At 35.1% G+C, this 72,089-nt stretch overlaps 3 protein-coding genes across 4 annotated transcripts; all 3 read left to right on the forward strand.

Annotated features, from left to right (window-relative positions):
* Positions 1-18,595: 18,595 nt before the first annotated feature.
* LOC139853126 (protein LURP-one-related 15-like) lies at positions 18,596-20,527 on the forward strand. The gene is made up of 3 exons (XM_071842503.1): positions 18,596-18,904; positions 20,085-20,306; positions 20,375-20,527. The coding sequence occupies exons 1-3, from the start codon at positions 18,596-18,598 to the stop codon at positions 20,525-20,527; spliced, it is 684 nt and encodes a 227-aa protein (XP_071698604.1).
* A 548-nt stretch (positions 20,528-21,075) lies between these two features.
* Positions 21,076-22,248, forward strand: LOC139852608 (protein LURP-one-related 10-like). Of its 2 annotated transcripts, none has more exons than XM_071841917.1 (3): positions 21,076-21,368; positions 21,487-21,690; positions 21,831-22,248. In XM_071841917.1, the coding sequence occupies exons 1-3, from the start codon at positions 21,135-21,137 to the stop codon at positions 22,014-22,016; spliced, it is 624 nt and encodes a 207-aa protein (XP_071698018.1). In that variant the 5' UTR covers positions 21,076-21,134; the 3' UTR covers positions 22,017-22,248. The 2 variants fall into 2 exon arrangements, with proteins under 2 accessions (XP_071698018.1, XP_071698017.1); XM_071841916.1 differs by having other exon boundaries at positions 21,081-21,368; positions 21,460-21,690.
* A 306-nt stretch (positions 22,249-22,554) lies between these two features.
* On the forward strand, positions 22,555-23,732 carry LOC139852607 (protein LURP-one-related 10-like). The gene is made up of 3 exons (XM_071841915.1): positions 22,555-22,867; positions 22,969-23,202; positions 23,309-23,732. The coding sequence occupies exons 1-3, from the start codon at positions 22,634-22,636 to the stop codon at positions 23,513-23,515; spliced, it is 675 nt and encodes a 224-aa protein (XP_071698016.1). The 5' UTR covers positions 22,555-22,633; the 3' UTR covers positions 23,516-23,732.
* The last annotated feature ends 48,357 nt before the right edge of the window (positions 23,733-72,089 follow it).

The raw sequence follows: 72,089 nt of genomic DNA on the forward strand, positions 1-72,089 counted from the left end.
AGGTATAAATATCTTCAATCAATCAACTCAAAATATTTCAGAAATTCGTCAGGAGTAAAACTAGGTAATATAGCCGAAATTACTTTACCGAAGAGAGAGGCTTATATTTTTGATAATATTTGATTGATTAAAGTGGGATAAAAGACCAAAAAAATTTTTAATTTTATTTTTACTTTGTTTTTAAAATTAATATTAAATTAAATTATTATTGTAAATTTTTTTTAAAATCAATATATTTAAGTTTGTAAATATTTGAAAAATTTATGTTTTTAATATAAGTTTGTATGTATAAAAACAAAATTATAATATAAATTTGGTGTGAATTTTTAAAATTTTAATAATATGAATTTTTAATTTTATGCATTTTAAATTTAAGTTTGGTGTGAATTTAAAAACAAAAATTTACTTTATTTCGTTAAGTTAAAAATTGATTTTTAAAATTCGTCGTAAGTTGAAAACTAGGTCATTGAACCGAAATTGCTCTACCCAAGGGAGGGACGAGAACTTTTATTATCATTACTTTTAATCTTATTGAATTAAAGTATGCCAAAAACAAAAAAACAAAAAAAAAAACCCAAAAATCCTTACTTTTAAAACCGCGCTTAAAAATGACAAATTTTAAAATTTTGTCGAAGGACGGACTAGAACGATGATTCGAAACGCCCTCATCCTAAAAAGAAACAAAATTTTAATTTTTAATTAATTATATGTTTCATTAGTATAAGGTTTTTATAATATAAAAAAAAAAAAAAGTTACTGTACCCGGACCCCATGCGATCACATGGGATTTAGCCTTAGAATCCATGCAATCGCATGGAGCTGGAAAAATGGTCAGGAACAAAAAGGCCACGAGTTCTGCTTCTGTCTCCACTCCACACATACACAAACACAAGAACACATACACACATATCACCCTAAAATCACCAATTTTTCACCAAAATCAACCAAATTTCTCGCTATAATCCGCTCTAATCATGAAATTGTTCAGAAGCTTTTCAAAGAAGGTAAAAATTACACCCCTAAACTCTTAAATTTTCTAGTTTTTGTAATATTTATCAATATTTTATCTAATTTGATTTTGTTAATTTCTAGTGTAATTAGAGTTAAATTGTTAGTATTTTATGCATGTATAACCTAGATTGATGCTATTTAATATGATTTGAAGCCAAAAACTTCAAATTTTTTAGGAATCTAGGGTTTGTGTTCTTGAGCAATTTGGGGCTTTTTGATATAAACAGGTTATGACCGATTTTTGTCATGAATTATTGCTAAATTAAGTAATGTAACATGTTTAGGTAGCTAAATGATCCAAACTTTGATCCTAAATATGATTTTTGAGAATTAAAGTGGACTTTTTAGGTATAAAATTCATGAACTTGATTAAATTGATGTAAATGCTATTTGAAACTTGTTTAATTGCTAGTAATGGTTGTTTTAACATGATATTTGAGTTGAATGCTTATGAACTTTGTAAACATTTTCATATATGCTTATTTGAAAAAGTGTAGAATTATAAAAATTGTGAAAATGCGTATAAGTTTAATTTTGATTTAACATGTTATTGTAATTGTGTTAATTTGTTATTTTGCTAACACTAATGAATATTTGGATGCACAAATTTTGTGTTTAATGTGTTTTGCAGAGATTTACTAATACTGATGGTGCATCATCATCATCTAGACAACCTGCTCCAGAACCTGAACCAGAAATGCAATACGAGCCAGAACCCGAACAAGAACCACAACAGGAACAACAACATCAACCTGATCAACACGTACCTTATTATGATCCGCTACAATTTGTTGATGCCTTTATAGTATTTCTGATGCATCCGCCAGTAGAATACCCAACGATTCCTGAACACACGTTGCATCCTAATCTGAGATTCGATAGAAGCTGGAGAGATTACCTAACATATCAAAGTAACAAATTTAAACTGATGCCAAAAAATGTAGAAGTGCCAAGGGTAATCAATTGGGAGCCTTTGGAAAGGATCCAACTTGCTAACTCAGTTAGACAGGATCTGATCCAAAGATATGGCAGCTCTTCTTTTCACGATGGGGAACATCTATTCACCATTTGTAGACCTGTATATAAGGAATGGTGTATTGAGCTTATGAGTTAGATGATAAAAGTTTTCTTAGATTTATACTTGGCCGTAGGATGTACAGGATGTCCATGCTGGACATGGCCAGGGCTTTGCAGATATATACTCCTAGTGAATTACTACTACTCGATTGTATGAATTTGATTTATCGTGGTGAAAGGGTAGATAGGAATTTTGACACGAACGCCGTCTGGAGGCGTATGTCAGATTATAATGTTTTCACGCTGGGAGGAAAACACTCCTACTTACATATTAACAAAGCCGAGCTTCGTATAATTCATAGATTTTTGGCTAACTCGATTACACAGGGAGGTCACAATAAGGAGAAAATGACCTTATATGATTTATTTTACCTAAAGTGTATTCGAGACCCAAGAGGCTTTGTTAATATCCCTTACTGTGTTGGTTTTTATTTGTCTAAGATGGTAGAAGGAATACAGGAAGGGGGAATAATAGGAGGAGGTATTTTTGTTACTCTCATTGGAGAGTATTTGGGTGTAGATAGGGACCAAGGGGGTCCACTTTTGGAATGTAGGGAACATGTTGAGCCTTTAGGATTGAAGGTCTATCAGGGTGCTAAGGTATTAAAGAGCATACGCAACCAGTCAGTACCCTATGAAGGTCGTCATCCACAGGTAGAGAGAGGATCAGATGAGAAAATGGAGGAAGCGGATGATATTAGGGATGTCATTAGGGAGGCTATGACTGACGTCTACCAGCGTGTAGATGAGGTAGATATGACAAACGGGGAGAGATTTAGTCGAATGGAGCAGTGGCAAGTCCGGAATGATTACGAGCATTCCAGGCAACAACAGCATGATAGATGGGACTATCATCAGCGTCAGATCATGAGCCGGCTGTCACCTCAGGATCACTACGTACCGACCCGACCCGCTTACTATCCTCCACACCAGCCCGAGATGAGACCACCATATACTCTCTACGACCCTAACCAGGCATACCAGTACACCTATCACCAACCATGGAACCCGGACGACGACATGAACTGGAACCCCTATCCAGATTGATATAGTTCCTGTTGGTAATTTTTATGAATTTTATCTTTTTAATATTTCTGTTTATTTATGTTTAAACACATTAAATTTTGATACTTTTATGTATTGTTTAATATTTTAATTATTTTGTACTAATATTTCATATTTGATTTGAAAGTGGGATTTTAAGTCCCATTTCAAAATACCATGCATGTTTATATTTGTATTGTATGTATTTTATTTCATGTACACAACAGGGTAAAACAGCGCATTTTCAAAGACTGTCATTAAGTTCAGCAAAAGCTAGCACTTTTGACGACAAAATGAAAAACAAATGTGATGTAACAACAAGACGGAATGAACAAATGATGTGCACCATTTATCATTCAGCAAATAAATGCCAATATGTTTAGAAATTTGGTAAAATTTAATCATTTTTCTACGCTAATCACCCTCAATAATTTAAATTGTTACTGATTTCTTGCAAATGAGGGCATTGCAAGATCTTAAGTGTGGGAAGGGGTTAAATTATTTAGGATTTTTTTTTAACTTATACACTTGGTTACCATTAAAAATACTAGTAACGCAGTAGTTGTATTAGAATCTAGTGCTCTCTGATAATAAAGAACAGCCCTAGTCTTATATACTGACTACCCAATTCTAGTAAAAAATTTCAAATTTTTCAATTAAATGAACTCAAAATCATGTTTATACATATTTATGAACGATAAAACTAGGTGTTAACACCGAAATTATTGTTACCTCGGAAAGGACATAAATTGAGAAACAAACCAAAATGTTAGAATTCATTTAAAATGGAATAGAGGACAATAAAAAGGCAAAGAAAGGAAAATAAAAGCCAAGTGTGGGAAAAATTTACCAAGTTATTTAAAACATATATCACATATTTTTGTAACAAATAATTGAAGATACTTTTGCTTTAGACTAAACTAATCTATTTTACCCGAAAAACTGTAATATATTTGAAAGAAAGATAGATCTACACGATGAATCAATTCCATCATTAAAAGGAAGTAAAGTCTTCCGAAAAAGAAACGCGCTTCTTGATTTAGGTCATGAAGTTGTCGTCCAGACCAGTTGTAGAGTCTACGAAAAACCTTGAAAAGTTTTCTCGAAAATCAGCTGGAAATCCACGGATCTCAGCATCAAACAGGGTCGCCAAGTGGTCAGACTTATCCTAACCATGAGAGGATCTGTCTCGTAAAATGGGGAGGGCGCCGTGCAAATTAGCTTGATAAGACTAATGAATCAGACCCCCAGAAAGGATAATCTCCTTTAAAGATCAAAAATCAGCTTTTAAGACTGATATTACTCAATCCTTGAGATTGACCTTAAAGATTAAGAATTACAAACTCATGGAATTCGATAATATCTAAACTCGAGCTTGAACGAGAAAATATTTTGATCAAAATTACAAACCGATTTGTTTTCTGAAAAACCCATTTTTAATGCGTTCATTACCATTGAACGTAAAATCCTAGGAATTCACCTGGAATTCATTAGGTCACCTGAACTAAATCGGGTGTCAACCGTAAGAACGGTGGTTGCATAGCATGGTCAAAGACAGGACCTTGTGCCAGACCGAAAAACTATAGGGTGAGCTTTACTATTGCTCCTACAAAGGATAGTAATTGCATCCGACACGTTATAGACCATAATTAAAAGCATGTCAGGGGACATTGCCTTAACAGTTGCTTGTCCAACGCTTTCCTTTACAACCGGACGGTAGTTTACCGAAAGGTAATATACGGAGCAAGTAAACTGGAAGTGTTGCTTTCCCAATACAAGTTTAGCAAGTGGGTGACACAAAACCGCAAGTTTTGAACTAAAATTTTCAATTATGAAACCCACCAAACCCACAAAAACAATTTGCAAACACCGGTGAAGGGTTATTCCGGAAAACTTATCTAGGGTAAAAACTAGATTAAATTTTTAAAAGATCAAATGTTTTCATAAAGATCCAATTTCCTAAAGAATCTAAATTTTCATAGTCATGTGGGACTGTAAACCACAACGTTACTATCATTGTTCATACCGCCGTATAGAAATCACTGATGTACAAAGTGTGAAGAATAAAGAAGTGATTCTAGTATTTTTATTTCAAGACTATATTGCTTGAGGATAAGCAACGCTCAAGTGTGGGAATATTTGATAATGATAAAAATAAACATATATTTCATAGCATTATCCCTCAAGAAAGACAAGCTTTTAGTTGCAATTGTTCTATTTACAAGTAATATTCGTTTAAATAATAAAGGTGAAGACAAAAGACAGATTCGACGAATTGAAGACGCAAACGACCAAAAAGCTCAAAAGTACAAAGTACAATCAAAGTGGTTCCAATTATTGATGAGAAACGTCTCAAAATTACAAGAGTACAAGTCGCAAAATGCAAAATACAAGATATTAAATTGTACGCAAGGACGTTCAAAATCCGGAACCGGGACCAAAGTCAACTCTCAACGCTCGACGCGACGGACCTAAAATTATGAGTCAACTATGCACAAGAATATAATATAATATTTAAATAATTATATAAATTATTTATATATTATATATATTTAAAAATAACGTCGACAAGCTAGAAAACAACCAAAGTTGAGCTGTCCCAGCAGGCCATGCGATCGCATAGCTAGCAAGAGGGATTTTCATGCGGTCGCATGACCCAAAAAGTCAGGCCACATGCCTATAAATTTCGCGGTTTTGAGCAAGTTTTATGTATTTTTCTCTTCCTATCTATCAACGTATATATATTTATATTTATATTATAATTTTAATTTTAAATTCTAATAATAAGGGTATGTTAGCGAATATTGTAAGGGTGTAAGTCGAAATTCTGTCTGTGTAACGCTACGCTATTTTTAATCATTGTAAGTTATGTTCAACCTTTTTAATTTAATGTCTCGTAGCTAAGTTATTATTATGCTTATTTAATGCCGAAGTAATCGTGATTTTGGGCTAAATATTAAAATTGGGTAATTGGGCTTTGTACCATAATTGGATTTTGGACAAAAGAGCGACACTTGCGGAAATTAGACTATGGGCTATTAATGGGCTTTATATTAACTAAATGATACCTCGTTGATTTAGTATATAGACTTATAATTTGACGTTTTTATATATAACCACATACGCTTGACTGGGTACGGTGGGCGGGATATCTATAAATACCAATAATTGTTCATTTAACCGGACTCGGGGATGGATTAATAATCAATAGACTTGTTGAAACAGGGGTGGATTACATTCAAGGGTAATTGGTGTAATTGTTAACAAAGTAGTAAAACCTTGTTTACACGCAGTCGATAACCTGGTGTATTCATTAAAAAAAGTATTAAGACCTTGTTACAATTCGAATCCCCAATTAGTTGGAATATTTGACGTCGGGAATAAGAATAATTTGACGAAGACTTTCGCACTTTATGATTATGACTGATGGACTATTATGGACAAATCCGTATGGACATATCGAATAATCCAGGACAAAGAACAATTAACCCATGGTACTAAACTAAAAACAACACGTCGAACATCATGATTACGGAAGTTTAAATAAGCATAATTCCTTTATATCATATCTAATTTCCTTTATTTCGTATTTAATTGCACTTTTAATTATCGTACTTTTTATTTATCACATTTTTATTTATCGCAACTTCGTTATCGTTATTTACTTTACGCTTTAAATTAAGTTATTTTTGTTTTTAATATTTTACATTAGGTTTTAACTGCGACTAAAGTTTTAAAAATCGACAAACCGGTCATTAAACGGTAAAAACCCCCTTTTATTATAATAATACTACTTATATATATATTTGTATTTTTTATATATCGTTAAACTTGGCTAAGTCTCTCTGTGGAACGAACCGGACTTACTAAAAACTACACTACTGTACGATTAGGTACACTACCTATAAGTGTTGTAGCAAGGTTTAGGTATATCCACTCTATAAATAAATAAATAACTTGTGTAAAATTGTATCGTATTTAATAGTTTTTCGTAGTAAAAATATAACTATTTCCTAGTACGCCTCGCACACATCAGGCGCCAAGAGAAACAGTGATATCCTACTAACGGACAGTTTTATTTGTGCGGTGTCGTTAGATCGCAGGATGTCCGGTTCGGTAGCACATAGTGTCTTCGTTTATTTATATTGTGCGGGGCCTAAATTTACTTTTACTTTCTAAGGTGTAGAATGTGTAAGTTAACCTAGTGTCGTAATTTTTTGCTGATTAACGAATTGAAGATCAAGTGGATAATTGTCTTTTAGTTAAATTACCTGGATAAAAGATAGTAGTTATTTTTTAGCTAAAAGTCGTAGGTGCAAAAAAGTAAATAAGTGGAAGGATATCCGGAGTATGCAGATCAGGGAAATGTTGACCAAGATATTAGTATTGGGTTAGGGAAAGGTAATTATGCTTATGTTAAGACCATGCTTGGAATGATGTAGATCTGGTTGGATGAGCCAATTACACAGACCTACTTGTCTCTGAACTCTCGGAGTTCTCTTTGAGCAATGAGAAGTATGTCACTTGGTCGCATAAGTGAAAGGTAACAATACCTTGGAGGTTATCCTCAGTAAAGCACTAGGTTTATTAGTGAGTTAAGCTCTAATCCTAACCCTCGTTATCAGTTTAGTTAACTGAATAACAACGTGTGGTGCTGATTGAACATTGATCACCAACGAAAGGAATCTGTCGGTTTAAGTAGGCAAAACCTTAAATGAAAACTAACAACCATTCCATCATACTAATGAGATCATATCAATTCAAATATTATACAGCATCATAGTTAATATACTGATAGTAAAGCAGACGGAAATCTAATGAATACCTAAACAGTTGATATGATTAAGACCTAAGGCAACAATCAGACAAGAACATGCAATAGGCTTGAGTCACACAGTGAAGGCACTAACTAGATATTAACAGCTCCTAAGAAGTCTCTTTGAAACAGTCAATAGGCATACTAGGTCATTCATGTCTCAATTCCTAAGTTTCGTGTCCTAAAAGCGCATTAAATGCCTCTCGGGAACTCCGGCCATACCGAGTTCATAGAATCTTCAGATACAGTATAACCAGGGGTCTTAATCCTATGAAGTAGCTAATTTCATATAGGTGGATAAGTCCTGATCACAACCTAGGTTGGTCAATCCTTAAGATGCTAGCATACAAATCTATCAGACTTCCTAGTTCAGTATTATAATAGTAATCGTACTAAATTAACATAATTACGCTAACCCAAACTTCTATCATGGTAAAATACAGATTAATTAAGCTATCATGGTAATATCGGAACGCATCATTAAACATAATAAGTAAGAATACATGTTTAATACAAAAGACAAGCGTTTCGGATAAAAACCTGAAAAGGCCGAAGAAATCTGCCCGAGATAGCAGGGACTCGCCGGGATATCCTCCGGAAAATAAAAGCTAAGCTAACTACTACTAAAAATTAACTAAAAGCTTGAAAATATGAGATGAATTACAAATTGAGTGTGTGTTGAAATGGATGGAGAAGCCCTTTAAATAGACTTGAAATTTGCCTGCAAACGGCTGGCAGGCCGTTTGGGAAGCCGTTTGGCAGGCCGTTTGCAGGGGCCGTTTACCAGGTTTGCCCGTTTAAGGTGCTCGTTTGCTCTGACCGTTTGGCTTGCTAGTTTGTTGGATCGTAACTTGATTTCTTGTCTTTCACCGTTTTCGCTCTATAATCTTCGTTTTAGCTCCGTTTTACTTGATTCTTTTTGCATCGCCTTCGAAATTACTTAATCTACAAAATCAACCGAAAAAGTAATAATTTTTCTGACAAAGTTTAAATCTATATTGTTCTAGGGCTTAATATTGGGGATAAAAATGTGACTTTTTGGCCGATATCAAGCGTCTGTTTTCCAAGGATGTGTTCGAAGTATCATGTTTATGAAATGAGTGATGAATCAAATAATGATAGTTTATGTTGATAAAGTATCATAAAAATGTTAAGTGTGTTTAAGGTATTTGTATAAAGTATACTTATTTAAAGAATGCTCCGCTTTCCGTGTTGCGCTTAGGCGTTGTGCGGCTTATAAAAATACACTTGTATTTAATTTTTTCTGCTTTTAAAATATAAATAGATTTATGCCTTTGTGATAAACCATTCTGTATGTCATGACATTATGAGATCTTTATTTTTGCCTCGGTGCCCTCTAGCGAAGTAAACACTTTACGCTAGCCTATCCCTTGCATCTATAATGTTGATACAAGAGCCTCTACCATCGGGGGCATAGAAATGCCTTGCCTTATGTAGGTAGGTATGAATGCAATGTTCTACATTCGTAATGTGTATCGCTTTGCGTGAGAAAAGATAAAATTTTATTGATATTTCATTGTCGCATATACAATATTTTGTGCAACATCTTCCTATGGGTGATCAATCCCAATCAGAAAACTACAAAAATTGCATTGTGATTTTGTCTGAACTGAGGAAAATTAAAAAACATGGTAAACAAACTGTTCTGTACGAATCAACAAGCTATTCTGCACAAATGATGGTAATATAATGTCTTCCATGCAGCGTGTTGCGTCGTGCGTTTAATGCTCCCACTTTTTGGGTGGTTTGAAATACCCATTCACATCGTTTCTGTTAAACAACTGTCTTGGCGTCCCTCCTTGAACAAAATTTTCCTGAGCTTCATAAACAACTGATCTCTCCCTTGCCGGTCCAACTTATTCAGAGTGTATCACTGCTACACCATTTGGTGTTGGGAACCGGAATTCTGCATGCGGTGTAGATGTGATTGCTCCAAATTTGCGAAGCGTTCGCCTACCAAACAATGCATTGAATCTTGATCTGCCATCAAGAACCGTAAAGTCCACAATTTTTGTTCGGACTAAAGGGTGTATTCCCAATGTTACGTCCAGCTTCACTTTACCAACTGCCTTCATTGATTCTCCCGTGATGCCAGCAATCTTCAAGTTCGTGTAGCGAAGCCTATCCTTTACGCTGAACGGATACGCTTTGAAACAATGCAAATATAAAATATCTGCTTCACTACCTATATCAGTATATATTCGAATGATGTTTCTGTTTGCAATTACAGCTGAGATAACTACAGGTTCCTCTGATAGATGCCAATTTGGAATGGTGTGAAATATGATTGGAGCATACATCCACCTCTCCGTCCTGCGTTCTCCGTCTGTTTCATTTTCCTCCACCTCATTCCATATAACCTTGATGTGCATTTCAGGGGTTGGATCCCTTTCATCATTTCTTTCTTCCCTTCTGTTCTAATCACGCCGTCCACCGTGACGCACTTTTTCTTGCCAAGCAAAACATTTGTTTGGATCATTTCTCTGGTACTTTTTCCCTGGTAAAAGATGGTTTAACTCCCCAGCTTTAATCTTTGCAATGATTTTCCTCATCAATGACTTAAAGTTATCAGTATCGTGTCCATATACTTCGTGGAAATCACACCACTTGTCACTCTGTGGTCCCTGGCGCTCTTCCATTGGTGGTGGAGGGTGAAATGTTTCCTTAACCGGTTCTGTGAACAAGATCTCTTTTGGAGTTTTAGTTAAAGCCATGATAAGTGGATGCCTGTCTAATGGCTTTCACTGGTGATAGTTGTCAGTTGGATGATTATTCCCTCTCCAACCGTGTTGATGCTTCTGATAATTGTTCTCATACCCATGTTGTCTCTGATAATTGTCATTCCTATTCCATTCTTCGCCTTGCTGCCTGAAGTTTCTTTGATAATTATCCACTCTTGAATATCCCATTTCTCCCGCTCTCAAGTGTTTCTGAGCAATAACCAATGCCTGATGCAATGCTTTTGGTACATCATAACGCAACGCGTGTACCAATCATGCAAAACGTCGCTGATTAAGACAAAATATAATCCCTGAAACAAGCTGAGATTCTGGTATGTCTGGTATCTTTTGACACTCAATAGTATAACGCTTCATGAAATCACTCAGTGATTCATTCTGGTGCATTGCTATCTCATGTGCATCAAGATGTGACAATGTACAGCTTCTCAAGCTTTGATATTGCATCACAAATTTTGCTCTTAAATCAAGGAAACTGATAATACTCCTTGGTGGTAAACTAGCAAACCACTCTCTCGCCATTTTCTGCATTACCATTGGAAACATATGGCACGTAGTTTCATCCTCCTAATGCTGTAATCTCATAACACCTTCAAACATGGTGAGAAAGTCTTCTGGATCTGTTGTGCCATCATAAACACCGATATGTGGAATTCTCAGATTTCTTGGTAATGGATAATCTGCAATTCGAGGGATAAAACATTGTGTTGACTCTGCCATTGCTGGCAGTTTGATAGCTTCATCTCCAGTAATCAAAGCAAACAAATTATCTACAGACGTTTCACGGATGGCTGGTTGTGCTAATTTCTGCTTATATCGTGATGGTGCCGTCTTGGTCAAAATTCCATCCAGTAACTTTCTTGCCATTTCCTCAGTCATAAAGAACTTCTCGTCTTCTTCTCCAAAATTCCAATCATCTTCCACAAAACCTTCGTCATTGTGTTGATTCTCAGTATCATCAACCAAAGTATTCAACTGATTGAATAACTTGAATAATTGTGATTTTGAAATTGACTTTCCTTTGCTGTTGTGCTTAACATTCATATCAGATGTCATCTTAAAAGAAACATTGTGCGTTCCTCACCTGGCTTTCCACATTCCTCCACTAGAACTTCCCATCAATGGTTTTCTCAATCGTGGTATGGTTTCGTGCACTTGGTCATCTGTTGGACCAGTGTGCAATTGGTCCTCTTCCTCCATTGAAGCTTCTTCAAGAGTTAGCTGATCCACTGGTATATTCTCAATGATGTTTTCATCAAATGGTTCGAGTGCTGTTTTTGTTGAAGTTGTTTCAGTTGCCTTCATGCTATTGGTGTTTTTGCTGGTCTTTGAGACGGATGGCGCCATTTGTTGGTATGATTTTCCGTATAGCGGCTGTAAGGTACCAGTACAAGACAATAGCCGCTCAGTGTGTGGCGTATGATGTTGATTGTTGTTTGCCCTCGAGAAATAATCTATGCAGACCCAGAACACAGATGAGAGATCCGTGGGGTGGCCTCAACCAATCTGGGAAACAATCTGTAATTGATCCGTCTAGCGTATTGCTGCTAAGCGGCTAATGTGCGTTTAGAGTTAGAAAGAACTGTGTGAGAGAGAAAGTGTACTTCTCTCTGACTGAAGTTCAAATGTCAAATGTGGTGACCCAGGGGGTCTATTTATAGGCATAGAATGTCCGAAATTCTCGGGATACACGTGTCAATCGCTGAATAGTTCTGTTACGCGAAGTATCCGAAAGGTCGGTGGCGTGTGCTGACGTGGCTGCGTGCGTTCACGCTCTAAGTTAAAGGGCTTAAGCATAGAAGCTGCCTGCAGGGCTTACGCTTGACGCTGGGCGGCCTGCTGTACGCTGGAAGGCAAACACTGAAAATCGCCAAATTTTATTATCTTTTATGCTTTTTGATCCATCTTTCTGTATGGAAATGGTGTTTTTATGCGTGTATCCCCTAGGATACACCATTAAAAGTATATTGCCCTTTGGACCATTGTTACAACTCAAATAAACTAGTTTGAGTCTAGTTGGAACATAATGATCCTTGTTACAATTTTGACTAGCTTGAACTAATCACATTTACATACATACAATGGTACATAAAACTAATGGGAGAGCACCTCTTTAATTGGGACTTCAATGACCATTATTAGTATGTTTAAATGACATTGTGTAATGGGATAAAAAGATACAACACTTGTGTATTTAATCTAAATTTGGCTTAAAATGTCATTAGGTGTGATTAGTAAAAATTAACATCTTTTGGTTCAAAACTCTTTTGAGATCAAAGAGGGCAACTATTATAAGTTTGTTTAAAAAGGTTTTATAAATTATAGATGCCTCAAAGTGGTCTAACTTAAAGTGGATGAATTTGGTAACAGAGAAAACTGCGGTCGAGCTGCGGTTGACCTTGAGGTTAGCCGTAGATTGACAGTTTTAGAAAAACTTGAAATCGTTGGTACAGGACACACACGGTCAGGTTCACGGTCGACCGTGGTGCAGCCGCGTACCATTTTTACCAAGATGATTACTTATGCATTGGTCTTTTGCTAGAGATAGTTTAGGCTTCTGAACTCATATCGTCTTACATATGATTAACCACTTATCTCTTTTGTGTCATCATTAAAACAAAGTGATTAACTTTTGAATATTATGATTAGAATCTTAACCAACACTCTTAAAACTAAGGCAAGGATATAGACAAATAATAAAGGCACTTAAACTAAGGCGGGAAAGGTTATAGTCCTATAGATTTCTAAGGCACCCTAACTAGCACCTAAGGCACACATAAAATGCAATCCTGGTTCTCTATAACAACCTGACTCTGATACCAATCTGTCACACCCCCTAAATGGGACCGGGGGTCATATGTGACTAACCAATATATATATATATATATATATATATATATATATATATATATATATATATATATACGACTCTAAATGAGACGTTTTTATTAAAAACTAATGTATTTAAAGCAGCGGAAATAAACTGTCATTACAAATGATAAACCAAAATGTAAATGAAATTGTTTTAATGCATAATATAAATAATGAATGCGGACTCCATAGCAGCCAGGTCCAAGTACAAGTAATCTTTTAGCAATCTTCACCTGAGACAAAATAATCTTAAAGTGTCAACCAAAAATGGTTGAGTGAACAACATAGGTTTATAATCATTTAGATTACAAGATTTAGTTATAAAGTTTGATGTAGAGGCATCGTTCAAAAGTAAGTGTTGAAGTTATGATATCGAGACTAAACCTAAGTTACCCTAACACTTTGTTCGTTCGTGTCGTGGAATCATTAACATGTATCCATTGACCAACAGTCAACTAGATAGAGACGTCGCTCTTAGTAGGCCTACTCACATTAACTAAGTTTGCGTTCACTAAGAAATTAACGATATCATGTGTAACATCTCAGGTAAACGTTCCCCGTAGCATGATATTGTGCGCTTTGCCCGTAGGTGCACGGATTTTTCTTGGCAACCACACACGACGAGCACTTTTCCAGAAGGTCACCCATCCTGGTAGTGCTCTCACCTGAGCACGCTTAACTGCAGAGTTCTCATGAGATCTGCTGTGCTTGTGGTCCCAAAACGCGTCATGCTAGGAAAGGTCTCCACACCCTTATAAGGCATGCTTCGTTCCCCTCTCCAACCGATGTGGGACGGATGTAACACGGATGTTACAATCCTCCCCCCTAATGGGACACAGCATCCTCGCTGTGCACGTTTGGTCCGAAACCTGGCTCTGATACCATCTATAACACCCCGCCAAATTTCCATTTAACGGCGTGTTAATCAAGGTCCCACAGTTAACAGTTACTCCCTCTATATGAGACGTTTAAAGCAATCGCATTTAATTTTATGAAAAGCTGACTTCCAAAAACATAAGTCAATAATCCCAAAATAGAAACACTGTTGTGATCGTAACCATAAGCCAACGGTATTTAAACAGTTATAAAAGTTTTAAATGCGAAAGTAAATAATGTTCTTTAAATAGTATGCTGACTCCACGGCCAGACCATGCAAGAAACATAGCAGAAGTCTACCTCTTAAGGACCTGAGAATAAAACACGCAAAAACAGGTCAACAAATAATGTTGGTGAATCTACAGGTTTAAAGTAAAGTAACAGTATCTGAAAAACAGTTATCAGAAAAATAGTTTAGTTTCCTTGACCACGAGATTTTACAAGTACAACTCCAAGTTGCGAAACGTTTGCATAATCTATGAGCACCTGAATACTAGCAATGACCCGAGTATAGAATCCACTATACCCGCCTTTACCTCATAAAATGTTATACACTTGTTCGAGTGTATCTAATGTTCAAAGTAAATGCACCACAGTTAATATTGTAGGGTGAGGTTGTCAACATAACGGATCCGTCCATCTAAATTGTGCTTACACCGATGATATTAAAAGTATTCAAGCTAGAGGCTTTTTGAACAAACTCAATATGCATATATAGTACTCGTGTCAATACAAAAGCATTTGATAATGTAAGTACAACAACGTGTATTCTCATCCCTGAAAATACATAAAAAGCGGGATTGTAGACTCACCTTTGAATAAGCTTGGATTGAAAGACAAACGACTTGTACGGTTTATAGCCGAGTAATGCAACCTAAGTATACGTATTTAGGTTAGTCAATAAATATGTCTTAAACAAGTTTGGTTTCATAGTATAAGTTGTCTTATTGCTCGACTCGGCGCGTTTCAAAGTAAAAGTCAACATATAGTCAACTAGATCATGCAAGTCAAACAAAGTCAACCGAAGTCAAACTGAAAGTCAAACTTGGTCAAAGTAGTCAACTAAAGTCAACATCAGTAGGTTCATGTCAAATGTTGGTCAACATGTCAAACCTAAGTCAAACAACACGTTTTAGATCATAATTGGTCAATTTCACAATTTCAGTTTATCGTTGTGCACAAAGTTCATGTACATGTAGCAAACTTAGCATATTATCTAATAGTGCAAAATTCAAGTTAACATGGAAAACTCCAGATCATAAGTATACTCAAAATCGATTCCAAAAATTCCTGCCAGGGTCTCATATGATAATTAAAAGTTAGGAATCAGAAGGGGTACATTTGTAGTTTGCCAAATCAGTTTCTGACCTCGCACTGATTTCGTTTTGGCTATAACCGGAGCTAGGGACATGAAATTGATACAAGACTAGTTTCCATGGTTCAAGGAAAAGTCAAACTAACACATATCAAAAGTTGAAAAATTTTTGTTTAGCCAATTTGTACAGTTTATTCGTGCAAGTTGAATGTTCAGTTTTCAGCTCAATTCGGAAGTTACACAAAGTATGACCCTATTGTGCCCAATGAATAAGTTTTTGGAGGTTGCAATAAAGAGGTGTGAGATTTTTTTTCTCATTCACACATACACACACACACATATATAGTGGTAGGATCAAGAGGGAAGTAACCAATCGGGGGGAAGCAAAATTTATTTATTTTTTTCGTTTTTTGAAAAAACTTTGTTCACGAACATTATAGATTGGATGAAAATATGAACATTTAATAAAGACACTTTGTGATAAATGTTTTTATTCTGCCGAAAAAACGCTCGAAGAAGTAATATATAACAATTATCGTGTTTTTCGAGCGTATGCTGAGATTTTAGATATTAGGGTTTATAGGGTTTAGAAATTAGGGCTTAGGGTTTAGATTTAGGGTTTAGATTTAGGATTTAGATTGAGTTTTTAACACAAACGGTTTAGAGTTTAGGGTTTAGGGTTTGGGGTTTTGGGTTTATGGATTAGGGTTTAGATATTAGGGTTTAGGGTTTAGGGTTTGGGGTTTTGGGTTTATGGAATAAACTCAAAACACCAAACCCTAAACCCTAAACCCTAAACTTTAAATCGGGCTAAATTTTACTTCACAAAACATGAATAAAAAACGTTAACATTTTTCACGATCAATATTTTTTTGAACAGCGATTGGGATCACCTGAGGGGGACTAAACCATCCGTTGCGATCATCTCCCGTTTCGACTATGCCGATGCAGCGATAATAACCCCACCCCCATCGCTGCCCGGGAGGAAACCTTGAAACCGATCCAAGGGCACGGCCAAGTAAAACCCCCTCCCTTTTACCCCCCAAATGATATGGGAAATGTGTCATGGGTGGATACTTCATGGCAGGGATGAAATTGTGTTTTTAATATGTAGTCAACAGGGGTCGAACTCCTGACCTCCCCTAAAGGAGGCAGGCCACCAACCGCTGGACCACATCACAACTTCTTTTCACGGTCAATATTATCTTGAATGTTATTTTTGTCGATCGTTTTCCCGCCTAAATAATAACATTCATCACGAAGTATCTTTTTTAAATGTTCATATTTTCGTGTGATCTTGATGCCTGAAAAAAAATTCCAAAAAAACGAAGAAGAAAAAATTTTTGCTTCCCCCCACTTCCCCCCGATTGGTTACTTCCCCATTGATCCTGCCCATATATATATATATATATATATATATATATATATATATATATATATATATATATATATATATATATATATATATAGTGGTTGGATCAAGAGGGAAGTAATCATTCGGGAGAAGCGGGGGGAAACAAAAAAAAATTTCGTTTTTTGAAAAAACTTTGTTCACGAACATTATAGATGAGATGAAAATATGAACATTTAGTAGAGACACTTTGTGATAAATGTTTTTATTTTGGCGGGAAAATGCTCGAAGAAGTAATATATAACAATTATCGTGTTTTTCGAGCGTATTTTGAGGTTTTAGCTATTGGGGTTTAGATATTAGGGTTTATAGGGTTTATATATTAGGGTTTAGAAATTTAGGGTTTATGGTTTAGATTTAGGGTTTAGATTTAGGATTTAAATTGAGTTTTTAACACGAACGGTTTAGAGTTTAGGGTTTAGGGTTTGGTGTTTTGGGTTTATTCGGGCTAAATTTTACTTCACAAAATATGAAGAAAAAAAAAACGTTCATATTCTTCACGAACAATATTATCTTGAATGTTATTTTTGTCGATCGTTTTCCCGCCTAAATAATAACATTCATCACGAAGTGTCTCTTCTAAATGTTCATATTTTCGTGTGATCTTGATGCCGGAAAAAAAATTTCAAAAAAAAACGGAAAAAAAAAAATTTGCTTCCCCCCGCTTCCCCCCGATTGGTTACTTCCCCATTGATCCTGCCCATATATATATATATATATATATATATATATATATATATATATATATATATATATATATATATATATATATATATATATATATATATATATATATATATATATATATATATATATATATATATATATCATCTATTTTTTCTCACTAAACTTTTCAATCAAATTTTAGCATATGACTCAAAATCTTTCCACTCTTATTAAACAATAAAATTTGACGATCTCTTTTATTACCTTCACTTAATCACTCCATGACATTATCACATCGCTCAAAAAGTATACCATATAATTCCACCTCACCATTAAGGTTAAAAATGGTCTTACAAGAAATGATTATAAAAACCATATTATCAAAGGGATCAAAATTTGCTCATATAAAGTTAAAAGTTACATTACTATTTTTAGTACAAAAAATAACCCTCAAAACATTTTCACGTATAGAATGGATGGAGCAAACAACATTACTTTGATCAAGTCAATGAAAAGTGACCATAACAATTGATGAAAAACCGCAAACTTCGGACAAATCCGTTATATCTGAAGAAAGATGGCCGTAATTCAACTTTTATTCATTCCTAATGAAATCGTACATATTTCATAAACAACATACCACTGCAACGGTCTCACGCTGGCTAAGCTTCATCCCATGTAGCGGTGATCGAACATAACATATATCCAATATCATTTATTAATTTTTTTTATTAATTATAATCATCAAAATGTCGAGCCCATACTCGAGTGGTTCGACGATGTCTAGCCCATGTTATTCATCCGATGATGATATGTCTAGAAAAGGAACCCCGGATCGAGTATTCAAGGAGCCTGAATACCCGGTGGTAATTGTAGATCAGAAATATTGTGCAAATTATCCGCTTCAGTTAACTTTTGAGAAGAATCATGAGGTTGAAGATAAATTTAAAATCAGTGATGACGATGGAAATGTAATATTTAAGGCTAGGAAGAAAAAAAATGGTTGTCGAGTTATGGTAGACGAATCCGATCAACCAGTTATCTCCTTCACAACAAAAGTAATTTCTTCTTTCTTCTATGGACTTTTTTGAACCGATGATCCCTCATTTATACATCAATTTACATGCCGCGTCCTTGACACTTGTTTTTTAGCTTCAGTGGTACTTGATTTTACAAATGTTGCCATGAAGGTCCCTCCGTTTATTTTTTTGTTAAAAATGTCTGTTAAATGTCATCACGTGATGTCGTTTAAACTGGATTAAACGTCATAAAACATCATCACGTGTTAATCACGTGATGACACATAACAGACAATTTTAACGGAAATAGACGGAGGGACCACAAAAGCAACATTAGTAAAATCAAGGGACCACTGGAGCTAAAGAGAATTGACAGGGATGTGGCATACATATTGATGTTTAAACGAGGAACTACCAACGCAAAAAAAAAAAAAAAAAAAAAAAAAAAAAAAAAAAAAAAAACTTATTTTATTAGCAAATACTTAAAAGAAAAAAACCTAATGATTGTGTATAATTAAATTATTAAATTAAACTTAATCTCGAAATAATTTATTTATCTTTCCAAGATATATATCGTTGATACACTTCATATGGTACGTTTTGCCCCTTTTTTAATAACGAGAGAATAGAATGCCGATAAGACCTTTCCTAACTGTTCGTTAGTTTTCATCCGTCATCCTACATGGCAAATGGAGCATTAGTAGGTATTTAGGCGGAATGTGTTTGAGCGTGAGTTTTAATTTCAACCAATCAAATTCAAGTGCTTTTTTATAATTAATATTTAATTATTTTCAACCAATTTCCAATCAGATTTTATCATATCATCGTACCAATATTTGACACATAAAACTAATACAAGGGTTAAAAAATATTATAAAATGTCATTGTCATGTTACAGGCAGATTGCACTTTTGACAAAAAAGAAAGTGCACTAACTGTCTTGACATCACAATCACGGTTAGAAATTGTCTAATATGGGACAATTTTTTTCCAACTTTTTGAGGGGCGTTTTTCTGGAATGAAACGGCATATGAGGGACGTTTTGGGTTATTTTATGGGTGTGGAGCCCAATTTTTGACTGTTGTGCAAAATTTATCTATTTACTGAATGATCATCCATAATGTAATAGGCATTTACAACTGATAGATGACTTAATCAATAGGATTTTACAGCACAATACTGCCAATGATTCATATAATTCGATTGATACATAATGCAGCACATCACTATGCATAGAAGACGTCAAGCGTACAAAGGAGATCACCATGAACATAAAAGACTTTTCACCGTCAAGAAGACACGAGGCTACAAGTCACTTCGCTATGACGTTTTCATGACTTCTAATCTCACCGAAAGTACATTTAATTACAGAGTTTATGACAATTTTAAGGATGGAACTTCTATAATATTTGCTCAAGATAAAACTACAGTTCTGGCTCAGGTAACACATTAATTAAAGCTTAAATTACACCAAAAAATGATATTAATAACTGTCACTGGAATGTGCAGTTGCATACTCAAGTTACACGCAAAAAAGAAGTGAAAAAAGAAGATAAGTTTTCTGTGTCGGTGTCTCCGAATGTGGATAAAGCTTTTGTTTCGGCACTTCTTATAGTTCGAGAAGAGGTTAGAAAGTCAAGGTATAAAGGCTACGAAAGCTAAGGACAAATACGCACAGACGATTAAAAACCAAATGTTATTCCTGCATAGAAAGGAATCATTGTTCAATTATAATGAACATGTTTCCTTGTAGTTTGTATTTTATTTTTATTTATTTATGTTTCTAAAGAATAGGATTTGGGATAACAACACCACAGGGCAACAATATTTACCTGTTGACTGAATGTTCATCGTAAATTGTTAATATTTTCCATTTTTTTTTTCCTATTATGTTGCTTACATTAATATTATTCTTGTAGATGAACAAAATTGTTTCAAATGAAGAGAAGTTTATAATTGACAAATTTATGCTAACTATTTATCGGAATAGCATAGATAAACAACAATGAGTGCGGTCACAAATGACAAATGAATGGACTTTGAATTTGTGACCGCACTTATGGATGATGTGATGGTATGAAAAGCATAGATAAACAGTTGACAAAGAACATAGCTAAAAAAAATGTACTTGTACTTGGTCCAAATTACTTCCCTACACGATACCTATGAGTTGACAATGTCTCTTTAATTAGTGATGTTATTAAAATCATCTCAACAAGTCATGCTATTTAATTTCAGAAAAAGAAAAATTTGTGTGTGATGATTAATAATGGCTCAAGGAAACGATTCACATGTTTTCGTTCCAGTTTCTGTGATAGGGACTCAGTTCATTGCACCATATCCACTCGAAGTTAAAATCGAAAAAAATTCACAAGGAAATTTTGTGATCTCAGATATTAACAGCAAAACTATACTCAAAGTAAAACCATGTGACACAAGCTTTCATCGTCAGCGGTTGCTACTGGATGCTAACGACATACCCCTTGTAATGATGCGAGAAAAAGTATGTACAAAACATAATTCTCTATTATTAGTTTATTTGTTATTATTTGATGCTAAATTTGCAGTTTAAATGGTCTATAACTAATTGTTAGAATATGAGTGAGCATAACCGATGGAAGGTATATAGGGGTGAAAGTAAAGCCAAAGAAGATATGATATTTAGCACAAAAACAGAACACATGATCCACTTTAAGACCCGACTAAATGTGTACTTGGCAAACAAAATGAGTAACAAGGATGATTTTGATTTCAAGATCGAAGGAAACTGGTCTGATAGAAGTTGTGATATTTATATAGGAGATTCTTCAACAGCTATAGCCCAAGTAATTTTCATACTTGTTGCTTTAAATATTCATATAGATGGCATTTTTATGCTATTTTCAGTTATGCGCATACAGCTAATAGAATTATAGAAATACATATGCATAGCTTGAATGAAGTTAATTTTTTCCTATTCTTGCAGGTTAATAAAGTGCAACCATTACATAATGTGAAGTTACCTAAGGACAACTTTATGGTAACGATTTATCGTAACGTGGATTATGCATTTGTGGTTGCACTTATTGTGATTGTTGATTCTATGAAAAGCTCTGATCCAAAGGAAGTTGGTGCTGGATTTGGTGGAGGCCCGGCACTTTTCCCCTTTTAGTCATGTTAGTTTCATTGTCTGTGTTGCGCCTTCACTATTGGTCTTGAAGTTCAACTTGCTCGTGTTAGGGTGCTTGTTGATTTCCATTTTAAGCGTGACATGATACTCGGTTTATTGTTTGGTGTTTGTAACATCTTGCGTACATTAATCTTTTGTATTTGCATTTGAAAAAGGAAAATGAACCGATGCCTATTTGTAGATACGTACATTTTCTGTTTGGTGAAAACTCATGTCCCACATCTGATCGTATAAGAAAATAATGTATGGTTATAACTATATGAGTTAGCACAAACAATATATTATATTATATATAATAATATTTGTGGACGCAGTAATTGATTAAAAGGGTAATTGATTAAAAGGGTTGTGTTGTTGTTGGTAGCTCTCAAAAGTTCTTTTAAAATATTTTACACACAAAACTTGGTCAATATAATACAACTAGTTTATAAAAATAACATTCTGGTTAAACTTGGTCAAAATATTCCACCTAAAACAAAACTACTGACTTTACAAAATCATTTAATCCTATAATAATGATCAGTCAATAATGACATCTGATTAACAAATCTTAAACTCACACACTTTTACAATACACACACTGTCCATCTCCCTACCTGATGGCTCAACCTATCGACGAGTGTTCAATCGTTCCAGTTTGTGTAATCGGCTCTCAATTCGTAACACCAGATACCATACAAATCATAGTCGATACAAATTCGCAAGGCAACATTGTGGTCACGGATAATAACCATAGAATCATGCTTAAAGTAAAACCATGTGACACAAGATTTCATCGTCAACGTTTACTTCTCCATGCTGACGACACACCCATAGCTATGCTACGAAGCAAGGTGATTTTTATTTGCTTGTTTTAATTGTATTCTTTATATGGTTATGGTTTTGATGCGACTCGACGATAATAAATGATATTAATTTATGGTTTAATACGCAGTTGATGACAGAGCATAAACGATGGAAAGTATATAAAGGGGATAGTAAAACAAATTCAGATATGATATTTAGCACAAAAGCAGCACACCCGTTCCAAATTAAAAATAGAAGTCACATACATGTGTTTATGGCAAACAAAATTAAAGAAAGATTAGGTGATTTCTTAATCAAAGGAAGCTGGTCCAAGAGAAACTGTACAATCTCGAAGAGGGATTCGTCGATTATGATCGCCAGTGTATGTGTTTTTCGAACTTTTACCTGGTTTTCTGGTAATTGTCATAGTTTGAGATATTTAAGTGTGATTATATGGATCAAACTGAAGAAAGGATTTGATCTTGCAGATGGATACAATGGATGTACCGGAGAATGTAAGGTTTGTTAAGGACAAATTTAAGTTGAAAGTTTGTGCGAACGTGGATTATGCATTCATAGTTGCACTTATTGCGATTGTTGATGCAATTAAAAGATACACATTAACCAATCAAATGGTTGAATTAGCTACTGATAGTGTGATTGAAGCTGCTCTTGGTGGATTTGGTCCCTCATAAATCATAATAGCTGACTATTGTAAGATTATGTTTAGACCATATCATATGTTTTATCTAGTTCTTTAGTAATGTTCAAAATTTAGTGTGTGAAAGTTAATAAATTAATACGGAGTATTTAATATTTAAAATTAAAGCATTATTATTATGAGTAAATTAGTCCGAGATGAATCTATTGTCTCTCTTCTAGTCTTCCCTCCACGAGTAGATATTTACTATTGAATGATTTCAAACCCTATAATTATGTTGCTATATTTTTACTATCGTATACTGTAAACCAAATCAACAATATCCAAAAAGTCAATATCTCATATTATTATAGATAGGTAGTCTCTTACATTGCGGGCTACGATAAGTAGTGCTTATAAGCAGACAGTGCTGTTTGAATGAGCAGGCTTGCCAACAACTTTCTGAAACTTTCTTCATATATACCTGTTTCTGTTGAAAAAATAGGAGGAAGGGATCAAAACTGTACGACACTTCCTATGGTACTATGTGTAAAAACTGCATCCGTATGTTGTGAAGGCGGATTCCTTGCCACTAAAAATCCAAGTTGGCTAATATGATGTGCATTTTTCAATGAGTTATCCTTAATACGTAAAACCCCCTTTGACTCATAATTGAAAAACGGCAAGAATTTTTTTTTTTTTTACTATACTGCGCGGTGCCCCATATGGCTGGCGTAGCACAACAGAAAACAGTATCAGTAGAAATGATGTTGACTCATTCTGAAACCTTGTCGAGCGCGCCCTGTACAACAGAATTAGAATTCAGCCAGTTTCAACATTTTTGACCCAAATCTAAACATCCAATTCGACACCTGCTAATTATCCAAAACATAAACATTTCTGAAATATTCAAATCAACATTTACAGCAAGTTTTAGAATCACTCCTATAACTAGCTTCAAAACGACCCATTTCAAACTAGAAAAGTTAACCTGACCATTTCAACATTACAAGTATATCAAGAGCATAGTTCTTGGGACGTTTTAATCCCACCCCACAAGCATCAATGAAAATCTATCCATCAAAGGTACCCTTACCCTTGTCCAAACCGGAACATATAAAAAGGTAAACAACAACAATGGTAAGCAAAACGCTTAGTGAATACATCATATACATACAATTCAATAAACTCAAAGAGATAGGTAAATCCGCATACAATATTCACAACCTCAAGCATACAACCAAACAAACAAACAATCAACACAAACTCACAAGGTTTGTCACGTCCTCCCAGGAACCAAACCTTATGATTGGTATGAATGTATGACATGTCACATCCTCCCGCGAACCATGCCAATACCCGCTTGTCACATCCCCCCGGGAACCAAGCTATCGACGGTTAACCATGGATCATAAACTCGTCACATCCCCTACGGGAACCGAGCCGTCATCAATATGAGAACTTGTAACATCCCCAATGGGAACCAAGTCTCCTCTCCAACCACAAATTCACATATCAATGCAAACTTACCAAATTGTATGCATATAATGTACTCACCTCAAATCCAATCAAGAATTAACACACTTCTAAGCAATAACAAGTCACAAACTTCAAGCACAATCACCTAATTATCAACAATTACATACACACATATCACAATCTATTCATCACTAGTCAACAAGACCAACAACTAAAATAAGACATCCAATTGACCCACAAAAACCCATTTTGACACCATTAAGACTAAAACCCAAGACTTACAATTTGTAAGTCTTCTTATCTCATCACCAATTTCATTACCTATATAATTTACTTTAAAGATTTCTTAGTCAACCAAGGTCAAAATCAGATTTTTTACTTTACTCAACAAGTACTAATTACAAGCGTTCATTTGACTAATTCGCCATCTTTACAAACCACAATTTCATAACCTCTAACCCTAATTTTCGAATTAGGGTTTCAATGTAACCAAAAACCTTAATTCAGAACTATATTAACTTCATTAATCAACAAAATTTCAAAGTAGGAAGCATAAAAGTTCATACCTCAATTTAGGGTTTCAAAAACCCTCAAAATCACAAAGAGGATGAAGATGATGAAGAATCAAGGTTCCTAATAGTGCTAGCAAGTGTTGGAGATGTTGTTTACACTCATAGATCAAGATGCATGAAAGAAATTTAGGGTTTTTGGTGTGATTCTTACGAAATCGCCAAGCTCTCCAACACACAGCTTTGTGATTAAAATGGGTTGCTGACCAGATTTGTAAAAGAGGCTTTTTAACTCAATTTTTCACTTTTTACCCTGCCCATAAAACCTCTTTGCACCCCAAGTCCCATTTTTTCTTACAAGTCAGGTCCTTTTCTTAACCAAAGTTAAGTCAGCTAATAACATTTAAAATAAAATAATACCTCAAAATATTGGAATGTTACATTACCGTCATGATTTAACAGACGAGAAGTTTAGATTCTCTCCCTGTTGATAATTAAATTCTAACGTCATGATTTAACAGACGAAGATTGCATCCAAGATTCGGACTTGTGAAGTGGAGCGTTGATACGTTTGTTGTTAAATATTATGTTATTGACATCCAAAGATCCGAATGTGAGTAGCTAAACATACATTCCACAGTGGGCTCAATTTCCAATACTTGCTTTTGCAATGCAGAAGCAATAGATTTGACACCCATTGCTGAAATAGCTATTGAATCAGCAACACAGCTGAAGTACGGTCATTTTCTTAATGTCGGATGACGTCATTTTGCTCAAGCGTGGAATTGCTTTATTGTAGAGTGTAGTAGAACAGTTGGGGCATACTCTAGTCCTGAGAGGCACCTCTTATTTAAATTTTTTAATTTAAACTATAGACTTTACTTACCCTTATTTTAAAGTATATAAATTAGTATTTGATCAATTAGGAAAGATGTTAATAGGAATTAAAACTAAATCATCATTAAGCTTAGAATTTATTTCTTACCATTTATCTATTACTAGTTAAAGGTCCGTAAAATTTACAAGTTTTGTCAGAAAACTAGATAACTATCTTTGTTAGCAAAAACGATTACTAATAACAATATTAGTAACGATTTGATACATGTTTAGCAATAAACTCAAGATAATTACCCTGAAACGGTGATCATAAGCACATACTTTCTTGCGAGAATCGGAAATTTAGAGGTTCGATTTTCGACCATAAAAGAAGCACAATTGAGTTTAATTACTGATCCTAACTATTTTAACAAGAGATGTTCGTATCACAAGAAAAGAGGATGTGAGAATCTGCATATACGTATGAACAGATTATATAATAAAACATCAAATTGATCGGGTGGGTGGGCCTGTCAGTGACCTTAATACCGCCGTTCAAACTTTTTTTGAAGATAAATCAAAACGGATAAATAATTTGATATTATTTTATATATATCAAAAATCGAAAACGATTTATAGATATTAGGAATCGACGATTTTATATCTTAATTGAATAGAATATATAATTTTATAACCTTATAATAAATTATTGTCTATAAAAGTTGTAACCATCATACCTTTAACTAAACTACATTGTGATTAAATGAATTTCAAAATCCTAATCTCACATATATCAAAAGCTCTGATTCACAATTGTTAATCATATTGATTTATTATTGCAATTACAATAAAAATTAAACAAAGTCATTATAATTATATTATATTATTATATTATAATTATAATTATATTACATAATTATTATATTATATTATATTATATTATATTATATTATATTATTTTATATTATATTATATTATATTATATTATAATTATATTATATTATATTATATTATATTACAATTATATTATATTATATTATATTATATTATATTATATTATATTATATTATATTATATTATATTATATTATATTATATTATATTATATTATAATTATATTATAATTATATTATAATACATACTAAACGCCATGCGCCTTTTACTATTCATTACGATTATATTATATTACAACATATACTGAAAGCCATGAGCCTTTTACGATTCACAATGGTGTTTTCGTCTCTTCATTCCATTACTTACTATATTATATTTGTTACACCAAAAGTCCATTCAACCTTACACGGTTAGTCCTAAAACTGACGATAACGAACGTATGTTAACTAACTAATTCAACAAGCCTTTTTACTATTCACAAGGGCTTTTCTGTGTTTTTTACTTCCTTATTTACTAGATTATATTTGTAACAACAAAAATTCATATAACCTTACACTGTTAGTTCTGTAACAAACGACAACTAACGTCTGCTAACTAACCAAGTCAACACCCTTTTTCTTGCACTAAATATACATACATCCGAAAATTGAAAACCACTTTTTTTACGTTCAATTAACCAAATAAATTAACCGATTGTTAGTCAACAAGCCTGCCCCTTCAATTAACCCGATCAAAATCGTAATGAAGCGAAGCGCAAATTTTTTTACTCGTTATTACTGTTTAGATGATAAAACTTTAATACAGAGTATAATATTCAAAAATTGTGTGTGAAAGCTAATATTAAAAGTTAATGTAGGAGCTATTCGGATCTTCGGATCGATGTTCTAGCGAATCGTTGACTTTCGGGTGTCGATTTAGTAGAACCAGATCGTATAGATCGGATTAGATCAACGCCTAGAGTCGTTATTCGACTTGGGTGGGTTTTTGGTACTGTTGTGGTAGAGAGAAACCGCCTTGTAGGGTTTCAGGATCATTAGTCACAAATGAAAGCTAAGCTTTCATTATATACTCGACTGGGCCCGATAGTTGGTCAGGCCCATTAGTCGTTCGTCTGACCCGTCTAACTTTAATCTTGTTTAGGTTGATACGAACTTGGGCCTTTATGCACCAACATACTCCCCCTAGGACCTAGTTCGATCAACATTCCTTCTTAACTAGGACTTGTATACCATCAAACTCCCTTGAGGATCAACATACTCCCCCTTGGATGAGGCATTACATTCAGCTTTACTTGACTTTTCATTATGCACCAATAAACTCCCTTGTATGGTACATACTTTCTCTCTTCATCATTATCCTTGTAATATTCCAATTATAATCGCAAGTCGACACGATCATCAGGAAATACACTTTCGTTGAACCTTTGAGTAAAATCTCTTTAGATACCCGGAGAGTTATACTCAACAATCTTCAAAGCACACCAGTCATCAGATTAACCCTAACTTATGACTGTTGTGACTTCAGGTTCTTCAATCTCTTCAAATCTTCTTAGAAGCAGCGGAATATTAAGATTTGACAATGTTTGTCCCATAAATAATCAGACGAATCTGATTACCCCACAATAACTTCTATATCTTTCTAAAGCTTCATAACCTGCACATGTAAACATCAAAAAGCACAATGACATATATAGATATGAGCACGTTAGACATAATCAATCTCTCGATTCTTTACAATCATAAACATTTAGAATATGCGAGACGATCAATTAAGCAGCTTTCTTCCATTCTTTCACGTACGCCATTCCTTCACTTTCATCAGAACTCCAGAAGCTCCAACTTTAACTTCTTCTTGCAGTTAACATGGCTCATACGTATATCAATTTTGACAAAATGTTGGTCATATAAAACATATATTTCAAACACACACTGGTTTGACCATTTTGACTCAACATTTCTCACAAATATTCAAAACAAAATGTTTGTATTCCAAACGGAAAACAAAATTTAAAACTTCAACCATAAACAACACTTTAACTTTTCAAACACACTCAGGTTGAGTCTGATACATCAAATTGAATTCACATGAGTAACCTTAAAATAAATAAGACATAAAATATTTTTGGATTTTTTAAAGTTTATACTAAAACACACCAATTTTTTTTTTTGTATTTTTCATAAAATGAAAGCATGTATGAAAAGTTGATGCAATTACGCTAAAATACTAACAAACATTTTAACAGAAACAAAATCACATATTTTTACGAGATGTTGATCTTAACATGGAATCAATACTAAACTATAGTAGCAAATCATCTTCGTTCAATTCTTAGGATAAAGTACCTACAGATTAAAACTCTGATTATAGATATCAAGTCACATTAAGCTTTCATATTCTTTCCTCATAGACATTTTGATGATCACGTTGATTAATTACTTTAACATATTTCTATGTTAGACTAGATAGTAGAATCAGTCCTCATTTGAGATCGCACGATGTATCCGGTAGTTAATTGAGCACTAAAGTCCAGACGCTGTCCGTTATCACTAGCACATACTTTTGATCTAATTGATCAGGAGGTACTCTCACAGTATTTTGAATATTCCTGTCAGCCTTGGGCTTCTACCTCAACCTATACCTTCAATTTAGATGGCTCGGGTAGATCTCATAGTATATTGAATATTCTGAGATGTGCATACACAAACGCTATAAACCCCATGCTTTTCATCTGTGATAGCATAACTCAGATTACATATCTGTAAATATATTTCTAACTTCTTGTCTTAATGGGTATATCTGATATCACAAGGCACAAGGATGCTCGGCAGTTCAATGTGAACCCCTGGATCAACAATCCAAGCCACGCGAAAGCGGCACACTATGAATGATTTGAGATTTGAGCACAGATCTTCTTTAATTATGAGAACTCTCCTCATTATCTTTCTTCTTGATTGATTTTGACTTGAATTCTTCATCTTTGAACATTTGAATATTGTTTTCATACTGTTGAAACTTGACTTGAACTTTATGCAGATGCTCGTTGACTTCATAATTACTTTGGATGCTCAAAGCATTCATAGGTGTTCTCCCTTAAAGACAAGGACGGCCCGTGATGGTCGGATATACTTTTAGACATTATTTTCGAAATACATTTACCTCTATGTAAGCTAACCTTTTCTATGTTTGGACTCAAGCATTACGAGCTGATAGAATTTGATATACAATATCTGTACAAAATATCCTCACCTTGTATTGATCACTTGAATATCCCAATTAGTCGTCAAACTCAATGGTAGAGCAAATTTTGATTATTGCTTGGGGACATTCATCGCCAAATATGTCCAGTATAAATCTCAATAGGGAATACCCTCACCTTCTGTTGATTTCCTGAACAATTATTTCTAGAATATGCACACGTGATAATTAGGTGACTACCGTTCAACCGCTGTAAATATTTTAATGATTTCCTCATCAAGATATTTACATGATTATGAGTGTGATCATCTCATTCTATGATTGAGTCATAAGGCTTAATAGTACTTGATATGAATAATCACTGATTTAATCTATACTACTTACTATTCGCGTCAAGAGATAAATATGCAACTTCAGTAATACAGTCATCTCCCTAACATGTAGATCAAGCAACTCATTTTTTATTTTCTATTTTTTGTTGTTTTTCATTTTATCATTTTTTTTGTATTTTCTGATGTCGCCATTTTCTCCCCCTAAAAAACTAAAACCAAAAATCTTTTTGGCTTTTTGGATTTTATGCAAAACAGAAAACAAATTCAATGCAGAAATGAAAAACATAAGAAAGAGTTGGTTACTCATTTGACGTTTCGTTTCTAGACGATATCAGACTGATTTTTTACACCAAATTACGTTACTCAACGCATTCTACACTGAATTGTGTAGAATCCAACAACATACGTTTCATGGTTGCATACAGAAATATATACAAGCCATTCTCCTGGGTAGTTATGTGTGGACCGCCCAAATGTCGACAATCCAGGTACTATCAACAAGGTTAAACAAACTTGGCGACCTGCACAAAGCTCAAAAACAAAATTAGTTCAAAATGGGAACCCAAGCCCGAATGGCAGCGAGATTACCGTCGACACCAACAACCTGAAGATCCACCCATTTTCCAGTGGATCCTAACGGTGTCATATTCACATCACTATCACTAGTACTACAACCTCCCTCAGATTTAGATCTCCAGACACGACGCTTACATGGCGACCGTTTATGATAAAATGGTGTTTCATTAATTTTCGTGGAAATCTTAGCAGTTGAAGTAAAAACACGGTTTTTAATAGGTGAGGTTGAACGATTTTTGAAAAATTTATTATACTTCCATTTTGACTTAGAAGAATTTTCATTAAACGTCTGGTTCAGGTCAACCTTCCTATGTGGTGTACGCAAGTAGTTCGGACATTTCCAAGCAACATGTCCATATTCTCTACAATCAAAACATGTCCTATGGTCTACAAACTTTCTAGGACGGTGAGTCCTTCTCTCTTTGAAAACAAATTCCTGATTAGCCTTTTGTCTATGTGGTGGAATGTACGCCCTTTTGAGATTTGGAGTCTTTAAGGACACACCGGGAATAGTTTGATACTCTAGTTCCTCTTTCTTAGGAGAAGTAACAGGTTTAGTCGTTGGATTGAGATCAGACTTAACCTTTGAATTCGATTTAGACTTAGAGGACTTGGATTTAGTAGCTCTTCTTGGTTTTGACTCAAGTCTATCAACAGGTTTTGACACAATCTCCTCAATTATCTCATCATTAGTAAGAACTTCGTCAACAAACTTAGGCACACTGCTAGTCTTATGACCCTCACTCTTAGAAAGTTCTTCAGGTGGTGGAGTAAGAATATACTCATTTTCTAAGTTCAATCCTTTCTCATACTTAACAGGTGTTTGAAATACAAGCTTCTCCTTAGGATTCCTAGACTTCTCAACTTTTCTTGATTTTGGTTTCTCACTAGCACTAACCCTACGAGCATTCTCAGGATTTTTCTGCATGGTGATGGGTTTAGTCACAGGTCGGAATGGCTTGTTGTCCTTCTCAGTGTCGATATCAGTATCAGACTCTGTCACATAAACAACTTCTAAAGGTTTCTTAACCTCTACCTTCTCACTCTTATCCTTAAGGTCAATAAGTGTCTCCTTAGACTCACCGTATTGCTGTTCAACAATATCATCCTTACACTTCTCACTAGGTTTATTAAGATATTCATCCATAAGAGGAGGTGCACACTCGTTGTAACTCACACCTTTCTGCTTATCATCCTTAGGAGGATTAGAGGTCTGTAGCACATACTTTGATCTCTGCCAATTGTCAGTCCTAGCCTTTTCAGTTTCATATTTAATCTTAAAAGATTCCTTTTCTTCCTTAAGGCTCTCTATCTGATTCAAATACATGGCAATGGCTTTCTGATCATCTATAACTGTAGCTTTTAAGAATCCTATCTGATTCTCTAAAGACTTAATAACATCAACATACTCTTTCTGTTTATTAAGATAGAAGAGTGCATCATCATAGTTCTTCTTATTAGTCAGATTCTCTAAGCTCAGGTTCTTAAGTTCAAGTCTAAGTTTAGGACAGTTATCACAAGTTACAGGAATTTCACTAAGCATAGAAATGACACATTCAAGTCTATCAAATTTTTGCTCAAAATCAATACATTTAGAACAAACAGAAGTAGATTTAGTGTGTACCTTATCATTGCTTGACGTGTTGGCCGTGAATGCACAGTTGGTTGTCGAGTTCGAGACCTTAATTTCAGACTCTGACCGAGAACTGTCTGAAACTATCTCCAGCTTCTCAATACTATCAGCAGCAGTATTCACAACTGGCTCTTCTTCCCTAGCCGAATTTTCAATCTCAGTAGCAGCATCACCATTGTCATTTGAAGATTCGTCCTTAATGCAATCACTAACCATCTCAATTTCATTCTTAAACCCGGATGCAGACACATCGATTATCTTAGAATCTTGAAGTATATTCCGTCTAGTACATTGCTCCAGTTCCTTCTCTCTCAACTTGGATATAAACGAATTAAGAGTAAGAACATTGTTGCAAGCCCATGCTCTTGATTCAATCTGCTCAATATATGCATCCCATTTCCAAAGCAATCCTTCCTTGAGAACTTTTACAGCCTTAGCTTGCGTCACCTCAATTCCACAACTTTTCAGCTTGGATATTAAATGACAATACCTCGTTATTGTGTCTTCTAAACTCCCAGTACTCAGTGCTTTAAAATTTTTCCATTCATGTTTCAAAGTTTTTTCCTTATTTTTCTTCATTTCGTCACACGAGTAAAACATTTGAATACCTTAAAAATCTGACAAAAAGTCTCGAAATACCGTCAAAAACGACCAAGAATTGACTATCTGAGTCAATATGTATACACGTATCAAGTTTTCTCGTGAAAACTTGATAATCCGAAAAATTCTCGAATTTCAAAAATTAGTAAAAGTTTGACTTTCAGATCAAAGTCAAAGGTCAAAAGTCAATACTGGTCAACTGATCGTTCAGTCATTTAACAATATTTAACTGGCTGTAAAAATTTCTCATAAAATAACCAGACTTGTAATATAGGCCAAAGATTGGCGTTTACTGCCTCAATTTATTAGTGGACTTCAGTTGATAATGAATTAAATTAAATGAAATAGTCCAACAAAATAAGGTCCATTTAAATTTAAACCCAAAAAGAAGTTATGGTTGAGTGGCTGTACACGTATGCTTCTTCCTCTCTTTTCTTTCTTTCTTTGTGTTGACCAAGACAAAACCAAAAACTTAAAACAATTAAATTGCTTTTTGCCTAGTGTACAGACACTAGACACACCTCACACAATTTATTTGATTTCTTATTCCTTCTTGCCACAAAAACAAGTGGGTCCCACGACTTAAACAAGTTTATCTCATTTCTTTCTTTTTCTTGTTGTCTTCTTCAAGAATACGACCTGCAACAGTGACCAGACCTCTTATTTTAATTTTTTTTAATTCTTCTATCTAAATCACAATGGGTCGTTGATCTTCAGTGTATAGTTACATTCAATTGATAGAATCTATCAATCAAAAATTCGGCAGCACTTCGTTACAAATTTTGAAAATTGGTAATTTTGACAAACGGACGTGTGAGTGAGACAATCGGTCGATTAAGGGTGCCAAACGGTCGAGGGAGTGACACAATCGGTCGAGGGAGTGAGAAAATCGATCGAGGGTAAAAAATGAAGGTGTTCTTGATGTTTTTGCAGTTTTCGGCGGAGGTTAGTGGTGGTGCTTGGTGGTTCGCGGCGGCGGTTGCTCAAAAACAAGAATTAGACCACAAAAATTTGCAGAAAGGTACTAGAAACGATTTCTAACACTTCTACATTTTTAGATTTGCAAAAAAACACTTTAGATTTCACGAACCCGATTGATTTTTAAACTGAAAAATTTGAAACAAAATCACAGATTTCTCGATGAATACAAGATGAAAATCGAATCTGTAAATTGAAACGTATTTGTATGATGACAAGGAACATATATCACGAATCAATTCGAACAATAACACCCAAAAATTGAATTTTTCAATTTTAGTATGAAAAACATGAAAAAAAACCCAAAATTCAATTTTTTTTAACAACTCAAAAACGAAATTCGCTATAAACGATTCGATCCTACAACCGTAGCTCTGATACCACTTTGTAGGAGCTATTCGGATCTTAGGATCGATGTTCTAGTGAATCGTTGACTTTCGGGTGTCGATTTAGTCGAACCGGATCGTATAGATCGGATTAGATCAACGCCTAGAGTCGTTATTCGACTTGGGTGGGTTTTTGGTATTGTTGTGGTAGAGAGAAACCACCTTGTAGGGTTTCAGGATCATTAGTCACAAATAAAAGCTAAACTTTCATTATATACTCGACTGGGCCCGATAGTCGGTCAGGCCCGTTAGTCGTTCGTCTGACCCGTCTAACTTTAATCTTGTTTAGGTTGATACGAACTTGGGCCTAGTTAAAGCCTTACCTAACAATTTTGTTACTATATTTTCTTGACTACCTTCCTATAAAATCACTTTCCTTATAAAAAAACACCTTTCTTTGTTTATTATTATTATTATTTTCCTTCTTATATTACTATATTAAAAAAATATTTATATTTATAATTATTATTATTATATTATATTTATTATTAAATTATTAATTATTATTATTATCATATTAAATTAATCTACTTCTTTTGTTATTATTATCATCTTTATTTTATGAATTTTTTTTATTATTAATTTCATGAATATACTAATGGAAACCTCTTTTCTTTCTTGTTTCATACTCACCTTGAATTTATTTATTTAAACTGCTCTTCACCCTTCTTCTCATCACAATCTCTTCAATCTTTACATGCACAAAGCACATATACATACAACGCGTATACATATTAGACCTTGAATATATGGCCGCTACTAGTTCATCACCTTCATATTCATCCATGCCATCAATTCGTGTTCGAGTGGATAAAGCCACCAGTGAGTCCTTAAATGGTCCTGATTATTTTATTAACATTGATATTTGTGACTCCATCAACGCTAATCCTTGGTAATTTTAATATCTTTTCTTCACTAATTATTACTCCGTATATAATTGTTATCATTTTCTTGAATTATCATATATAGACAATTAATAAAGTCTGCGTTTTGTCTTGGGTGTTTGTTAATAGATGACTTATTGAGTTATTTCTATGTTTTGTTAGTGGGATGTTGAGCTCATGGTGTTATCCTGTTGTAGCTAGATTTGCATTAATGTCAATTCTTGTTTCTTGTTTCTTGTTGTTGAACGTCTTATGAATAATCTATATGACAACTTTTTTCAAAAGGCAAACACACAATCATACCCCATTTAGGAATTGAACCCACAACCCCGATAGGTGATGGCTTAACTCGATACCGCTAGGGCTTAGCTAACCCTTTATTATGAAAGTTTCCAGCCTACAATTTAGAAGCTCACCTTCTAGATGTTCAAAGTAGCCTTCTTTGAACACCATGTAGAAGAAGCAAAGATGAACACGATGACGGCCGCCCACCATCTCCGTTCACACGACACCTTCTTCGTTCACACCATTCCACCGCCACCAAAGTTTTAGTATAAATAGAGGTGCAAACCTCAGTTGTAAATCATCCCAAATCACTCAGAGAAGTGTAATCACAACCTAGAGAGTGTGTGTGAGTTTGAGAGTTTTTTTGTAAGAGTTTTGTAATACTCTGTAAATCTATTCTTGTGAGTAATAGAGTTGTTTTTCTCTCAAATTTGTATCTCCCAACGTCCAGGCGATCCTCTCTTCCTAACAAGTGGTATCAAGAGCTTGGATAGAAACGTTGGTCGAGTTTTGGGTTTTCTGAAGTTTTCTCAAAATTCAATTTTGAGTGTACCATTGGATTCGTCTCGTCGAAACGAGTCCAACGAAAAAAACGGCGACTTAAATGGAGTTATAACGAGCCCAGAAAACGCGGTCAAAGTTTGGTTAACTCGCCGGAGAAGACGACCGGTGCCGGAATTTTCGCCGGAGAAGACGATCACTGTAGCAATTCACTGTAGCAATGGCGGTACTGTAGAAAGTTCCTGTAGCAGTACTGTAGCAATTCTGAAATTTTACAATTTGGTCCCTGAAATTTTCAGAAATTCATTTTTGGTCCCTGAAAGTTTAGAAAATTATAATTTTACCCCATAAGTGGAATTTAAGCCGCGAAGTATCTATTCCACCTTTTTCAACCGTTCCGGACGTAACGGTGATCTCTGTTTTCTACAATTCAACCCCGTTTGTGTTGAAAAATTATTTTTAATGTGATAATGTCCATAGAAGAGTCAACATCATCTTCCGGAGCTATGATTATGCTCCCAGCCACAAACTACACGCTGTGGAAACCTCGGATGGAAGATCTCCTCAGCTATAAGGATTTGTTCGATCCTATTGAATTGAAGGGTATAAACTCTGATTCTGCCAAAGAGAAAGAGTGGAAGAAATCAAACCGAAAAACTATTGGTCAGATCCGTCAATGGATTGATCATAGTGTCTTCCACCATGTTGCACAAGAGACAGACGCATATATCCTCTGGAAAAAGTTGGAGGACATGTACCAGGCCAAGACTGCTCGGAATAAAGCCCTGCTGATGAGGCGTTTAGTCAACATGAAGCTCAAAAGTGGAACTTCAGTTGCCGAGCATACCAGTGAGTTCCAGAACTTGGTCAACCAGTTATCGTCTGTAGAGATGCCGCTTGGCGATGAAGTTCAGGCGCTACTGTTACTTAGTTCCCTTCCCGATAGTTGGGAAACGTGTGATGCCCCGTACAAAACCATCGTGTACGAATCATCAACAACAGGATCATTACAAGGTTAAGTACTATATGCTGTAATTAAAGATGTTGCATTCACGATAAAAAGGTGATGTCATAACCGACATCAAATGTTTTACATTTCAAAAGCATGCTTCACTAAGTAGAAGCAAATAATAAGTGTATGTGACCACAATGGTCGTTACAAGTCTTAGTTCAAAAGTAGTAAAGTATGAATGCAGGATAAAGTAGTTCATGCGATGACAACTCTAAGCAGCGGGTGTCTACAGCACGACTAGTGAAATGTCCCGTTCTTATTGATTAAAAACGTTCCATATTAATTGATTTCGTTGCGAGGTTTTGACCTCTATATGAGACGTTTTTCAAAGACTGCATTCATTTTTAAAACAAACCATAACCTTTATTTCATAAATAAAGGTTTAAAAAGCTTTACGTAGATTATCAAATAATGATAATCTAAAATATCCTGTTTACACACGACCATTACATAATGGTTTACAATACAAATATGTTACATCGAAATCAGTTTCTTGAATGCAGTTTTTACACAATATCATACAAACATGGACTCCAAATCTTGTCCTTATTTTAGTATGCAACAGCGGAAGCTCTTAGTATTCACCTGAGAATAAACATGCTTTAAACATCAACAAAAATGTTGGTGAGTTATAGGTTTAACCTATATATATCAAATCGTAACAATAGACCACAAGATTTCATATTTCAATACACATCCCATACATAGAGATAAAAATCATTCATATGGTGAACACCTGGTAACCGACATTAACAAGATGCATATATATGTAAGAATATCCCCATCATTCCGGGACACCCTTCGGATATGATATAAATTTCGAAGTACTAAAGCATCCGGTACTTTGGATGGGGTTTGTTAAGCCCAATAGATCTATCTTTAGGATTCGCGTCAATTAGGGTGTCTGTTCCCTAATTCTTAGATTACCAGACTTAATAAAAAGGGGCATATTCGATTTCGATAATTCAACCATAGAATGTAGTTTCACGTACTTGTGTCTATTTTGTAAATCATTTATAAAACCTGCATGTATTCTCATCCCAAAAATATTAGATTTTAAAAGTGGGACTATAACTCACTTTCACAGATTTTTACTTCATCGGGAAGTAAGACTTGGCCACTGGTTGATTCACGAACCTATAACAATATATACATATATATATATATCAAAGTATGTTTAAAATATATTTACAACACTTTTAATATATTTTGATGTTTTAAGTTTATTAAGTCAGCTGTCCTCGTTAGTAACCTACAACTAGTTGTCCACAGTTAGATGTACAGAAATAAATCGATAAATATTATCTTGAATCAATCCACGACCCAGTGTATACGTATCTCAGTATTGATCACAACTCAAACTATATATATTTTGGAATCAACCTCAACCCTGTATAGCTAACTCCAACATTCACATATAGAGTGTCTATGGTTGTTCCGAAATATATATAGATGTGTCGACATGATAGGTCGAAACATTGTATACGTGTCTATGGTATCTCAAGATTACATAATATACAATACAAGTTGATTAAGTTATGGTTGGAGTAGATTTGTTACCAATTTTCACGTAGCTAAAATGAGAAAAATTATCCAATCTTGTTTTACCCATAACTTCTTCATTTTAAATCCGTTTTGAGTGAATCAAATTGCTATAGGTTCATATTGAACTCTATTTTATGAATCTAAACAGAAAAAGTATAGGTTTATAGTCGGAAAAATAAGTTACAAGTCGTTTTTGTAAAGGTAGTCATTTCAGTCGAAAGAACGACGTCTAGATGACCATTTTAGAAAACATACTTCCACTTTGAGTTTAACCATAATTTTTGGATATAGTTTCATGTTCATAATAAAAATCATTTTCTCAGAATAACAACTTTTAAATCAAAGTTTATCATAGTTTTTAATTAACTAACCCAAAACAGCCCGCGGTGTTACTACGACGGCGTAAATCCGGTTTTACGGTGTTTTTCGTGTTTCCAGGTTTTAAATCATTAAGTTAGCATATCATATAGATATAGAACATGTGTGTAGTTAATTTTAAAAGTCAAGTTAGAAGGATTAACTTTTGTTTGCGAACAAGTTTGGAATTAACTAAACTATGTTCTAGTGATTACGAGTTTAAACCTTCGAATAAGATAGTTTTATATATATGAATCGAATGATGTTATGAACATCATTACTACCTCAAGTTTAGTAGGTAAACCTACTGGAAGTGACAAGAAATGATCTAGCTTCAAAGGATCTTGGATGGCTTGAAAGTTCTTGAAGTAGGATCATGACACAAAAACAAGTTCAAGTAAGATTTTTACTCGAATTAAGATAGTTTATAGTTATAGAAATTGAATCAAAGTTTGAATATGAATATTACCTTGAATAAGAAAGATAACCTACTGTATATAACAAAGGTTTCTTGATCTTAGATGATTACTTGGAATGGATTAGAAAGCTTGGAAGTAAATTAGTAAACTTGAAGGGATTTTTGAAGTGTTCTTGAAGTGTTCTTCCTATGATGACTATAGCTTGATTCTTGAAGTGATTTTTGATGAAGATGATGATTAACTACTGGAAAAATACGTTCATAATAGTGTGTGTGTGTTGAGAGAGAATTAGAAAGAGAATTGGAAGTGAAATGGAGTGAATGATGAGTGGTAATTGGTGAGTGGTGAGTGGGGTTAAAAGGAGTTCTAGTTAGTTGACTAGCTCATGGTAGAAGTTAAAATTGATTAGTCATACATGACATAATCAAGAGTGGAATCCCATGCTAGTTCCTATTGGTATATACTCATAGTAAGTACGTTTTGAAGCTGTGTATAATACGGGTAAGAATACGACTAGAATTCTTGATGAAAGAAAAGAATGGAAAAGTAACTGTAACCATTTTCGTTAAGTATGAGTGTTTTGATATATGTCTTGAAGTCTTCCAAAAGTATTTTAATACATCTAAATACACTACATGTATATACATTTTAACTGAGTCGTTAAGTCATCGTTAGTCGTTACATGTAAGTGTTGTTTTGAAACCTTTAAGTTAACGATCTCAATTAATGTTGTTAACCCATTGTTTATTATATCTAATGAGATGTTAAATTATTATATTATCATGATATTATGATATATTAATATATCTTAATATGATATATATACATTTAAATGTCGTTACAACGATAATCGTTACATATATGTCTCGTTTCGAAATCCTTAAGTTAGTAGTCTTGTTTATATGTATATAACTCATTGTTAATATACTTATGGAGATACTTACTTATCATAATCTCATGTTAACCATATGTATATCCATATATATATCGTCATGTCGTTTTTACAAGTTTTAACGTTCGTGAATCGCCGGTCAACTTGGGTGGTCAATTGTCTATATGAAACATATTTCAATTAATCAAGTCTTAACAAGTTTGATTGCTTAACATGTTAGAAACATTTAATCATGTAAATATCAATCTCAATTAATATATATAAACATGGAAAAGTTCGGGTCACTACAACTAGTACACAGCGGAAGCTAACCTCAAGCACCTGAGAAAAACATGCTTAAAAACGTCAACACAGAGGTTGGTGAGCTATAGTTTAAGTATAACAGTATGTAAGGTAGGCCACGAGATTTCAGTGCTACAAAGAGCGTTTCAAAACAGTATGATAAAGTATATGTTAACCGTGGGCACTTGGTAACTAACTTAACGTTTATACCCCCTGAAAGTACACTTGGCAAGTGCGTATGTATACGAAGTATTAAACACTCGTTAAATGCTAGCGCTACTAGCCCGAGTGGGGATGTCAAACCCTATGGATCCATAACTAAGATTCGCGTTCACGGTTCAAAAACCAATGATTAAACGTTACCGAGCTAAAGGGAATGTGTATGCCGTTGTATAACCCACACATATATAAGTTTAAGTACTCGTGCCTAGTATGTAAAACATAAAATTCGCATGTATTCTCAGTTCCCAAAATAAGTTAAAGTAAAAAGGGAATGCTATAACTCACAATGATAATGTAGTCGTAAAGTCGGTTCGGAAAAGGTGTGCAAGTAATCGGTCCGAAGGTCCTCAACCTAAGGCAAATAGTACTAAGTCAGTAAATCATCTTAATAGGTTTAAAAGTATGTAAATAAGGTCTTAAGGGTCATCATCAATCATCATCAAACAAAAGGCGTAAAGTAAGTTTCGTTTAAGAAAGTAGTTTAAAACAAGGGATGAGTTCGGTCAGTCACCACGGTCTCTACACAAACTGAAAAGAGGTGAGACCAGTGGAAATGGCTCCTACTATGAGTCCTTTAAGTGTGGTAAAATTTACAGAAGCAAACTCATCTTCGTTTAACCGTGGTGATGGTTTAAGTGCGAGTAGGTCAGAAATTTCTGCACAACGTTAAAAGGACATAGTGACGATCGGAGGGCCATAAATCCCAAACCGTAACTCGGATGAAGACGAGTCTTATATAAAAAGTTATCTAATCTAAAAGAGCTATTGTAAAATCATAATTACAACAGCCCAGGTCTACTGGTCTGTTACAGAAACAGCAAAACAGTAGGTAGAGAACAGTAAGCAGAATAAAAATGGGTTCCGGTGAGTTTGGTGCTTGATGTTCATCATGGTTCTCATCGTTGATGCCTATAGCTTCAAGTGTACAACTCATTGATGTGTTTACATCATCTTTACCATGGTTTGACCATCATAACCCAAGTGTAAGTCTAAGACATGAAGCACAACTCACTTAAGAGTTGTATGAAGTTTGATGAACCAAAGTTACATCAAAGTCTTAGATCTAACACATACATGAACTTTAAAACTAATAATAAGTTACAAACTTGAAAATGAACTTATAAAATCAAGATCTTAAGTTGTAGAACATCGTTCTTAGTTTGATCTTGAAGATCCAAGACTCAAAAGTCTAGATCAAGCATAAGTATACAAAGTTATATTTAAAGAAAACTTATTTACATGTTCTTGAACTTTTAAGTTAACTTTAAGTTCCAAGAGATATGAGATCAAGACTAACTTGTAGTACTTGACCAACAACAACCAAAATCATAAAATTAAAGTGCAAGTAAAACTAAATAAACAAGTAAAAGGTTCATGGTTGTTCATACTTTAAAGATTCAAACCAAAGTTTGATCTTTAGAAAGTAAACTTTAAAGTTTACTTCATGAACTTCAAGTATGAGTTTAATCAACACATGAACTTGCAATCTTTGAAACAATAAAAGTAGAATCATAAACTAGTAAGTTTATGTTCTTGTGTTCTTGATAAATACAAGATATTATGAAGAATCAAACTAGTAAGTTTGATCTTGTAACTAGTAAAGAACAACTAACAATTACATGTAACAAACTAACAACAACAAGTAATCAAACTACAAGTAACAAAAGATGATGATGATTATGGGGTGTTTGTAATTTGGTTTTGGGACAAAGAAAAGAGAAGAAAAGTTGTTCATAATACTTACAATCTTTAGAGAAAAATGAGAGAGAAAAGAGAGAAAAGAGAGAAAAGTATGCAAGTAATGTGTGTGTAAAATGAAAGAGTAAATGTGAATGAAGTAAGTAATGAAATTTGAAAACCAAAACTCCCATCAAAAGGCTCTAAGGCCACGTTTTTCTGCAAAAAAATGGAGGGATGGAGAAGTCTTATGGTTACTAGCATGTTAAAGTTCAAAAGGGTGGTTAATAGATGGGGTTTCATGGGGATTACATGCAAACTAGATTCCAAGTCAAGTTAACTAACTAGTTCCCATTTAACTTGATACTTACAAGTAGTGTTGGGCTAATAAGTCCATTAATAATGTAGGGTGGGCTAATCAAGTCCATGTACAAAAATAAAGCCCAAGTTTGTAAGTAATTAACAAGTAATCCAATAAAAGTCCAATTAAAGCCCAAGTAACTAACTAATCACCATAGTTAATTAAAATGATTAATAAAATCAATCATGAATGTAAATAATACTTGAAAATATTATTCGTGTAAGTTTCGCGTGTCACAAAGACGTTTCGGGCACTTAAAAGTCAAGTACGGGCAATCAAGGCAACATGTAAATGTAATAACATACATTCGTTTTATCACACGTATTAATAATAATAATTATTAATAAATAAACGTTTGAAATTCCATGGTCGTTACATTACCCACCTGTTAAAGAAAATTTTGTCCCGAAATTTAAGCTGAGGTAGATGGAGGAGTCGGGAAAAGGTGAGGATACTTCCGCATCATTTGATCCTCTCGCTCCCAAGTAAACTCAGGTCCTCTTTTGGCATTCCATCGTACTTGGATGATTGGAATCTTGTTGCGTTTCAAAGTTTTGATCTCACGATCCATAATTTCAACAGTTTCTTCCACAAAGTGGAGTTTATCGTCAATTGTAAGTTCCTCAAGTGGTATGATAAGTTCAGGTGCAGCAAGACACTTCTTCAAGTTCGACACGTGGAAGGTAGGATGAACTGAGCTCAATTGTGCTGGTAGATCTAAACGGTATGCGACGGGTCCAACACGTTCCAAGATTTCAAAAGGACCAATGTATCGTGGGTTTAACTTTCCACGTTTTCCAAAACGGATCACACCTTTCCAAGGTGCAACCTTTAACATTACACGGTCGCCCACGTTGAATTCAAAGTCTTTACGTTTAAGATCGGCATAACTCTTTTGACGATCGCGGGCAGTCTTAAGTCTAGCTTGAATCTGAGCAATCTTTTCCATTGTTTCATGGACTACCTCGGGTCCGGTGATTTGATTTTTGCCAACTTCGGCCCAACAAATAGGAGATCGGCACTTACGGCCATACAATGCTTCAAAAGGTGCAGCATTAATGCTCGAGTGATAACTGTTGTTGTACGAGAATTCAGCGAGTGGCAAATGCCTTTCCCAGGTCTTTCCGAAATCAATGACACATGCACGCAACATGTCTTCCAATGTCTGAATCGTTCGCTCAATTTGCCCGTCAGTCTGAGGATGATAAGCAGTACTCATGTCAAGACGAGTTCCCATGGCTTCTTGCAAAGAACGCCAAAATCTAGAGGCAAAACGGGGATCGCGATCGGAGATGATCGATAAAGGTACACCATGACGAGATACAACCTCCTTGATGTATAATTGAGCAAGTCTTTCCATTGTATCAGTTTCCTTCATCGCTAGGAAGTGTGCAGATTTGGTGAGGCGGTCAACAATAACCCAAATGGTATCGTATCCGCCCACCGTCTTTGGCAGCTTGGTGATAAAATCTATTGTGATCCTTTCCCACTTCCATTGTGGGATCTTCAGCTGTTGAAGTAAACCAGAAGGTCTCTGATGTTCGGCTTTAACTTTCGAACAAGTCAAACACTTCCCAACATAAGTTGCAACGTCCTTCTTAAGATTCGGCCACCAATACTGTCCTTTAAGGTCGTGGTACATTTTGCCCGCTCCGGGATGAATCGAATATCTCGATTTGTGTGCTTCATCAAGTATAAGGTTCCGTAGATCTCCATAAAGAGGTACCCAAATTCTTCCAGCATAACATCGGAGTCCAGACTCCCTAACCTCGAATCGAGAGACAAGTATGTTCAAATGTTCGTGAGATATGTTCTCCTTCTTGAGAGCCTCATCTTGGGCTACTCTGATCTGGCTGTTGAGGTTCGAATGAATGGTGATGTTCAGAGCCCTAACACGAAGAGGTGCCGCCCTCTCCTTTCGGCTCAAAGCGTCAGCTACAACATTGGCCTTGCCAAGATGATAACGGAGTTCACAATCGTAGTCGTTGAGCATCTCGATCCATCGACGCTGTCTCATATTCAGTTGCTTCTGATCAAAGATGTGCTGGAGACTCTTGTGATCGGTGAAGATAGTGCTCTTAGTTCCATAAAAATAGTGTCTCCATAATTTGAGCGCAAAGACAACGGCTCCAAGTTCAAGATCGTGAGTAGTGTAGTTCCGCTCGTGAATCTTCAATTGGCGGGAGGTATATGCAATAACCTTTGATCGTTGCATCATTACACAACCAAAACCACTTTTAGAAGCATAGCAGTAAACAACAAAGTCGTCACTGCCCTCGGGAAGTGACAGGATAGGAGCGGTGGTTAACTTCTTCTTCAAATTTTGAAATGCTGATTCGTGTGCGGGTTCCCAAATGAACTTCTTGCCCTTGTGGGTCAGCGTGGTCAAAGGACGCACAATCAGAGAAAATCCTTCGATAAATCTTCGGTAATAATCGGCGAGACCTAAAAATTGGCGAATATGCGTCGGAGTAGTGGGGGTCTCCCACTTGCTGATGGCTTCAATCTTGGCGGGATCAACTTTGATACCCTGGTCGCTCACAACATGACCCAGAAATTGTACTTCCTTCAACCAAAATTCACACTTGGAGTATTTGGCGTAAAGTTGCTCTTGTCTAAAGAGTTCAAGTACTAGTCGGAGGTGTTGCTCATGTTCTTCTTTGCTCTTAGAGTAGATGAGGATATCATCTATGAAGACGATAACAAACTTATCCAAGTACGGCTTGCAGACACGATTCATGAGGTCCATGAACACGGCATGTGCATTTGTCAAACCGAATGGCATCACGAGAAACTCATAATGACCATAATGGGTCCTGAATGCAGTTTTCATCACGTCACTTTCTTTCATCCTCAACTGGTGATAACCGGATCGTAAATCGATCTTTGAGTAAACGCTCGATCCTTGTAGTTGATCAAAAAGATCGTCAATTCGTGGAAGAGGATACCGATTCTTGATTGTCAATTTGTTGAGTTCACGGTAGTCGATACACATACGGAAGGATCCATCCTTCTTCTTCACAAACAACACTGGTGCACTCCAAGGCGAGAAACTTGGTTGGATAAACCCTCGATCAAGTAGCTCTTGTAGTTGACTCTGTAATTCTTGCATCTCGAAAGGTGCGAGTCTATAAGGTGCGCGAGCTACAGGTGCAGCTCCTGGCACTAAATCAATCTGAAACTCTACGGCTCTCTGCGGCAGCAATCCAGGAAATTCCTCTGGGAATACATCGGAAAATTCGTTCACGATTCAAACGTCGTTCACGCTCTTCACCTCAGTTTCTACCGCTTTCACATGTGCTAGGACAGCAAAACGTCCCTTCTTCATAATCTTTTGCACTTTCACGCAACTAATGAGGTTCAACTTCGAGGTACATCTCTCTCCATAGATGTTCAGTGGTTCGCCATCTCCTTGTGGTATGCGAAGTGCTTTATCTCCACAAATAATGTCGGCCCTTATCTTGCTCAACCAATCCATACCGACGATCACGTCAAAACTTCCCAGTTTGATAGGTATCAAATCAATTTCGAAATCCGCGCCAGCTATGTTGATAATAGCTCCTCGACCAATGTGGTCAACCTTTTCAAGTTTTCCATTGGCGACCTCGACAAGCATACTTTCTTTTAACGGGACTAATGACCAATTAATCTTATCGCAAAAATGTCTACATACATAACTTCTATCCGCACCAGTATCAAACAAGACAGAAGCTAAAAGATTGTTGATTTTGAATATACCTATCACCAAGTCGGGGTTATCGTGTGCATCCCTTGCATTAACATTAAAAGCTCTACCACAGGGTGGCCCGCCATCTTTTCGCTTGTTGGGGCATGCATTTCTGAAATGGCCAGTCTGTCCACATTCGTAGCACTTCTTCGGCCCATCGGTGTTTGGCTTCCCATTCAAAGTGGTGACCTTGCAGTCTTTCCCGATATGCCCAGCCCGTTGACACTTCTCACAGACAACATTGCAATACCCAGTGTGGTGTTTGTAACAACTCTTGCATTGTGGTAAGGTTCCTTTGTAGTTCGGGTTGGTGTTGGTGTTGTTGTTGGGATTAGGGTTTCCACCATTGTTGTGCCTCTTGGCGGGGGTTTGATCATAGTTTCTCCCCCTGTTGTTGTTATTGTTGTTGTTGTGGTTGTTGTGGTTGTTGTGGTTGTTGTGGTTGTTGTCCCATTTCCTCTTTTCGCTACTACCAGCCTCAAACTTAGCCTTCTCCGGCTCATCAATAAGAATCTGATTCATGAGTGTATGCGCCATGCGCATTGCTTCGGGAACATTCGGTGGTTTGGAAGAGGTGACGTTACCCTTGATGCTCTTAGGGAGTCCCCAGAAGTACCTTTCCATTCATTTGAATTCCAGGGTGACCATTGTCGGACACATGAGAGCTAGTTCCAAATATCTCCTGTTGTAACCATCAAGGTCGTTCCCAATGGCCTTTAACTGCATAAATTCGATTTCCATCTTCTGGATTTCGGTCCTCGGACAATACACATCAATCATAGCCGCTTTGAATTCCTCCCATGGCGTAGTATACGCCTCATCGATACCTTTCGCTTGAGCTAACGTGTTCCACCACGTTAGTGCGCCGTCAGATAGCGTGCAAGATGCAAACTTGGTTTTGTTGTCCTCCGAACAGTTGCTAACTCGGAATACTGATTCAAGTTTCTCGAACCATCTGGTGAGACCAACCGGTCCCTCGGTTCCACTGAAGTTATGAGGTTTGCAGCTCTGGAATTCCTTGTAAGTACACCCATTTCGAACGGGTGGTGGTGGCGGTGGAGCTTGGAGGTTTCTTTCTGCTAGGGCTGCGGCTACACGTTCTTGGATCATCTCTTCAATTTAGGCAGCAGTAGGTGTGGATCGACCGTTAGCCATGATGTTCTAAACAAAAATTTTGACTCAAGTCAAAATCCAGTATGCAAGTAGTAATAATACAGTATATAGTAACCAACATGAAATCAAACATCACATGTTATTAAATAACGTATCTAGGTACAAATACCACCGAATCATCGTACAGTAATGTAAATAGAACATCGTGCAAGAATTAAATAACGCAAAGTTCTATTAATAATAATAATAAGTTTCATACATCCGAATAAGTCCGTACAATACATGAGTAATACAATAAATTACAACTAGATTACATAAAGAAATCTAAATACAAAAGTCCTACGGTGAAGGTGGGTGAAGGATGTCTAAAACCTGAGCCAACTGCTCCTCGAGCTCAGTAACCCGAGCTCGGAGGATTCCCACCTCCCTTGTCAATTCCTCGACAGTGGGAGCTGGTGGGGCAGGCGGTGCCGGCGGTGCAGGTGGTGCCGGTGGTGCAGATGGTGCCGGTGGTGCAGATGGTGCCGGTGGTGCAGGTGGTGCAGCCCACACGAAACGAGGTGAAGACGTTCCGGCTCTAGAAACAGTCAATACGTAACGGGGAACCTTACGTATCTGTGGGTCGGCAGGGTACGGCACAAGCCGTTTACAAGCAGTAACCCTACGACGCCGACCAAAATCGTCAGTGAAAGCACGACCTCCATTCACCCCTGGAATGACGGTACCATCAGGACGGTACCGCTTCTTCGGCGGGGTAGAGGGTGGCTGAATAGGTATATCAGCAGGGTCCTCGTCGTCACTGGAGTCTGATGAAGAATCATCTGATGAAGAATCATCTGATGAAGAATCGGCGGATGATGAGTCATCCGAATCTTGTGGTGGTGACACGGGTGGCTGAACTGGTAGTCCGAAGGCGGCCAACATCTGTCTGTGTCTGCCTGGCGGAATCGGCACTAAACGTCCGTCGGGAGTGCGTCGGTAAGGCGTGCACATATGGTTACGAAATGGCCCTTCCCCGAACTCCGCGGGAATCTCAATCCCACCGATGCGGGGCTGTGACCCCGAGGGTCCGGGAGCAGACGGAGCTAGAATCTCCGTAGGGCCTACGTGTCCATCGGAAGCAGCCACTAGGGCAGGTGTACTACTACTGGCTCCGGAAGTAGAAGCGCCGGGATAACAAATGGGTAGCGGGACCGGTGTATCGGCAGCAGCAGCAGGTGGGGCGACGGGGTCTGAGTCTGAACTGCCCAAAACGCTAGCAGGTGGTACATCCGACATCTGAATAAGGAAAAATAAATTTTCCATGTCAGTAAGTCATAAAGCAAGCACGTATTAGGCCAACAGTTTAAATCATGTATAACAATAAGTAGCATGACAATAACAGCAAATCGTACGAAGGTAGCATGCAATCGAAAGCAAGTAATAGCATGCAATAGTGAAATCATGTAGTAGCATACGGCATATACCAGTAACAGTAAGCAGCAGCATGCAGTAAGTTCAGCGGAAACACGTAAACTAGCAAGTTGTAGATTAGTCCTATTAGTGAATCCTACTCGGGTTGGTCTTAGACTCACTAATGCAACCTAATTCCCTACAACCAATGCTCTGATACCAAATGTGATGCCCCGTACAAAACCATCGTGTACGAATCATCAACAACAGGATCATTACAAGGTTAAGTACTATATGCTGTAATTAAAGATGTTGCATTCACGATAAAAAGGTGATGTCATAACCGACATCAAATGTTTTACATTTCAAAAGCATGCTTCACTAAGTAGAAGCAAATAATAAGTGTATGTGACCACAATGGTCGTTACAAGTCTTAGTTCAAAAGTAGTAAAGTATGAATGCAGGATAAAGTAGTTCATGCGATGACAACTCTAAGCAGCGGGTGTCTACAGCACGACTAGTACACAGCGGAAGCTAACCTCAAGCACCTGAGAAAAACATGCTTAAAAACGTCAACACAAAGGTTGGTGAGCTATAGTTTAAGTATAACATTATGTAAGGTAGGTGATGTTATGCGAGGTGTATATAAAATAGTTATTAATTTTAGCAGGAAATACTATTAAATACGATACAATTTTACACAAGATATTTATTTATTTATAGAATGGATATACTTAAACCTTGCTACAACACTTATAGGCAGTATACCTAATCGTACAGTAGTGTAGTTTTTAGTAAGTCCGGTTCGTTCCACAGGGAAATCTTTAAACAAAGCTCAACGCTATATTAGTTTACTTTTATTAAAAATACAAATATATATATAAGTAATGTTATTATTATAAAGGGGGGTTTTTACCGTTTAATGACCGGTTTGTCGATTTTAAGATTTTAGTCGCAGTTAAAACCTAATGTAAAATATAAAATAAATAAAAGACTTAAATTAAAACTTAAAGTAAATAACGATAATGAAATTGCGAATAATAAAAGTGCGATAAACTTGCGATAATTAAAAAGTACGATAATTAAAAGTGCGATTAAACAACAATAAATAAAAGTGCGATAATTAGAAGTGCAATTAAATATAAAATAAAGGAAATTAAATATGAAATAAAAGAATTATGCTTATTTAAACTTCCGTAATCATGATGTTTGACGTGTTGATTTTAGTTTTATGCCCATGGGTTAATTGTCCTTTGTCCTGGATTATTTAATATGTCCGTCTGGTTTTTGTCCATAACAGTCCATCAGTCATAAATATAAATTGCAAGTGTCCTTGTCAAATTATTATTATACCCGAAGTTAAATATTCCAACTAATTGGGGATTCGAATTGTAACAAGATTTTAATACTTTGTTTAATGAATACACCAGGTTATCGACTGCGTGTAAACCAAGGTTTTACTACTTTGTTAACAATTACACCAATTACCCTTGAATGTAATTTCACCCCTGTTTTAATTATTCTAGTGGCTATTAATCCATTCCCGTGTCCGGTTAAATGAACGATTATTCGTACATATAAATACCCCGCCCATCGTGTCCGATCGAGTGTATATGGTAATTTATAGGGACGCCCAATTGTAAATCTTTATATTAACATTAACAAACTATCATTTAGTTAAACAAATATAAAGCCCATTAATAGCCCATAGTCTAATTTCCACAAGTGTCGTTCTTTTGTCCAAACCCCAATTATGGTACAAAGCTCAATTACCCAATTTTAGTAATTAGCCCAACATCATGATTACTTCGTTTTAAATAAGCATAATAATAACTTAGCTACGAGACATTAATATAAAAAGGTTGAACATAACTTACAATGATTAAAAATAGCGTAGCGTTACACGGACAGAATTTCGACTTACACCCTTACAACATTCGCTAACATACCCTTATTATTAGAATTATAATTAAAATTAAAATTAAAATATAAATTATATATATATATATATATATATATATATATATATATATATATATATATATATATATATATCGTATAGATAGAGAGATGAGAGAAATAGAATATGAAAAATGATCAGAATTCGGTTTGCTTTATAGCCAGAGTTGAAATTTGGGGCTCCGCGACTCGCGGCAAAATCCTCTTCAAACTCCGCGAGTCGCGGAGAATGTATTTACAGCTCACACCCTTGGAGTTTCTCTGCCGACGGTTTTTATATATAAATATAAAATATAAATAATTAATATAATTATTTATATATTATATTATATTCTTGTGCATAGTAGACTTGTAATTTTTAGTCCGTTGCGTCGAGCGTTAAGAGTTGACTCTGGTCCCGGTTCCGGATTTTCGAACGTCCTCGCGTACAATTTAATATCTTGTACTTTGCGTTTTGAATCTTGTACTTTTGTAATTTCGAGACGTTTCTTATCAATAATTGGAACCTTTTTTATTGTCTTTTGTACTTTTGAGCTTTTTGGTCGTTTGCGTCTAAAATTCGTCGAATCTGTCTTTTGTCTTCACCTTTTATTATACAAATGAATATCACTTATAAATAGAACAATTGCAACTAAAAGCTTGTCTTTCTTGAGGAATAATGCTATGAAATATATGTTCGTTTTTAGCATTATCAAATATTCCCACACTTGAGCGTTGCTTGTCCTCAAGCAATATCGTCTTGAAATACTAGAATCACTTCTTTATTCTTCACACTTTGTACATCAGTGATTTCTATACGGCGGTATAAACAATGGTAGTAACGATATGGTTTACAGTCCCACATGACTATAAAAATTTAGATCCATTAAGGAAATTGGATCTTTATGAAAACATTTGATCTTTTGAAAATTAAATCTAGTTTTTACCCTAGATAAGTTTTCCGGGATAACCCTTTACCGGTGTTTGCAAAATATTTTTGTGGGTTTGGTGGGTTTCAGATTTGAAAATTTTAGCTCAAAACTTGCGGTTTTGTGTCACCCACTTGCTAACCTTGTATTTGGAAAGCAACACGTCCAGTTTACTTGTCCCGTATATTACCTTTCGGTAAACTACCGTCCGGTTGTAAAGGAAAGCGTTGAACAAGCAACTGTTAAGGCAATGTCCCGTGACATGCTTTTAATTATGGTCTATAACGTATCGGACGCAATTACTATCCTTGGTAGGAGCAATAGTAAAGCTCACCCTTATAATTTTTCCGGTCTGGCACAAGGTCCTGTCTTTGACCACTATGCAACCACCGTTCTTACGGTTGACACCCGATTTGGTTCAGGTGACCTAATGAATTCCAGGTGAATTTCTTAGGATTTTACGTTCAATGGTAATGAACGCATTGAAAATGGTTTTTCAGAAAACAATTCGGTTTGTATTTTTGATCAAAATATTTTCTCGTTCATGCTCGAGTTTAGATATCATCGAATTCCATGAGTTTAAATTCTCAATCTTTAAGGTCAATCTCTAGGATTGAGTATTATCAGTCTTAAAAGCTGATTTTTAATCTTTAAGGAGATTATCCTTTTCTGGGGATCTGATTCATTAGTCTTATCAAGCTAATTTGCACGGTGCCTCCCCATTGTACGAGATAAATCCTTCTCATGGTTATGATAAATCTGACCACTTGGCGACCCTGTTTAATGCTGAGGTCCGTGGATTTCCTGCTGATTTTAGTGATGACTTTTCTAGATTTTTCGTCAACCTACAGCTGGTCTGGACGACAACTTCATGACCTAAATCAAGAAGCGCGTTTCTTTTTCGGAAGACTTTACTTCCTTTTAATGATGGAATTGATTCATCGTGTAGATCCATCTCTTCTTTTCTTTCATCGGGTAAAACAGTTTAGTTTAGTCCAAAGTAAAAGTATTTTCAGTTATTTGTTACAGATATATGTGACATATGTTTAAAATAACTTGGTAAATTTTCCCACACTTGGCTTTTTATTTTTCTTTTTATCGTCCTCTATTCCATTTTAAATGAATTTTGACATTTTAGTTTGTTTCTTAATTTATGTTCTTTCTGAGATAACAATAATTTCGGTGTTAAAACCTAGTTTTATCGTTCATAAATATGTATAAACATGATTTGAATTCATTTAATTGAAAAAATTTACTAGAATTGGGTAGTCAGTATATAAGACTAGGGCTGTTCTTTTTTATCAGAGAGCACTAGATTCTAATACAACTACTGCTTTACTAGTATTTTTAATGGTAACCAAGTGTATAAAGTAAAAAATTTTAAAATCCGAAAGAATTTAACCCCTTCCCACACTTAAGATCTTGCAATGCCCTCATTTGCAAGAAATCAGTAACAATTTAAATTATTGAGGGTGATTTGTGTGAAAATGATTAAATTTTACCAAAGTTTCCAAATATATTGGCGTTTGTTTGCTGAATGACAAATCGTGCACATCATTTGTTCATTCCGTCTTGTTGTTATTTCACATATATTTTGCATCTTATCGTCAAAATTAGTTGCTTTTGCTGAACTTAATGCCAGTCTTTGAAAATGCGTTGTTTTACCCTGTTGTGTACATAAGATAAACTTCAAACATATATACATATTTTTGAAGTTTGGTATATTACCCCACATTCAAAAATTATTAAAATCTAAGAATAAAAGTTAGATAATTATAAAAATGATTACAATATTAACAAAAGTATTAAACGTATCAATAATTACAAATTACAAAATAAAAAAAAAATAATAAGTAAACTAAGGATGATATTGGTACCAATAGGGGTTCCAGGCATAACCATAAGTGCTATAGAATGCTTCGGCAGGGTCATACGTAGGATATGGTGGCTGCATCTCTATCGACCAAGGAGGGAAGATGGGTTTCGGTGTAGGAATATAGTTTCTACCTATATGTTGGCAATGAGCTATGATCTGGTTCTGATGAACTTGCCAATCTTCAAATGCTCTCTGTCTAGCATTTTCGTATTCCTGAGAAGCTATAAACCTATGCATTTCTTGCATCTCATTCCCCCCTCCTACATTACCTTGCTGCTGGTTTCTCTCCACCTGTGGATGTCTACCATGGTATCGTACTGCGGCGTTATTTCGCCTCTTCAAAACTTTCGCACCATGGTATACATTTAAACCTATAGTATCGCGGGGTTCCGGCTCTTCTAGTAATAATCCCCCCCGACTTATATCCACACCGAGATATTCACCAATCAAAGTAATAAAAATACCACCTCCTATTATGCTATGTGGTCGCATCCCCCGAACCATAGCTGATAAATAATAACCCACACAATATGGTATACTTACAGCGCTTTGTGGGTCTCGAATACACATATGGTAAAACAAATCCTGTTCATTTACTTTTTCTTTGTTCGTACCCCTTTGTGTAATCGAATTAGCTAAAAACCTATGTATCACTCTTAATTCGGCTCTATCTATATCCAAATAAGAGTAATTTCCCCCTTTGAAACGGTGATGGCTTGTCATTTGACTCCACACACCGTGTGTATCAAAATTCTCATCTATCTTTCTACCGTTTAGTATCAATCCTCTACAATCGGCAGACGCTAACTCCTCAGGCGTATATATACGTAAAGCCTGAGCCATGTCCAGTAAAGACATGTGGCGCATCGAACCGCCTAACAAAAATCTAATAAAAGAACGATCGGTTAAACTAGCTACCCGATCATTCAACTCTATACTACATAACAATTCTTCACACCATACTTTATATACAGGTCTACGTATGGTGAATAAACATATCCAGTCATTAAAAGAAGAATTACCATACCTCTGTACAAGTAATTCCCTAATTGGCCCGGCCAATTCTACAGCTTCTAAGGGTCCCCATTCTATGACCCTCGGTACCTCAACAACCTTGGAATGAAGAGTATGCAAACCCCGTTGATATTTTGGATAATCTATCCAAAGTCTGTCAAATCTCAGGTTCGGGTGCAACTCTTCCAAGTGCATATCGGAAAAAGTCATGACTGGATGAGGTACATCCTGCTTGTAGTAGTTATCCACCTCCTGTTGTTCCAAATTCTCAGCAGGAGCATTGCGGGCTTGGGATGAAGATTCACCCCTTTCATTCTGCAAAACACATCAAACACAAATTTTGTGCATCCAAATATGCATTATTGTCAGCAAAATCATCAATCAAAATAATTACAATGACATTATCAATTTATATCAAACTTAAGCTCATTTTCATATTTTCATCAAATCTACACTTTTTCAAATAAGCATATACGAAAATGTTCGCCAAGTTCATAAGCATTCAACTCAAATAACATGTCAAAATAATCATTACTAGCAATTAAACAAGTCTCAAATGGCATTATCTTTCAAAAATCAAATTCATGAATTTTAGACTTGAAAAAGTCCACTTTAATTCTCAAAATCATGTTTAGGTTCAAAGTTTGGATCATTTAACTACCTAAACATGTTACACTACTCAATTTAGCAATAATTCATGACAAAAATCGGCCATAACCTGTTTATATCAAAAAGCCCCAAATTTGCTCAAGAACACAAACCCTAGATTATTCAAAATTTGAAGTTTAAGGCTTCTAATCATGTTAAACAGCATCAATCTAGGTTATACAAGCATAATACATAAACAATTTAAGCCTAATTACAATAAAAAGCATCAAAATCAAATTGGGAAAAAAATAGCTCAAGAACACCAAATTTCGAATTAAATGGTGTTTAGGTGTAGAAATTTACCGTTTTTCTTGAGTAATTCTTAGATAGCATCCTTCTCAACATGATTTTAGCAAAAAATTTGGTGATTAACGGTTAAAAATTGGGATTTTGGGGGTTTTTTTCGTGTTTTTGCGCAGTTTTTTTTGTGGGGAGTAAACTGATCTGTTTTTACGTTTTATTTTTTTTTTCTGGGTTTTGGTCCCTTCGCGAGTCGCGGAGATTTCCCTTTCAAACTCCGCGAGTCGCGGAGTTTGCTCTTTTTTTTTTTTTTTTTTTTTTATAATCTTTAACTTATAAAACAATTAAGTATTTAATTTTAAAATTTTGTTTCCCTTGTTATTTAGGACGAGGTCGTTTCGGATCGATGTCCTAGTCCGTCCTTCGACAAAATTTTAAAATTTGTCTTTTTGTAGCGATTGTTTTAAAAGCTAAGATTTTTGGGTTTTTTTAATGTTTTTGGCATACTCTAATTCAATAAGATTAAAAATAATGATAATAAAAGTTCTCGTCCCTCCCTCGGGTAAAGCAATTTCGGTTCAAAGACCTAGTCTTCAACTTACGACGAATTTTAAAAATCATATTCTTAACTTAATGAGATAAAGTAAATTTTTGTTTTTAAATTCACACAACTTAAATATAAAATTCAAAATTATTATTAAAAATTCACACCAAACTTAAAATTTGAAATGCATAAAATTAAAAATTAATATTTTAAAAATTAAAAATTCACACCAAACTTAATTTAAAAATTCATAAAATTAAAAATTTATATTAATTTTTTAAATATTTTAAATATATTGTTTTTACAAAGTTTACAATATTAATTTAAGATTTAAATATTAATTTTAAAAACATGGTAAAAATAAAATTAAAAATCTTTTTGTCTTTTTATCCCACTTTAATCAATCAAATATTATCAAAAATATGCGCCCCTCTTTTCGGTAAAGTAATTTCGGTTCCAAGACCTAATTTAACTCATGACGAATTTTTGAAATATTTTGGGTTGATTGTTTAAAGATATTTATACCTTAAGAATAAACGTTAAATTTCGCAGTGATGTAATAAATTTTTGAATGATATCAATAATTTCGGTCGCCAAACCTAATTTTATTCAATACCAATTTAATACTTTTTAGCGAACAAATTAGCGTTTATTATCAAAAGGTTAAAAATAAAAATAAAAACTGTACAGACATACCTGTGAAATAGATTTCTTAGTTATATGATCTATCCCATTCATAAGATAGTCGGTTTAATTGGTTTTTCATGGCTACATAGGCGTAACCTCGAGCATTCAGTGTCTTTTCTTCTAAACATATGAACGGTCCGTCTCTGCATAAAGTAACAAATTCGGTATTTGAATAGGTTTGATTATTTGAACATTTACCTCCATGTGACCATTTTCCGCATTTGTGACATCTTTCTAGGTGTCGTGCTCTTCTTTTCGCTGCGGATTTTGATTTTCCTTTACCAAATTGTAACTTATTATCTTCGCATCTGGATTCTTTTCTAACTCCGTCCATTCTTTCTCTGATTACTGATACTATTTCACTCGGTAGTATGTCATTATTTCTTTTAGTGATCAAAGCGTGTAGCATTAGACCATGGTTTAGTTCACAGGCAGTCTTCATTTTGTAAAAACCTAAAAAAAAAAAAAAATTCAGAATGGGGGGAGAAGACTAGTTCTTTAGGGTCTGCTAGGGAAAGACCATTCGGGTTTCATTTTCGAGAACTACACGAAAACAGACAATCTAACTCTAACAGAAATACATATTATCCTTTAAAGACTTGATTCTCCCCACACTTAGTTAGCTGTGGTATCGAAATTGTGATTAACTTCGTTGTCGACTTCCATCGGACCATGTATGTAATGTTTAACTCTGTGACCATTAACTTTAAATTCAATTCCATTTGAATTTATTAATTCTATCGTTCCGTATGGGAAAACTCTTTTGACTATGAATGGTCCAGACCATCTTGATTTCAATTTTCCAGGAAATAGCTTGAATCGTGAATTGAAAAGAAGAACTCTGTCTCCTTCTTTAAATTCTTTTGAACTTCTAATTTTTTTATCATGCCATTTCTTCGTTCTTTCTTTATAGATTAACGAATTTTCGTATGCTTCATGTCTTAATTCTTCTAATTCATTTAGTTGACTTAATCGTAGACGTCCGGCTTCATATAAATCAAGATTACATGTCTTCAAAGCCCAAAATGCTTTGTGTTCAATTTCTACTGGAAGATGACATGCTTTTCCATAAACAAGTCTAAAAGGTGTGGTTCCAATTGGAGTTTTGTAGGCTGTTCTAAAAGCCCAAAGTGCATCCTCCAATTTAATGGACCATTCCTTTGGATTTGATCCTACGGTTTTCTCTAGAATACGTTTTAAAGCTCGGTTGGTATTTTCAACTTGTCCACTTGTTTGTGGATGATATGCGGTGGAGATTTTATGAGTTACTCCATATCTTTTAAGAACTTTCTCAAGTTGATTATTACAGAAATGAGTACCCCGATCACTTATTAAAGCTTTCGGTGTTCCAAACCTTGCAAAAAGACGTTTTAAAAAGTTGACTACAACTCGTGCATCGTTAGTTGGGAGAGCTTGTGCTTCCGCCCATTTAGATACATAATCAATGGCTACGAGTATATATAGATTATTATGAGATTTTGGAAATGGACCCATAAAGTCAATACCCCAAATGTCAAATACTTCACATACTTGGATGACATTTTGTGGCATTTCATCACGTTGACTTATTTTTCCGGCCCTTTGACATGCATCACAGGATTTGCAAAGAAGGTGTGCGTCTTTGTAAATTGTAGGTCAATAGAATCCAGCTTCATAAACTTTTCTTGCTGTTAGTTGAGGCCCATAATGCCCTCCTGTTGGTCCTGTGTGACAATGGTTTAAAATTTTACTAGCTTCATCTCCAAATACACATCGGCGTATTATTCCATCAGGACAACTTTTAAACAGATGTGGATCTTCCCAGAAATAGTGTTTTATATCACTGAAGAATTTCTTTCGTCTTTGGTACGATAATCCTTTTTCAAGGAATCCACAAACTAAGTAGTTTGCATAGTCTGCAAACCATGGGATTTCTTTATAATCTATCTTCAATAGATATTCATCAGGAAAGTTGTCTTGTATGGCTGATTCATTTAGAACTTCTAATTCTGGATTTTCAAGACGAGAAAGATGATCAGCGGCGAGATTTTCTGCTCCTCTTTTATCTCGGATTTCAATATCAAACTCTTGTAAGAGTAAGATCCAACGGATTAATCTTGGTTTAGCATCTTGTTTTGAAAATAGGTATCTAAGAGCAGAATGGTCGGTATAGACCACCGTTTTTGCTAGAACGAGATATGCTCGGAATTTGTCAAAAGCAAAGACAATAGCAAGGAGTTCTTTTTCAGTAGTTGTATAGTTCGTTTGTGCTCCTTGTAATGTCTTACTAGCATAATATATAGGTTGAAATCGTTTTTCAATCCTTTGTCCTAAAACGGCTCCCATTGCAAAATCACTTGCATCGCACATTAGTTCAAATGGTAGATTCCAATTTGGTGTTATCATGATCGGTGCATTAGTGAGTTTCTCTTTAAGAATATTAAAAGATTTGATACATTCATCTGAAAAGATGAATGGAGCATCCTTTTCTAGGAATTTATTCATAGGAGTGGCAATTTTAGAAAAATCTTTTATGAAACGTCGGTAAAAACCGGCATGCCCTAGAAAACTCCTAACTCCTCTAACATTGGTGGGATGTGGAAGTTTAGCAATTACATCTACTTTAGCTCTATCCACTTCAATTCCTTCTTTTGAAATTTTATGTCCAAGAACGATGCCTTCTTTAACCATGAAATGGCATTTCTCCCAATTAAGTACTAGATTTGATTTTTCAAATCTAATTAGCATTCGTTCCAGATTAACTAGACATGATTTAAATGTATCACCGAAGACTGAAAAGTCATCCATGAATACTTTCATGCATTCTTCTATCATGTCGTAAAAAATCGCCATCATACACCTTTGAAAGGTTGCAGGGGCGTTACAAAGTCCAAATGGCATGCGTTTGTAAGCAAAAGTACTATAAGGGCACGTGAATGTGGTTTTCTCTTGGTCTTCGGGTGCTATTGGAATTTGAAAATATCCGGAAAATCCATCTAGAAAACAATAGTAACTATTTCCGGCTAATCTTTCCAACATTTGATCTATGAAAGGTAAGGGAAAGTGATCTTTTCTGGTGGCGTCATTTAATTTTCTATAATCAATACATACACGCCATCCTGTTACAGTCCTAGTAGGAATAAGCTCATTTTTCTCATTTGTAATGACAGTCATGCCACCCTTCTTAGGTACGCATTGAACTGGGCTTACCCATGGACTATCAGAGATTGGATATATCAAACCTGCATCTAGCAGTTTAATAATCTCTTTCTTAACTACATCTTGCATATTAGGATTTAGTCTTCGTTGGCGTTGCACATACGTTTTATGACCTTCTTCCATAAGGATTTTATGTGTGCAATACGAAGGACTTATTCCTTTAATATCATGAATCTTCCATGCAATGGCTGGTTTATGAGCTTTCAACACAGAAATGAGTTGTGATTTCTCATTTTCAGTAAGAGAAGACGATATTATTACAGGTAATTCAGATTCACCATGTAAATAAGCGTATTCCAAATGGTTTGGAAGTGGCTTTAACTCTAATTTCGGAGGTTCTTCTATCGATGATTTATATCGATATCTGTCTTCTTCTTTTAGCATTTGAATTTCTTCTGTTGTTGGTTCATATCCATTAGCTATAAGTGTAGCTAACATTTCAGCTTCATCAATTGGTTCATTACCTTCTCCTAAAGAACATTCTCCTGTTCCTTGTAATTCTGGAAATTCTTCTAATAATTCTGCATGTGCATCTATAGTTTGAATATAATAACATGTATCATCTGCAGATTGTGGTTGTTGCATTGCTCTATCAACTGAAAAGGTAACACTCTCATCCTCTATACTTAGGGTCAGTTTCTTACCGAACACGTCTATCATTGCTTTAGCCGTGTTTAAGAATGGTCTTCCTAATATGAGAGGAACTTGAGAATCTTCTTCCATGTCCAAAACAACAAAATCTACTGGAAATACTAAAGTACCAACTTTAACTAGCATGTTCTCCATTATCCCTCTAGGATATTTTATTGATCTATCGGCTAGTTGTATGCTTATTCTGGTTGGTTTCAATTCTCCAAGGTCTAGTTTAGCGTATAGTGAATACGGCATTAGATTTATACTAGCACCTAAGTCTGCCAATGCTTCTATTGAACTAAGACTACCCAGAAAACATGGAATTGTGAAACTTCCTGGATCAGATAATTTTTCTGGTATCTTATTCAACAGCACTGCTGAACAATTAGCATTCATAGTGACAGCCGAGAGTTCTTCCATTTTCTTTCTATTCGTGATTAGATCTTTCAAGAATTTAGCATACCTTGGCATTCCTGAAATTACATCAATGAAAGGAAGATTTATATTTATTTGTTTAAACATATCCAAAAATTTGGATTGCTCGGCTTCAAGTCTTTCTTTTCTCATTTTACTCGGGTAAGGAAGTGGTGGTTGGTATGGTTTAACATAAGGTTTATCCTTAACTGTGTTATCTTCATTAACCTTTTCAACTACCGGTTCTTTTTCCTTATCTTGATCAGGTTGTGGTTCTTGTGGAGTAGGAATGGCTTCATCAGAAGTTACAGGTATTTCAGGTGGTTTAAGTGTTGTACCACTTCTTGTGGTAATAGCTTTAGCTGTTTCATTCCGGGGGTTAGCATTTGTATCACTAGGTAGACTTCCCGGTTTTCTTTCACCTATTAACCTTGCTAGGTTACTCACTTCTTGTTCCAGATTTTGAATAGAAGCTTGTTGATTTCTAAATGCTTGAGCATTTTGTTCATTGGTTTGTTTTTGAGATGTGAAAAACTGCGTTTGAGTTTCAACTAGCTTCGTCATCATATCTTCTAAATTCGGCTTTTTATCATCGGTTTGTTGTGGTGGTTTGTTTTGAAAATTCAGTCTTTGCTGATTGTAAGTATTATTGGATACTTGTTGATTGCTAGGACCTTGTTGGTTGTTGTATGGAATATTTCGGTTATAATTCTGGTTTTGATTGTAAATCGGTCTTGGCGGTTGATAATTATTCTGATAATTATTTCCAGGCCTTTGGTTTATGTATGAAATATTCTCTCTTTGTTCCATTGTTAATTCAATACTGAGACAATCTTTTGTCAAATGTGGTCCTCCACACTGCTCACAACTAATTCGTATTGAGTGAATATCCTTAGTCATCTTTTCCATTCGTCTCTCCACAGCATCTATCTTTGCGGAAATGGAATCTAAGTCATGACTAGAATCGGCTCTAGCTGCTTTAGATGATCTAATGATATCTTTTTCTTGGTGCCACTCATGTGAGTGGGAAGCGGTATTATCAATAATTTTGTAAGCATCAGTTTCGATTTTCTTCATAATAGAACCACCAGCTGCTATATCTATGTCTTTTCTTGTAGTGATGTCGCATCCTTGGTAGAATATTTGTACTATTTGACAGGTGTCTAAACCATGTTGCGGACATCCTCTTAATAACTTTCCATATCTTGTCCACGCCTCATATAGAGTTTCATTTGGTTTCTGTGTGAACGTAACAATTTCTGCTTGAAGTCTTACGGCTTTAGATGCAGGAAAGAATTGTTTAAGAAATTTGTCAATTAAAACGTCCCATGTATCGATCGCCCCTTCAGGTAACGATTCCAACCAATCTTTGGCTTCTCCCTTTAAAGTCCAGGGAAATAACATGAGATATATCTGTTCATCCTCCACTTCTCGGATTTTAAATAGTGTGCAGATCCTATTAAAGGTACGTAGATGTTCATTTGGATCTTCCTTCGGCGCACCACTAAATTGGCATTGATTAGTCACCATGTGTAGAATTTGTCCTTTGATTTCATAATCTGGCGCATTAATGTCTGGATGAGTAATTGCGTGACCTTGGCCAGTGCGTTTAGCTCTCATTCGGTCTTCCATACTTAAAGGTTCCAGATTCTCCATAATTGAATTTGTTGAATCGGTATCACTAGATGATTCTGATTTAATGGTTCGTTCCTCAACAATCTCTGTTTGAATGATTTGTGGTTCCGGAGGAAAATTTAGTGGTTCAGGATCTACGAACCGTTCCTGAATATTCTCTGGATTCTCAATTGTGAGGTTGGGTTCAAAAAATGGATTATCGGAAATTTGAACTGAAGTACTTGGTCGACTAGATGACGATTCTAAAGAAAAATCAACGGCGGTTATATTTGCTAAATGTCTTGATCTAGTTACAGGTGGTGAACGTACAAAAGGTGATGAACGTCTTGCTCGGTGCATTCACTGAATATCCTATTAGTTTTTAAAAGGAAAGAAAAATTATAATAAGTTATCCAATTAATAGACTTTTCTGATTTTGCCCACGTTTCGAATAGCCAAAAGATGCAGCAGAGGGGCAGGATTCGTTTGGTCTCAATATAATTGAGGACTGTTTGGCTCCAATAACCCGGTCCACGTACAAATCCAACTATTACTACGAACCAGAAAATTTTGATGTCTATTAATTTAACCACTTAAAATAAATTTTCGTAATTTTAAGAAATTTAGGTAAGAAGTAGAAAAAAATTCTAAGTCCTAAAAACTAGAATGGCGAGAAATAAGAAAGAAAAAGAGTTCGTCGCAAAAGGTAGAAAAAGAAAAAAATTGGTTGAAAAATAAAAGGTGACGGAAAAATAAAAGAAACTTATAAAAACTTAAAAATACTTGACTAACCTAACCTTATTACTACAACTAACTTAAAATTATAATCGAAAATTGAAATTACTAATTGGAATGATAATTTATACATAGTAAAAGGTCTAAAAATATTAAAGCTTACAAGGAAAAACTAAATCCCAAATGGAAATAACTTAAAAAGAAACTAAAACTTAAAAAGGCGTCGCAAAATTCTAAAGCACCTAAATCTTAGTCTAAAGAAAAAGCACTTAAGGAATTCTACGGCAAAGCCTAAAAATCTAGGAGTAAAAATAACTATAGCAAAAACTAAGTTTAAAATTAAATATGAGCTAAAAATACAAATATTACGCTACAACGATTAAAAAGGGACAAAATATAAAAATATACAAAAAGTTGTAAAAAGTACAATTTTTATAAAAATATTATTTTTATATTATTTTTTTAATGAAACTACTAATTTTATAATTTAATAAAACTAATTAATACTAAATACATAAATTAAATAAAAAGTAAAAGTAAAAATAAAACTAATAATAATAATAATACATAATTAGGGTTTAATAATAATAATAATTAATAATAACCCGTAATTAATGCAGGATTAGGGTTTTTTGTCGCCTGTCAGAAAGGCTCCGCGAGTCGCGTCATTTATTGCATCAAACCTCGCGAGTCGCGGGGTTCCAGAATTCAGCTGACAGGTTTGAATTTTTACGCGTTTTTCTATTTTTATTTTTTTTTTATTTTCTGTTTTCTGTTTTTAAATAAATAAAAGATTTTAAAATAAAACTTATATTTTTATAAACTAAACTAAAAATAAAGAAACTTATAAAACTTAAATATTTAACAAAATCTTAAAAATACTTATATTTTTGTTTTTCTTTTTATATTTTTGAATAATTAAAACGTATTTTTACAAAAACGACTTTTAATAAAAGTAACTAAAAATCTTTTTTTTGTTTTTTATATTAGCGTTGCGCTTCCGGCTTTTAAGATAGTTCCCCGGCAGCGGCGCCAAAAATACTTGATGTTATGCGAGGTGTATATAAAATAGTTATTAATTTTAGCAGGAAATACTATTAAATACGATACAATTTTACACAAGATATTTATTTATTTATAGAATGGATATACTTAAACCTTGCTACAACACTTATAGGCAGTGTACCTAATCGTACAGTAGTGTAGTTTTTAGTAAGTCCGGTTCGTTCCACAGGGAAATCTTTAAACAAAGCTCAACGCTATATTAGTTTACTTTTATTAAAAATACAAATATATATATAAGTAATGTTATTATTATAAAGGGGGGTTTTTACCGTTTAATGACCGGTTTGTCGATTTTAAGATTTTAGTCGCAGTTAAAACCTAATGTAAAATATAAAATAAATAAAAGACTTAAATTAAAACTTAAAGTAAATAACGATAATGAAATTGCGAATAATAAAAGTGCGATAAACTTGTGTAAGACTCGAATAATTATCTTGCTTGCTTGTGTATTAAGACATTCGAGAATGGGCTTCGTGGATTAATTATATGGAATTAAGATGCAAAGGAATCTGGTTCAGCTATGTCGCGCGCCGCGCGGGGTTGGGGCGCGCCGCGCCGTTTGCTGCTGACAGACCCCTTTTCTTTTAAGTGTTTTAAATGAAGGGTAAATGGGTAATTTCACTTGAGGCCGGATTTGTGAGGCATATTAGCTACTTTGGATCAGTTTTGGATCTCATTCACATCCACTCATCATCTTCACCCATTTTTAGAGAGAGAGTAAGAGTTTAGAGAGAGATTGGAGGTTTTGGTGAGGAAGGAGCTCAAATCGTTCAAAGTCTCGGTTTTTAAAGTTGTTCTCCTCGTTCCTAGCTACGTTGTGGTGGTATTGGTAAGCTCAAACTCCGAATTTCATTTGTTTAATTTGATATTCAATTTAGGGTTTTGAGTTAATTTGTTGTGTAACCCACTTAGGTGATGAAATGGGTTTATGGTGACTAGTTATTCTTGTCACTTGGCGGGTTTTGGGTTGGTTGGCGGTTTGGCCTTGATTAGGCTTTGGTTATGAGTTTAATCACTTGGACTAGTGATTATGGAAGTATTGGAACCCATTTAGGGTAATTTGGTTGACTAATTGTGTTTTGGTGTCAAACTTGTAGAGAATGAGATTTTGACCTTTATGGGTCAAAATTAGGGTTTAAGTGTCTAAATGGGTATGACACGTGTTTGACACTTGAGTTCGGGTTTAATTGGCTTATTAGGACCATTCTCACTTGTGTTAGTGACTATTGGTTAGTTCGGGCACGGTTTGTGCTTGGAAGTGCAATTGGGTCGAAATTGCACTAAGTGTCGAATTGGGTTGGTTTGTAAATCCATCCTAATTGTATTGTTGTAATTGTGATAATGGAATAGGTATTTTCCATTGGCGAGTTGCGGATTACTTGGAAGCTTTCTTCAAGACTTCAAGGTGAGTGATATTATCCTATGTACATATGTATGTGTAGGATGGGTGCGGGTCGGGTGAAGTGATTCTCGGCTATAGAGCTCACTTCACATGTAGGTGGACTTGATGGACTTTTGTATAAGTCCAATTGGCACGGTTGTGCGTTTTGGTTGACCATCTTTGGCGAAGTACACGTTCGTGTGTACATTATCACACATGATTGTGATTTGGATGTTGTGGCCCCGATGTGGTGGATTTTATAATCCCGTGACCGTGGGTTTGAGTTGGAGAAGTGAATCGCGTGTGGTTTCGAATTCACGATGACGCGTGTAGTTTCGGTCATCTTATCGGATGAATCTCGTGTAGTTCGGATTCATGGTGACTCGTGTAGTTCGGTCATCTTGTTGAGGTAGTAATCTCGTGTGGTTTTGGATTACTAAGGCTCGTGTGGTTCGGCCAACCTCGATGTTGTAAAGATAGTAATCTCGTGTGGTTTCGGATCACTAAGGCTCGTGTAGTTCGGCCAATCTTCATTGTGGTATTTTTGGGTTCTCGGTAATGGGTTAAGGTGTTAACCTTGCTCGTTTATATTATTGCTATATTAATGTATTGTTGTGTTGTAGCTAACCCTCCGGGTGTAGCTATTTGGCGATGTTCACTTTGTCGTTGGTGGACTCATATTTGTGTTGTATCGTTAGCTCGTTGCTTAGATCGTACGGTATGCTTAGTGTAGATGCTTTATACTTGGATGCTTCGGTATGCGGTATTTGTTTGTGTGGCGTATTCATTTTATACATATATATGTATGTAGTATATTATCATTCACTAAGCATTAGCTTACCCTCTCGTTGTTGGCTCTTTTTATAGATCGCATGTGGATTGGTGGCTCGGGTAAGCGCGAGGACTCGAAGACTTGCGTAGTTGCTTTAGTGACTTGCTTTTGGATTGTTTAGGATTGGGTAGCGTATCCCCAATCGCCATGCTCGGCTTTATTGTGTATTAAAAGTCTTATGGTCAAAAACGTGTATTTGGCACTTAAGTGGTAATTTGGGTCGATGTGGGCCCCGCTTTGTAAAACTCGTTCATACCTTAGTTATGTGCTAGTTTTATATATATGAATTTATGGTTAAAAGCGTTTTGGCTAAAAATGTCGGGAACTAGTCAAACATTTTCGTTAAATTGACTTCCGGGGACAGCGGGCTGTCCAGGTGGTTTGGCGCGCCGCGCACCCACCTGGCGCGCCGCGCAAATGAACTGCACCAGATTTTTTTTTTTTATGTTGTGAAATTTAACGGGAATTGTCGTGGTTTGGTTTGGGTTGTTACAACTTGCGATAATTAAAAAGTACGATAATTAAAAGTGCGATTAAACAACAATAAATAAAAGTGCGATAATTAGAAGTGCAATTAAATATAAAATAAAGGAAATTAAATATGAAATAAAAGAATTATGCTTATTTAAACTTCCGTAATCATGATGTTTGACGTGTTGATTTTAGTTTTATGCCCATGGGTTAATTGTCCTTTGTCCTGGATTATTTAATATGTCCGTCTGGTTTTTGTCCATAACAGTCCATCAGTCATAAATATAAATTGCAAGTGTCCTTGTCAAATTATTATTATACCCGAAGTTAAATATTCCAACTAATTGGGGATTCGAATTGTAACAAGGTTTTAATACTTTGTTTAATGAATACACCAGGTTATCGACTGCGTGTAAACCAAGGTTTTACTACTTTGTTAACAATTACACCAATTACCCTTGAATGTAATTTCACCCCTGTTTTAATTATTCTAGTGGCTATTAATCCATTCCCGTGTCCGGTTAAATGAACGATTATTCGTACATATAAATACCCCGCCCATCGTGTCCGATCGAGTGTATATGGTAATTTATAGGGACGCCCAATTGTAAATCTTTATATTAACATTAACAAACTATCATTTAGTTAAACAAATATAAAGCCCATTAATAGCCCATAGTCTAATTTCCACAAGTGTCGTTCTTTTGTCCAAACCCCAATTATGGTACAAAGCCCAATTACCCAATTTTAGTAATTAGCCCAACATCATGATTACTTCGTTTTAAATAAGCATAATAATAACTTAGCTACGAGACATTAATATAAAAAGGTTGAACATAACTTACAATGATTAAAAATAGCGTAGCGTTACACGGACAGAATTTCGACTTACACCCTTACAACATTCGCTAACATACCCTTATTATTAGAATTATAATTAAAATTAAAATTAAAATATAAATTATATATATATATATATATATATATATATATATATATATATATATATATATATATATATATATATATATATATATATATATATATATATATATATATATATATATATATATATCGTATAGATAGAGAGATGAGAGAAATAGAATATGAAAAATGATCAGAATTCGGTTTGCTTTATAGCCAGAGTTGAAATTTGGGGCTCCGCGACTCGCGGCAAAATCCTCTTCAAACTCCGCGAGTCGCGGAGAATGTATTTACAGCTCACACCCTTGGAGTTTCTCTGCCGACGGTTTTTATATATAAATATAAAATATAAATAATTAATATAATTATTTATATATTATATTATATTCTTGTGCATAGTAGACTTGTAATTTTTAGTCCGTTGCGTCGAGCGTTAAGAGTTGACTCTGGTCCCGGTTCCGGATTTTCGAACGTTCTCGCGTACAATTTAATATCTTGTACTTTGCGTTTTGAATCTTGTACTTTTGTAATTTCGAGACGTTTCTTATCAATAATTGGAACCTTTTTGATTGTCTTTTGTACTTTTGAGCTTTTTGGTCGTTTGCGTCTAAAATTCGTCGAATCTGTCTTTTGTCTTCACCTTTTATTATACAAACGAATATCACTTGTAAATAGAACAATTGCAACTAAAAGCTTGTCTTTCTTGAGGAATAATGCTATAAAATATATGTTCGTTTTTAGCATTATCAGTAGGCCACGAGATTTCAGTGCTACAAAGAGCGTTTCAAAACAGTATGATAAAGTATATGTTAACCGTGGGCACTTGGTAACTAACTTAACGTTTATACCCCTTGAAAGTACACTTGGAAAGTGCGTATGTATACGAAGTATTAAACACTCATTAAATGCTAACGCTACTAGCCCGAGTGGGGATGTCAAACCCTATGGATCCATATCTAAGATTCGCGTTCACGGTTCAAAAACCAATGATTAAGCGTTACCGAGCTAAAGGGAATGTTTATGCCGTTGTATAACCCACACATATATAAGTTTAAGTACTCGTTCCTAGTATGTAAAACATAAAATCTGCATGTATTCTCAGTTCCCAAAATAAGTTAAAGTAAAAAGGGAATGCTATAACTCACAATGATAATGTAGTCGTAAAGTCGGTTCGGAAAAGGTGTGCAAGTAATCGGTCCGAAGGTCCTCAACCTAAGGCAAATAGTACTAAGTCAGTAAATCGTCTTAATAGGTTTAAATGTATGTAAATAAGGTCTTAAGGGTCATCATCAATCATCATCAAACAAAAGGCGTAAAGTAAGTTTCGTTTACGAAAGTAGTTTAAAACAAGGGCTTAATTCGGTCAGTCACCACGGTCTCTACACAAACTGAACAGAGGTGAGACCAGTGGCCATGGCTCCGTCTATGAGTCCTTTAAGTGTGGTAAAATTTACAGAAGCAAACTCATCTTCATTTAACCGTGGTGACGGTTTTAGTGCGAGTAGGTCAGAAATTTCTGCACAACGTTATAAGGACATAGTGACGATCGGAGGGCCATAAATCCCAAACCGTAACTCGGATGAAGACGAGTCTTATATGAAAAGTTATCTAATCGAAAAGAGATATTTGAAAATCATAATTACAACAGCCCAGGTCTACTGGTCTGTTACAGAAACAGCAAAACAGTAGGTAGAGAACAGTAAGCAGAATAAAAATGGGTTCCGGTGAGTTTGGTACTTGATGTTCATCATGGTTCTCATCCTTGATGCCTATAGCTTCAAGTGTACAACTCATTGATGTGTTTACATCATCTTTACCATGGTTTGACCATCATAACCCAAGTGTAAGTCTAAGACATGAAGCACAACTCACTTAAGAGTTGTATGAAGTTTGATGAACCAAAGTTACATCAAAGTCTTAGATCTAACACATACATGAACTTTAAAACTAATAATAAGTTACAAACTTGAAAATGAACTTATAAAATCAAGATCTTAAGTTGTAGAACATCGTTCTTAGTTTGATCTTGAAGATCCAAGACTCAAAAGTCTAGATCAAGCATAAGTATACAAAGTTATATTTAAAGAAAACTTATTTACATGTTCTTGAACTTTTAAGTTAACTTTAAGTTCCAAGAGATATGAGATCAAGACTAACTTGTAGTACTTGACCAACAACAACCAAAATCATAAAATTAAAGTGCAAGTAAAACTAAATAAACAAGTAAAAGGTTCATGGTTGTTCATACTTTAAAGATTCAAACCAAAGTTTGATCTTTAGAAAGTAAACTTTAAAGTTTACTTCATGAACTTCAAGTATGAGTTTAATCAACACATGAACTTGCAATCTTTGAAACAATAAAAGTAGAATCATAAACTAGTAAGTTTATGTTCTTGTGTTCTTGATAAATACAAGATATTATGAAGAATTAAACTAGTAAGTTTGATCTTGTAACTAGTAAAGAACAACTAACAATTACATGTAACAAACTGACAACAACAAGTAATCAAACTACAAGTAACAAAAGATGATGATGATTATGGGGTGTTTGTAATTTGGTTTTGGGACAAAGAAAAGACAAGAAAAGTTGTTCATAATACTTACAATCTTTAGAGAAAAATGAGAGAGAAAAGAGAGAAAAGTATGCATGTAATGTGTGTGTAAAATGAAAGAGTAAATGTGAATGAAGTAAGTAATGAAATTTGAAAACCAAAACTCCCATCAAAAGGCTCCATGGAGGGAGGGAGAAGTCTTATGGTTACTAGCATGTTAAAGTTCAAAAGGGTGGTTAATAGATGGGGTTTCATGGGGATTACATGCAAACTAGATTCCAAGTCAAGTTAACTAACTAGTTTCCATTTAACTTGATACTTACAAGTAGTGTTGGGCTAATAAGTCCATTAGTAATGTAGGGTGGGCTAATAAAGTCCATGTACAAAAATAAAGCCCAAGTTTGTAAGTAATTAACAAGTAATCCAATAAAAGTCCAATTAAAGCCCAAGTAACTAACTAATCAACATAGTTAATTAAAATGATTAATAAAATCAATCATGAATGTAAATAATACTTGAAAATATTATTCGTGTATGTTTCGCGTGTCACAAAGACGTTTCGGGCACTTAAAAGTCAAGTACGGGCAATCAAGGCAACATGTAAATGTAATAACATACATTCGTTTTATCACACGTATTAATAATAATAATTATTAATAAATAAACGTTGGAAATTCCAGGGTCGTTACAAAACGCTGGTAGTAACACTCAGCAACTCAGCCCCGAATGGCAAACTTACCATGTCAATGGTCAAGGATGCCCTATTCAGTGAAGAGGCAAGGAGAAAAGACATGAGCACAGATCAGACCCATGCCTTTGTCACAGAGAATCGGGGGAGACAGCGAATTAGTAGCAAAAATAAATTGAG

Source organism: Rutidosis leptorrhynchoides, chromosome 6 (genome assembly GCF_046630445.1).
Source record: "Rutidosis leptorrhynchoides isolate AG116_Rl617_1_P2 chromosome 6, CSIRO_AGI_Rlap_v1, whole genome shotgun sequence".
Taxonomy (NCBI): Eukaryota; Viridiplantae; Streptophyta; class Magnoliopsida; order Asterales; family Asteraceae; genus Rutidosis; species Rutidosis leptorrhynchoides.

What these genes read in the sequence shown, in the direction of transcription:
- LOC139852607 (XM_071841915.1), top strand. Translation starts at nt 22,634, where the DNA reads ATGGCTCAACCTATCGACGAGTGTTCAATCGTTCCAGTTTGTGTAATC. An exon ending in TAGCTATGCTACGAAGCAAG is followed by an intron (nt 22,868 to 22,968) that starts GTGATTTTTATT and finishes TTTAATACGCAG; the next exon opens with TTGATGACAGAGCATAAACG. An exon ending in CGTCGATTATGATCGCCAGT is followed by an intron (nt 23,203 to 23,308) that starts GTATGTGTTTTT and finishes TTGATCTTGCAG; the next exon opens with ATGGATACAATGGATGTACC.
- LOC139853126 (XM_071842503.1), top strand. Translation starts at nt 18,596, where the DNA reads ATGTCGAGCCCATACTCGAGTGGTTCGACGATGTCTAGCCCATGTTAT. An exon ending in TTATCTCCTTCACAACAAAA is followed by an intron (nt 18,905 to 20,084) that starts GTAATTTCTTCT and finishes TACATAATGCAG; the next exon opens with CACATCACTATGCATAGAAG. An exon ending in AAACTACAGTTCTGGCTCAG is followed by an intron (nt 20,307 to 20,374) that starts GTAACACATTAA and finishes TGGAATGTGCAG; the next exon opens with TTGCATACTCAAGTTACACG.
- LOC139852608 (XM_071841916.1), top strand. Translation starts at nt 21,135, where the DNA reads ATGGCTCAAGGAAACGATTCACATGTTTTCGTTCCAGTTTCTGTGATA. An exon ending in TTGTAATGATGCGAGAAAAA is followed by an intron (nt 21,369 to 21,459) that starts GTATGTACAAAA and finishes ACTAATTGTTAG; the next exon opens with AATATGAGTGAGCATAACCG. An exon ending in CTTCAACAGCTATAGCCCAA is followed by an intron (nt 21,691 to 21,830) that starts GTAATTTTCATA and finishes CTATTCTTGCAG; the next exon opens with GTTAATAAAGTGCAACCATT.